The 71,142-nt window shown below is 51.6% G+C and overlaps 1 protein-coding gene across 3 annotated transcripts; it reads right to left on the reverse strand.

Annotated features, from left to right (window-relative positions):
- On the reverse strand, positions 5,296 to 50,008 carry WSCD1 (WSC domain containing 1). 3 transcript variants are annotated; one of them, XM_018064455.1, is made up of 9 exons: positions 48,642 to 48,854; positions 36,514 to 37,216; positions 29,911 to 30,025; positions 29,374 to 29,558; positions 27,530 to 27,651; positions 12,672 to 12,831; positions 11,508 to 11,672; positions 7,987 to 8,187; positions 5,296 to 6,424 (listed from the first exon to the last, which is right to left on the reverse strand). In XM_018064455.1, exons 2-9 carry the CDS (start codon positions 36,938 to 36,940, stop codon positions 6,072 to 6,074), a joined length of 1,728 nt encoding a protein of 575 aa, XP_017919944.1. In that variant the 5' UTR covers positions 36,941 to 37,216; positions 48,642 to 48,854; the 3' UTR covers positions 5,296 to 6,071. The 3 variants fall into 3 exon arrangements, with proteins under 3 accessions (XP_017919944.1, XP_017919946.1, XP_017919945.1); XM_018064457.1 differs by lacking the exon at positions 48,642 to 48,854 and adding an exon at positions 49,865 to 50,008 and having other exon boundaries at positions 5,297 to 6,424; XM_018064456.1 differs by lacking the exon at positions 48,642 to 48,854 and adding an exon at positions 48,151 to 48,384 and having other exon boundaries at positions 5,297 to 6,424.

Below are 71,142 nucleotides of genomic sequence, written 5' to 3' on the forward strand. Positions count from 1 at the left end.
CATTCTGAAGGAGACCTGACAAAGACTGTCTTCTTCAATATCCAGACTCTTGTCACTTGTAGTGGTCAGGATGGCTGGCGTGTGATTTAAAGGGACAGCTGTCTTCAGCAGCCAGAGCCCACACCTGCATGTACATACATAAACACATACAGACTGCTGGGCTCAGATCCACCAAAGATGCTTATCTAATAATACTTTGGAGGAGCAGGGCCTTTCTGTTGCCTGGAATGCTTATGACTAAGGAATGAGAACTCTGAGCTCCTGATTTAGTTGACTGTTCAGTCACTAACTCATATCCAACTCTGCAACCCCATGGACGGCAACATGCCAGGCTTCCCTGTCCTTCACTATTTCCCGTAGTTTGCTTAAATTCACGTCCACTGAGTCAGTGATGCTATCTAACCACTTCATCCTCTGCCACCCCCTTCTCCTCCTGCCTTCAATCTTTCCCAGTGAGTTGGCTCTTCCCATCAGGGGGCCAAAATACTGGAGCTTCAGCTTCAGCATCGCTGCTTCCAATGAATATTCAGGGTTGATTTCCTTTAGGATTAACTAGTTTGATCTCCTTGCAGTCCAAGGGACTCTCAAGAGTCTTCTCCAGCACCACAGTTCAAAAGCATTAATTCCTTGACACTCAGCCTTCTTTATGGTCCAGCTCTCACTCTGTACGTGACTACTGGAAAAACCATGAAGTGAAATGAAGTTAAAGTCACTCAGTCATGTCCGACTCTTTGAGACCCCATGGGCTATACAGTCCATGGGATTCTCCAGGCCAGAATACTGGAGTGAATAGCCTTTCCCTTCTCCAGGGGATCTTCCCAACCCAGGGATTGAAGCCAGGTCTTCTGCACTGCAGGCAGATTTTTTACCAGCTGAGCCACCAGGGAAGCCTCATAGCTTTGACTATACGGACCTTTGTCAGCAAAGTAAAGACTCTACTCTTTAATATGCTGTCTAGGTTTGTCATAGCTTTCCTTCCAAGGGGCAATTATGGTCCCTGTCTCTAACCTCAGTCCTTTGAAAAGCCCTCCTCCCTCTGAGGAAGTTTTCATGTCCTGGGGATGCTTGATAAATGGCCCTTAACATTGAACTCAGGTGCCCACCAAAAATATCTTGGCAAAGAATTAGCAGTGAAATGAGTGGAGTCACTTCCAAACAAGCTGAATGTGCACAATTGCCTCAATTCTAGAAACTTCTGGAAGAGATATAGGCATGCAATACAGGGGCAATCAGGTGGTTTCAGGGAAGGAGCCCTAGCCACCCCCACAACTCATTCTCAAAGCTTCATAGGAAACCCACCTCCTTTCCCAATCTCATTTTTCTTATCTGTAAAATGAAGGATTTGAACTTTGGGCAACTCAGTCTCAGAAACTAAATTTGGTAAGGATTGAAAGGGACAATTTATGGTTTGGGTCGGTCAATCAAGAGGATCGATTTTTCTAAGGAAACCCAGGTGACCTCATTATGTACCAACTTAAAAATGCTACTTGTCCTGGCTAACAGAGCACAGCTTCCTACTGAGCATCTCGCATCCACCCCCATTCCTGTGAAAAGCAACTTCTTAATACGACAGCTCACTGTTGTTCGTGTCTCTGTCTTCATCTAGTTCTGCCACAGAGATAGAGAATATCAGAATCCCAGGGTCTCTCAATCCAAGCCCTTTGTAAAAACCCTCTGGGCTGTAAGTAACAGAAACCAAACTCAACTCAACATAAACAATAAAGGGAATTTATTGGCTCAAGTAACAAAACCATCCATAGGCGGGGCCAGTCACAGGCAAAGATAGATCCTATACTTAACAGCATCACCAAGGATCTGGTTTCCTTCTGCCTCCTGACTCTCCCTTCAGTTGTCAGCTTCATGCTGGGAGGGGTCCCCTCTAGGATTTCCAAGACAGCCACTGTCAAGATCCAAGATTACCTACTTCTTCGTTGACATCTAGCAAGGTGAATAAAAAGAGCCTTTATTCAACATTTCCAGAGAAAGTCTTGAAATTCCCTCTGGCTCCGTTGCCTTAGGAAACATGACCATCACTGTAGCCAGAGAGATGGGATGAGGTGTGGGCTTGGTCCAGATCATGCATCCCACCCCAGAAACGATGACAGAGACAGCCCCAGCAGAGCATAACCCACCCCTGCCAAGAGACATCAGGGGCTGCTGGGAAAGGAAATGGGGAAATGAACATCAGGGATGCAACCAACAGCCTCCAACTCATCTCTCGTTTTACAGATGGGGAACTGAGACCAGAGAGAGAACAGGCTTGTTCTAAGATCACAGCAGAGAAGAGCCAGGACCATGACCCACCCCTTTAATCTGCAGACTCGATCCTATTTCCACTCTATTCTAATTCGACCTTGTTCAGGCCAACTCAGGAAATATTGAGTGGTCATCAATGTGGGTTCAGACCAATCAATTTCTCCCCAAACCTTAATGAACTACTTTGGAAGCATCACGTTTTAAACACCTCCAACAAATTTCCAGCCAAAAGAAAACAAACCTCAGTCCCAGAAATTCTTGCAGCCACAAAGATCAACCCCAGCACTTCCATTTCCCCTCTTGGGGCCCCCTAAGAACCAAGTGGCTCCTGTTACTTTTAAGGGGAAAAATGCATTCTGGCGTGCAAATATTCTCGCATATTCATGCACTCCAAATCTAATTTTAGCTGCTCGAGCCTTCATTATAAGACGCTCACATAATTAAGCAGTTTTCTTCCCAGGGTTTGGAAGCCTGTCTATTCTTCTCTCTCATTAACACATCACTGGGATTATCAAGAATGAGTTTCAGTTTTTTCAAATTATATATTTTGGTTTTTCCAAATTGATCCACAACGGGAGATGAAATCCATGAAAATTACATGTTTTAACACAGGTTTGTGCAACTCCACAGCCTTGCTATTAAAATTGGAATCTGTAAACAGGAGTACTCTGTTCTGGTCTGATTAGCTACATCTGCCATGCTTCTCTCCTAAAGCCAAGCCTGTTTTACTCCTTGGCTGGCTGGGACAGCATCCTCTTTATGGAGAAGCTGAGAGCTAGAGTTGAGGCTTAACTTGAAGAAGGACAAACAGACTTTCCCAAAAGAACAGACACATCCCCTTCCCGTGCTTCTCAGGAGCTGCGGGGGTGGGGGGGGTGGTGACTGCTGAGAACCATTAGCACATGGGGCCTTAACATCTTACTCACCCAACGTCCAGGATCAGGTACCGAGGTTCAGGTATCTTGCCAGGTGGACTGACTCAACACAATGCATCCCGATCCCAACATTCCACTTATCTACATCCCTGGCTAAGGTGCACAGTAAATTTCAAGGCTATCTGAGCAAGTGGCCCTCCACCTGAAGGAGAGAGGGTCTCTGGGTACAGCAGGGAACAGTCTCATCATCTATCAGGAAGAACAGGCTGGGACCACTGTTCTCCTGAGCCCTGGGGTGGTGGGGGAAGCCCAGGGGGCCATGCCCTGGCTGTGGTCCTAGTTGGTCCTCCAGCCCCTCCACTGCTCTTTTCAGACTCCTTGACATTTGAGTCTTCTCCCCAAAGATTGTCTGCGTAGCCAGGAGAGTAAGGGTCACTGCCAGGGAGCCAGTCTCTGGACTGGCTTCCCTCTCCTCCATCACTCAGGGCTGCAATCTCCTTTGAGATTCTAGGTTCACTTTGGGATGCAGGTATTCCCTGGGCCCCCTTCCAAGGCAGGGTGAAAACTCCTGGTGGATTTCAACTGCTCCTACTACTCAGGAGAATCAGCCTCATCAGGGCTCATCGCATACTTGATCCTTGAGCCATGCTGTATCAATAATTACTTATCAAGGCCCTGGAGTTTCCAGCCTTGAGCTGAGCCCCAGCAATGCTTTAGGAGGATCTAAAATGGCCTCAGTATCTGTGTGGGTTTGGGGAAGACTCAAAAATAACTTGGAGGCCACCAGGAATGGATGCTCAAGGCCATTCATTAAAAATTGAAGGCTAGGGAGGCTTCCCTCTGAGGAAGGGCCTCTCCTCCAGGGCCCTCAGCTCTGCCTGCCCCCACTGGGGTGCTGTCAGTTCCAGATCTCCAGCCAGGGAGCGGATGGTCCCACATTCCCATGCCCGGCTTTCCCAAACCCCTCACACTGCTTTCTTCCGCTAATGCAGAGGTCAGACCAGCAGGCCCAGCCCAGGCCTGGAGAAGCTGCAAAGGGACTCAGGGGCTTGCCCAAGTTCAAGCCCATCCACCTTTCTCCCTCACAGGGGTCAGTGTGTGGCCAAGCTCTCAACAGCCCTCCCTGGGTCCCACTTGTCCTGGGCTGTGCTCCCAGCTTCACCTCACCCTCTAGACTTCAGCCCCCTGATCTCTGCAGCCCCATTTCTGAGCCCAAGATGTGTAGTGAAGGGTGACCCAGGAAGGTAATTAGCATCAGCACCCCTCCCCCTCCCAGGCTGAGCACTAGCTGGCAGTGAGGAGAGTCCTTTTCTCTGTCCCCTCCTCTGTCCTCACCCACCCACTCCCACCTTCTTCCTGCACAGACTCAGAGGCATGCACCCACACCCACTCACCTGTTCTCAAAACACACAAGGGTTTTTCCAAGCCTCTGAGCCTTCGAGCGTGCTATTCCCGCTGCTTCAGTTCCCCTTCCCCTTCGCTCCACTGGAATAATTTCTACAGATTCCTCAGGACCAGTTCAAAGCCGTTGCAATGCATTCTCTGACCCCCACACCCAGCACACACACTCCTCTCTTGCTGGGTTTCTCACTCCCCTCCCCCAGCCCCTCTAGGCCCTGAGCTGTGAAGAGGAGGCCATCTCCTCAGGGGGCCTGCAAGCTCATACACAGCAGTGCCGGTAGCACCGGCTTCCCATATCCCCGAGTGGGAAAGATGTCAGTGTCACAAAAGCAGAGACACAGGGTGTGACAAAAAGACCCAGTGACAGGAAGTGGAGGGTGAATAACAGAGAACCGAGAGGGCTGGCGGGTAGGGGTCAGGCAGAAGCTGCAGCCGTGGCCTCTCCCCCCAGGGTCTTGATGGGCCATGCCGCCCCCCACTTCCTCATGACCAGGAGTGGGGGGATCCTGCGGAGAGCTGTCAAGATGGGTGGGGCAACCAGCCCAGTGGCCCCCAAGACTCATCTCTCCTGGGTCTGGCCAGTCCAAGCGCCCCCCTCCATTGGCACTGCTGGCATATAGCCCTCTCCTGGAAGCCCAGCCCCCTCCCACCCAACCCGCCACCCCCACCCCTGGTCTCCTCACCCCTACACCCTGCTTCTGGGATAAGGCGTGAGTCCCCAGCTTTACAGGGAGAGTCGGAGAAAGAAGCCAAACAAGGAGGCGCCAATTCAAGGAGTGCTGATATTGGATGGGGCAGCGGGGGGTGCACTCCTGAGGTGGGGGTGTCTGCGGGCAGCTCTGCTCTGCCCGTATCGCCAGCAGCCCCTCCAAGGAGAGGGGAGAGGCTGGACTACAGAGCCGGTCACAACACCACACACACTGGGGGATACAGACGTGCGCTCAGGGCTGCCTGGCCCAGCGGCCACAGACTGTGAGCCCATCTCCAGGCCAGGGTCCTGGCTCCTCGGGGCACTAAGCCCACCCAGCCCAGCATCCTGCAGTCAAAGCCCCTGAGCAGCAAGCCTGCACTGGGCTGGCGACAGGAAACCCCGGGTCCCTGAGAACTCGGGGTGCACATGTGTGTCAGTGTGTCAGAGACAGACAGGCAGCCCCTGGGAACACATAACCTGGCATCTGCATGCCTGCACTGACGTTTGTGTTTGCAAGTCTGAGAATGTCAGGCACGCCCAGGGTGGTGGCTTAGGCGCATTAACGGGACACTGTGAGCGGAGCGTGGCAGGTCTAAGCGGGTCTGGCAAGGAGTGTGTGTCTCTTTGCATCTGTCCTGTGACATCGGGTCTGCTGACCGGGAGTCAGGCCCCGGTGTCCCTATTTGGCAGGGACACAGCCCCAGGGCGGGCCTCTGTGCAGGTGGCACAGGCCCCTCCCCTGAGCATCCCAGGGAGGCAGCGGCAGGCGAGCGTCCCAGCAAGCACGTGCTCAGCCCCGTGGAGGCGGCTGGCTCCCGGTGGGGCGGGCAGAGCAGGCCGGGAGTCTATCATCTGGGCACGTACTCCCGGGGCAACCCGGCCCAGTTGTGGTCGCGCAGGGCCTGATCCACCGTCCGGATGTAGCCGTTAATCAAGTCCTTCATCTCGGGGGTGAAGGGCTCGGGGTCGTGCGGGCGCCGGCCGCGCCGCCGGAAGCTGCCCTCCTTGTTGTTCTCCACGCACAGCAGGCGCTCCTCACTCACGGACACGTTGAGGAAGGCCACCATCTCCCGCAGCGTGGGCACCAGGCTGCGCCTCAGCTCCTCGTAGTGAACCACCAGTAGTCGCTTGCCATATTTAAGCCAGTCTAGCACGTGTGAGGACCACCACGATGCGTAGCTGTTGACAAAGTCTGGCCACTCTGTATAGAAAAGAAGGGGCACCATGTCAGAGCCTGGCCGGGTGGGCCTGGGGCCTCCCCTCCTGGGGGCCAGGATGCTCCATCCCCCTCTGCCTGGGACCAACCTGCCTGGATCCGCCCACCAAAGAAGGATCTCGTGAGGGGGACAGTTACTATGAGGCTGGGCTCTGAAGAGCCCCAAGCCTGCCTGGGAGATGTGACCTTGGGTCTGCCTTCCCCTAGCAGTTTCCTTGGAAACACACAAGACTCATGGGGTCTGAGTGTTCCAAGAACTGGTTCTCCCTCTGATGGACCTTGACCTCTGTGACCATCCCTGGACAGGAAGAGCCCAGGGTCTCAGGCCTATGGGACACAGCGGAATTAGACAAGCAAGGCTGGGCATCTCTATTGAGATGACCCTCAGTTCACCTTGATGTTGCCTTGGCAACTGTGCACAGCATCCAGTCTGGGTGATGGGGGCTGAGCAGTGTGTGAGGGCAGATGCTGGGCAGGCTGGGTTTCCTGTCCCAGGTGCTCCTATGCAGCTACATGGGGTGCATAATTGATGCTTATTGATACATGGGTGTGATCGCCGGTTTAACCATTGATGTACAACAAGGCAAGGGTTGGAGCTGCAATCTTGGACAGATGATCTGGTCCATGAGATTTTTTTTCCAGCAAATTTAGAAAGTCGGTGCCCCCACCACCCCCTGCCTCAGTAGAGAGAAGGGTGCCAGTATCAAGAATCACCCCCAACAAAATAAGCTTCCATAACTGGGTTGTTGCTCTGTGCTCAGTCACTCAGCCATATTTGACCCTTGTGACTCCATGGACTGTAGCCCACCAGGCTCCCCTGTCCATGGAATTTTCCAGGCAAGAATACTGGAGTGGGTTGCCATTTCCTCCTCCAGGGGATCTTCCCTACCCAGGGACTGAACACTTGTCTCTTGCGTCTCCTGAACTGGCAGGTGGATTCTTTACCACTAGCGCCACTCTGCGATGCTGTGGGAAGCATTTGCTTTCTTTGATCTTCTTAACGACCCTAAGAGGTAGGGGCTATAGGGTTTTAAGGTGAGAAAAGCAAGGCTCAGAAGACAGGGTCTGCAGCTTGCCTGGGGTCACTGGACTAGTAAGAGGCCCAGGAGGGATCAGAGCTCAGCCTGCCTGCTGGCTCAAAGGGAATCAGAGGGAGGCAGAAATAGCTGGAGAGGGGAGTGGCCTAGGGGGAGGGTGTCAGGGAATGGGGAGAACACCCACCAGCCTCAGCTGATCACACAGGGACAGAAGCAGGAGCCTGCCCAGCCTCGTTTCTCACCACACCACCCACTCTGCTGGACACAGCTGTATTTCTGACAGCTTCGTTTTGTATCACTCACCACCCTGACTTGTGTCTCTCTAATCCATTACCCAAAGTTTAGACTGTGTGGCCACCTTGAGGGTGGCAATCGTGACCCCTTTAGCCAACCCCTGGCACCTCGCTCAGTGCCTGGTACACAGTAGGACTTCGGTTACTATGTGTTAGCAGATGACTCCGGGAATAAAGAGGCAGCCCGTCCCCTGCCCTGCTGGCCCCTTCAGCTCACCTTTGCTCTTCCAGTTGCGGTCAGCTGCGTAGCCCAGGTGCCCGGCACATTTCCTGTTGAACTCAGCCACCAGGGACCTGTACGGGTTTCGGATGAGCAGGATAGCCGAGTCGAACATCTCAATCTCCCTCCTGCCACTCTCGTGGGTCTTCACGCAGATGGTACGCCGGCTGCGCCAGTGGTCCTTCTCGCCCTTGAACCCTGCCCATTCAAGGGCGAGAAAGGCATCATGGAGACCCCACTGCCACAGTGGCAGACAGGTGTGAACACTAACCTGTGCCCCCAGGGAGAGCCGACACTGGTGGGCACTGAGGGGCCACTGGGGCGGCCTCTAACCACAGGGCCTGAGCCTGCCCAAAAGACAGTGAGCGAGGGAGGCATCTAAGTGGGAAAAGATAGCATCTGCAAGAAAAAGCAGATCGGGCACCTCCTGTGGGAGCCGGAAGTCAGGAGGCAGAGGCCTGATGATGCACCCATTTGGGCTCCTTCATGGCTATTTCACATGAGCGTTGCAGAGAGCCTGATGAATGAACCATGGCTGCAGGCTCAGAGTGGGTATGTGACTTGCTCAAGATCACACAGCACCACAGCATCAGAGCCAGGGCTCTCTCCATGTGGCTTTGTGTGTCCCTGGGAGGCCTTTGCCATCTACCCACCTTCCCACGGAGTGGGCGGGATCCCCATCAACAGGCTCAAGGGCAGTCAGCAACTGTAGCCCCACCCTCTGACCTTATGTCCTGTAACTGAACTCCAATCTTGCATCCTCGGAGACTCTCCCCAGCCCTACATAGCGTCATGCATTTATCAACAAAGATCATCGTGTGCCCACGCCGTGCTGAACTTTATGTCATGGATAAAGGGGTAAGACTCAGAGCCTGTCTTTAAGCTTATAGTCTATTCGGGGGAGGGCAGGTGGTTCAGTGGTAAAGAATCTCTCTCCAGGAGACTCGGGTTTAACTCCTGGGATGGGAAGCTCCCCCGGAGAAGGAAATCGCAACCCGCTCCAGTATTCTTGCCTGGAGAATCCCATGGGCAGTGGAGCCTGGCAGACTATAGTCCATGGGGTCATAAGGAGTTGGACACAACTTAGAGAAAAAATAACAACAGCAGCTATTTGGGGGACAGCCCAAGTGTATGTAATACAGAGGATAGGGGCTTATGGGGACAAAGAGTAGAGGGACCAGTTTGGGAGTGTGGTGGGAGGTAATAGAAGGCTTCCTGCAAAGATGTCCCCTGAAGCTAATCTCCTGGCCAAATCCCAATGTAGCCCATGCCATCAGCTCTGGGGACACACTCTATAAATGTACATGAGTTGGTCTTCAGCTCTTGGAAACATAAAGGATTCTCACCCCCACCCCCATGAATGGCTTGGAAGCATCCATATCTACAGCCAGCAGCGAGGGAGTCTTTGATGCCTGGAAAATCAAGTCTCTTTTGAATCTGAAAGTCTGGGGTCATCAGATGAAACTCAACATATGTTTTCAAGCTCATCTCTGCCATGGGCCAAACACCAAAAGTCTTTGCTTTGATTCATTCTGTCAAACAGCTGGGAAGTTCCAGGAAAGAATGAGTCAATCCATGGGCCGAGGAAGCATGCGAGCTGGTCTTTGATACCCTGAGACCCAGGGTGTCTTTTGTAGTATCTTAGCCTAATTCAGCAGTGACCACTTTTCCTTATAACTCAGACCAGGCTCACCCATGACAGGTTTGGTGTTTGGGCACTGGAGTTGCCTTGAGAATTTCATGTGTGCATGTGTGTGTTCATTGCTCTGACAGTGCTCGTGACCTGCGGCTATACCTAACCAGTCCCGTAAGGCTAAAAGATGCACCCAGGTATCTCTAGAGCCATTCAGAGACAGTGTCACTGCAACCCTTGATACCTGGCTATTGAGCCACTGGGTCACTTAGCCATGTGTCGACCAAGTCAGCCAGTCTGAATAAGGTAAAGGCCTTCTGGATGAATATGGTGGGCAGCTACAGCCTGTACGCAATAGGTGGTTCCCAGGGGACGAGACCAGAGTGAGCAGGACCACAGTCTTCATCTGGCTACTTTGCCTATCGGTGCTGTAACACTCAAGGCTCCCAAGGATGAGCTTTCCTGGTGGCTCAGTGGTAAAGAATCCGCCTGCCAATGCAGGAGACACAGGTTTGATCCCCAGTTCAGGAAGATTCCAAGTGCCACGGAGCAACTAAGCCCGTGACCACAACCACTGAGCCCAAGTGCCCTAGAGCTCATGCCCTGCAACAAGAGAAGCCACTGCGATGAGAAGTCCTTGCACCACAACTAGAGAGTAGCCCCTGCTCGCCACTAGGGAAAAGTGTGCAGCAACAAAGACCCAGTACACCCAAAAATAAACAAATAAATAAATGCATAAAAAGAAAACCACCCATCAAGCTTTGTGCTACATAATACTAATAAATAAACATGAGTTCAAAAAAAATTTTTTTTTAAAGACTCCCAACTATGATGAGACTGGGTTATATGGACACCCTTGGCTTTTTTACCAACCAGATCAAGACTGCTGTGGGTAATCACAGAACCTTAGGAACTTTCTATTTTCTCTAAGAGGTTACTGATAGGATCCTCTTTCCCTAAACCAAACTCTGAGCTAAGAATCCCAGAGAAACTGTTGTAACACCTGACAACAGAGAAATCTATTTCACCAAATATGTATCCCACTTGGCTTATCTGAGGTTCTTAGTCTTAAACAGTGCACAGATTTGAGCCGTTTTAACGTTCATTTACTTGACATAATGAGGCCTCTTATTTCTACAAGAGAAATATTAGAAATCATTAAACTCTTGAAGATTTTTGGACCTAGTTTTAAGAAACAGTATTTTGATAAGCTACATTTACCTCGGGGGGGAAAAAATGAACAGATGAAGTCAGTTTCCCCTAATTATTGAGGGCTGTAAAAATTAAGGAAAATTTAAAAAATGTTTATTGAGAGGGAATCTAAGTGACTAGGCTTTCCCTTTGAATCCATATCAGATCTTGTGAATTTCCTCTCAAAGTGCGGTCCTAGAGCTGACTGCTTCAGCATCACACAGGAGCTTGTTAGAAATGCCAGTTCCTAGGCCCCATCTCAGATTAATCAAGTCATACTCTCTTGGTGGCAGGGTGGGTACAAACCAGGAATCTATGTTGAATTAATAAGCCCTCAATGTATTGCTTAGGGCTTCCCAGGTGGCTCAGTGGTACAGAATCTGCCTGCCAATGAGGAGATATAGGAGACGCCAGTTCGAGCCCTGGGTTGGGAAGATACCCTGGAGGAGGAAATGGCTACCCACTCCAGTATTCTTGCCTGGAAAATTCCATGGACAGAGGAGCCTGGCAGGCAACAGTCCCTGGGGTCGCACAGAGTCGGATGTGACTTAGCGACTGAGCATGCACAAGGTGATGTTGACACCCATTCAAGAGTGAGAAGCACAGCTCTGGTGCTCCGAGGCGGACCCGGGCTGCAGAGGCTGGGGTCTGGGCCTGAGAGCTGCCTCCTCCCTTCCCGGCAGCCCTCGCTCACCTTTGTTGTAGAGAGTTCCATCGAAGTAGTAGCTCCCTGTATAGAAGCCGGTGGCATGCTCGATGAGGTGCCGCGCCCATGTGTTCCCGGCTCCGGGGAAGCTCGACAGAGCCACGAACACCTTGGATTTGGTGGGCAGGAACCTCCGGTCTGTGCATCGAGTGTCTGAAAGTCCAGAAGTCATCTCAGGGTTCCCCATTTCCACTGTGACTCCCAGACTCACAGCCCGACTCCTCTTGGCAGGAAGTACAGACCCAAGCCCCCCATTTAATGGAATGGGAAAACTGAGGCTCAAAGAGGGGAAGGGATTTGCCACCTGGCCCTTGGCTGCACGGGTCTGTGGCTGGCCAGAGAGAGCCACAGTGATGACGAGCCCTCCCATTGGACGAGTCTAGTGGAAATCGGTGCCCTGAGGGTGCCCACCTTGTCTTTCAAGCGGTCACAGCCGAACCCTCCTGGCCCAGCTCAGATAATTCCAGACTCTGCAGGGGAGGGGGGTTGGGGGTCGTGGCCAGGCAAAACAACGTCACACACCAGGTAGAGCAGCAAGGAATCAGGATTCAGAACTTCCGGTGTTAGTCTCTGTGCCCCCTCTTTCTGGGAGGCCCTCCAGGGCTGTGTCAGGGGCACATAGAACCCTCAGGTGAAAGTCTCCCAAGGCCCCAGGGCTGTGCGGGTTACCATAGGTGTTTGATAAAGGTGACAATGACCTTCCCCACCTCCTCTTCTCATCAGCCCCTAAGATCAGCTGGGGCAGACCTGCTTCTCAGAGAAGGAAGAAGCTGGGGTCTGGGTACAGCCCGGGTGACTCACTGGTCCCCAGGTACAGGCTGGCTCAGGGATGTCCCAGCAGCCACTGTGCTCCCATGTCACCCAGCCCCACCACCTTGCCATGTTATCCCTCTGGACCCTGCCTCTTCTGCTCTTCCTCAAACCACCTTCATCCCCAGAGTCAGATAAAAGTCAGGTGCTCTTCACACCGATCCCTGCATCCTCTGTCCAGCCTCCAGGGATGGCGGAGGCCTCTCCGTTCACATTATCCCAAGAGAGGACCACCCACCAAGATGCCTTCCCCATCCCGGGACCATATACTCAGTCCAGACTCCCAGACCAAGTACAGAAGGAGAGCCCTGCATGCCAGGTCACCTCTGGGGTGGAACTCACCCTGCACAGGGGTCTGGTAGACCTCGCAGTACTCCGCCAGCCTCTGGGCCTCAGACTCCTGGCCACACAGTGAGCTGTCCACGGCATCCCGCAGGTTGAACTGGGGCGTGGAGTAAGCACAGTAGCACTCCCATCCCCGGAGGATGGCCAAGGGGAACTCCTGCCGGGGAGGAGAAAAAGAGATGTGTCTCCAGTGAATGGTGAAAGCAAGGTCCACGCGCCCACTGTTCAGGCACTGGGGTGATCTCTGCGGATGTCCTGCCAGCTGCTTGGGATCAACATGGGTATCTATCCGTCCTTTCAGGGCCGGGCACTGAGGCCAAATCCGGGGAGACAAAGCTCAACAAGATGGGACTCTGCCCTACAGCAGCTCACTGCTGGCCAGTGACAAGCCTATAGTTAACACCAGAGTGCAAATGGTGCTTGTAGGAGGGGGACTGGATCTGAGATCTTGGAGATGTCACGAGTGCTGGGGAGGGAACAGCACTCCAGGTCAGGGAGTCACATGAACGCACATGTGCAGGGGTGAGAATGGGCTGGAGAAGCCCACCCAAGGGCAGCTTAGTGAGGTGCTCAGCATCTTTAACCAACAGACTGTGGAATTCCTGCCAGCCCTCCCTGGAGAGAGACGACCTAACCCCTCTTTCTGCAGTCCTGCTTTGGGGTGGTGGGCAGGGTGGATGACAGTTTCCCACACAGCATCTCTTCAGGACAGGAGGGGTGGACAAGGGCAGGCCTTGATTGCTCTGAGCTGATCCACTCAATGGGGACTTGCTAAAATCTGCCAGAGTTAGGAGAAGGACAAGTGGCTCCTCACAGCCTTTATTTATTTTTTAATATTTATATATGTGGCTGCACTGGTTCTTAGTTGCCATATGTGGGATCTTTAGTTGCAGCATGTGGGATCTAGTTCCCTGACCAGGGATCGAACCTGGGCCTCGTTCATTGGGAGCACGGAGTCTCAGCCACTGGACCACCAGGGAAGTCCCACCTGGAAGTCTTTTACATACATTTTCGTGGTTCCCTCTGAGCAGGAGGCTGCACCCACCACACAGCGGTGAGAGCTGGGGCACTGGTCTCCAGAAAGCCTGAATGTGAATTCAGGTTCACAGGCTGGGTACCTTTGAACCTCTCTGAATGTCACCATTGAACAAAGGTAATAAAACCCACCTTGCACATCCGTTGTGAAAACTAGATGTGCGTGTGCGCTCAGTAGATTCAGTTGTGTCCGTCTCTGCAACTATGGACTATAGCCTGCCAGGCTCCTCTGTCCATGGGATTTCTCCAGGCAAGAATACTGGAGTGGGTTGCCATTCCCTCTTCCAGGGGATTTTCCCAACCCAGGGACTGAACCTGAGTCTCCTGCGTCTCTTGCATTGCAGGCAGATTCTTTACCCACTGAGCCACCTGGGAAGCCCGAAAACTAGATGCTGCTGCTGCTAAGTCGCTTCACTCGTGTCCGACTCTGTGCGACCCCATAGATGGCAGCCCACTAGGCTCCTCTGTCCCTGGGATTCTCCAGGCAAGAACGCTGGAGTAGGTTGCCATTTCCTTCTCCAATGCATGAAAGTGAAAAGTGAAAGTGAGGTCACTCAGTCATGTCCGACTCTTAGCGACCCTATGGACTGCAGCCTACCAGGCTCCTCCGTCCATGGGATTTTCCAGGCAAGAGTGCTGGAGTGGGTTGCATTGCCTTCTCCAGAAAACTAGATGAGAAAGGTCCAAATTGCCCAACACTGGGCCTTGCACGCAGTGGGTATTCTCACAGAGGAATGGGCCATCCTCTGCCTCCTTCCCCCAGTCCTGTGGGCATCAGCCAAGGCTCGCTCAACAGTTCCTCCACCCATCTCTCCCACACCTATTACTTGAACACCTACTGTGTACAGGGCACCAAGTACCAGGACACTCAGCCTCATTTCTACTCTGCTTCTCTGGTGGTTCTTGCAGACAATGAGTGATTCGAGTCCCCGCCCCTCCCCCAGGCAGAGAGATGAGAGGAGTCTATTGAGTATGTGCAAAGGAGGCAGTGGGCGGAGAGAACTTCTCACTGCTTGGGGAAACGCTGAACAAACCTTTTTATTTTTTGCCCACAGCAAAAATTTCATAAATAAATAAATAAAGGAAAATCAATAGCGTTTTCTGAGCGTGGCTTGGCAGAGCCAAGGATCTTGACACTCAGAAAAGACAATGGATGGTGTCCCAGCCAGGGAGGGTGATGCAGAGCCTGGGGGTGGGGCATTCCCTTAGGAGGAAGGGGGAGGGGAGGTTCCCCCCTGTGAGAACACCCCAGGGTGTTCTCCTGGACACAGGGGTGTTGTTCCCTCAGGTGCCTTGCAGCCCCCATGAAGGCCCCTCCCCACCTCCCACCTCCTCTGTCAGCCTCAGGGGAGGCTTTGCCTCTGCGAGAATGTGCCCAGAATTTTACCTGGGGCCAAGCCCACATCTCCTTCTTAGGGTTCCTGCCACGTGGGGACAGGAGACAGGATACTTTCACTATTCTTACACACCCCTACATACACACACACACACACACACACACACACACGCTCACACAGCCTGCTTCCAGAGTTCAGTGCTTCGTCTTGCACTAGAAAAGCTCTTCAACATTCTATGAGATCGTAAGCAAGTCACCTCCATTTTTGAAACCTTAGCTTCTCCATCTGTAAAATGGACACATCCCTTGAGTTGTCCTGCCTGGAGGAGTCACAGGATCTTATTTCTCTCCCTCTGATCCACCACAAGGACCAATGTGACTGGGACACCTATCCCCTCATGCTTTTTCTGGATGAGGCGTGAGTTGAGGATTTTCTCATGGATGGGAGGCTGGAGGCAAGCAGTCACTCTGGGTGTCCACGAGTTCATGTCCAGGGGCACCAGCAAGGAAGCACCGGGTAGGAGAGAAAGCATCATGTTTGCGTTCCAACAGACCTGGACTCGAATCCCAGGGCAACAGTTGAGTATCTGTGTGACCCTGGGCCAGTACCCGGGCCCATTCAAGTCTCAGTTGTCTCATGGGTCATCAGAGGGCAATAATATTAATGCCACAGAGTGTAGGGAGGTGGAGGGAAGACGATGCATAAAAAGGACCCAGCATACAGTAGGTGCTCGCCTACTCCTAGCTCTTAAGACCTTTCATCATAGAGGTAGGCCGCAGACCACCCTGCAGACACTCAGAACATGTGAGAGTCTGGTTCCTAAAATTCCCACTTTGGCTCCCCCTCCAAGGCCTCAAAAGCTCAGGATCAAGCAAAGGTTGGAAGCCCCTCTCCCAAGCAGCACTTGTGGTCCTTAGCCATTTTATGGGGGGCGGGGGGGGGAGTGTGATTGCTTTACAATGTTGCATTAGTTTCTGCTGTACAACAAAGCGAACCTGCTACAAGTATACACACAATCCCCCCCCATGGACCTCCCTCCCCCCACACTCCATCCCACCCATCCAGGTCATCACACAGCACCAAGCTGAGCTTCCGGTGCTTTCTCACAGGCTCCCACTAGCTGTTTTACACACGGTATTGGATACGTCAATCCCCATCTCCCAGTTCATCCCACCCCCGTCTTCCCCCGCTGTGTCCGCAAGTCCGTTCTCTGCATCTGTCTGTGTCTCTATTCCTGCCCTGCAAATGGGCTCATCTGTCCCATTTCTCTTCATCAGTCACATAAAGAAAAGAACTGCTTTGAGGACTCAGTGGCCCCAACAGGGCCCTAACCCCGGAACCAGGATCCCCTTGGCCACAGCTGCCGTTGCTGTCAGAGCTGCCGTGACATCCAGCCCCGGCACCTGGGGCCGCTGGGCTTGCCAAGAGAGGACAATAGCCTGACAAGCCCCATCAGTATCTGTGACTAGACTCCACCCGCCCCGAGGCCCTCGTGTCATTTCTCAACAGAAAGCGAATCTGTGTCCTGACCCTCAATCAGAAGGCCGCTGGCTTTCTGGAAGCCAGCTCTCCTGCTGCTGTGAGTTAGTGAAAAGCCATCACAAGAACTGCGACCTCCGGCCTCTCTCACTGCCATCCATCCTCTCCCGCAAAGCCCTCATCCCCCCTCATCCCAGACTGACACCTTCATCACAGCGAGCGGCGGAAAGCAGCAGCCCGGGTACCACCCGGCAGCAGAGTGCACCCCGCGCTGTGCATCTGTGTTCCTGCTCTTCTGAAGACACTGGCTGGATTGTGTCCTCTAAACTTCCCATATTGACGCCCTCACCCCCAATACTTCAGAATATGACTGGATGTGGAGACAGGGCCCTTCAAGAGGCAATGAGGTTAAAATGGGACCATTAGGATGGGCCCCCATCCAGTCTGACTGGTGTTATAAGAAGGGATTAAGACCCAGACACACAGAGACGGAGTGATGCCACGGAAATGAAGGCCATCAGCGAGCTAGAGAGACAGGCCTCGGAAGAACTCAACTCTGCCAACACCTTGATCTTGGACTTCTAGCCTTCAGAACTCAGAGAAAATAAATTTCCATTGTTTATGCCACTTGGCAGTCTGTGGAACTCAGTTATGGCAGCCGAGCAGGTCACTTCCTGTGCCCTCTGCCTGGACTGTCCTTTCCCAGACACCCTCATGGTTTTCCCCCTCGCTTTCTATAAGACCTCTTCCGTGAGGCCTTCCAGGGCCACCCCACTTCAAGCTGCAAATCCCTCCTGCCATCACCAAGACATGCCATAACCCTTCACTGTGCTGTCTGCTTTTTTTCATGCATGTAACTTGCCTCAGCAGAATGCTCTGGCCTCCTCTCAGTTCATCCTGCCCTCTCCTTCTCCCATCCTGCCCCACAAGCCCTTTCTCTGCATCTGTGTCTCTATTCCTGCCCTGTAAGTAGGTCCATCATGATTTGCCATATATACACTATCATGTGTTAAACAGATGGCTGGTGGGAAACTGCTGTGTAGTACAGGGGTCTCAGCTCTGTGCTCTGTGATGGCCTAGAGTGGTGGAACGGGAGTAGGGTGGGAGGGAGGTTCAGGAGGGAGGGGATATATGTATACATAGAGCTGATTTATGTTATTGTACAGCAGGAATTAACACAGCACTGTAAGGCAATTAGACTCCAACTGAAAAAAAAATCAGACGGTAAATATTAAAAATAACAGTTTGTCAATGAAAAAAAAAAGAATGCTCTGACCTTCTTGTACCACCCAGCCTGTTTGATGAATGGTTATCAGGACCCACAGCACCTCCCTCCCACCAGTTTCCTTGGCCCCTTCCCACTCATCTCTCCCTCCCTCCTCCTAATCTGATTCCCATCACCACAGATGAGTTTTGTCTGTTCTAGAATAGCCTATAAATAGAATCCCTCAGCACATATGTTTGTGAGTCTGGCTCCTTTCAGGAAAAAAAAAATAGTTTTTAAGTCCACGCATGTTGTTTTATCTGGCAGCAGATTGCTCCTTTATATCGCTGAGTATTATTCCATGTGTAGACATAACAGTTTGTGGATTCATTCACTTGATGGACCCCTGGGCTGCTTCCAGTTTTACCTGTTATGAATCTTGCTGCTATAAACATTCCTGGACAAGAATTTCAGTGGATACACATCTTCATTTCCCACGGGAAAATACATACGGATGTAAGGTCTCCGCTTTCTTCTCCTCCACAGCCTTGTCATCATTCAGGATACTATTTCACTTATTTCACCTGGTTTACTATCTGTCTTTGGGGCTTCCCTGGTGGCTCAGATGGGGAAGACTCTGCCTGCAATGTGGGAGACCCAGGTTCAATTCCTGGGTCAGGAAGATCCCCTGGAGAAGGGAATGGCTACCCACTCCAGTATTCTTGCCTGGAGAATTGCATGGACAGAGGAGGCTGGCAGGCTACACTCCATGGGAGCACAAAGAGTCAGACACAACTGAATCACACACACACACACACACACACACACAGAGTCTGCCTTTACCCACGAGAATGTAAGCTGAGATTTTTTTTGAGTGCCTGGCATGCTTTGCTGCATTCTCAGTACCTAGAACAGTATTGACACCATGGTGGATGCTTAATGAATGTTGGATAGAGGAACCAAGGAATAAATGAATGAACATCCTTTCCAGATCTCAATTCCCCCCAAAGTTGTTGGCAATACACCTTGACATGAGCCTTCTGTGGGTCACTTGTGTCCCGGGCGTGAGTAAAGAGAAGAAAGTCTGCTCCATCTAAGCAAACCCTCTCTGACAACAGGAACCCCAGGGGGCTCTGCCATCCTGAGACTCCTGTTCAGACAAGAATCTCAGCCACATGGTAAAGAAACAAAAACAAAAAGTCTGCTCGTTGGCCTGGCTTTGTCTCCCTCCCTGGTGGTAGTCTCTGATGTTGAGGCCTCAGGAGCCTGTATTCCTCGGCTGCCCCCACCAGTGACCCGAACCTTTTTGCTTCCTTGAGTGGATTAAACCGTCAAGTTTCCGGGTGTTTGCAGAGCAACGGGAGAGCTGCAGACAGTAATGTGGTTTTATTTACAACATAACCTCTTCAGCAACATCACTGGATTCTGAAAACACAGAACAATTTTCAGCCCCTTGGGGATTTCCAAGACAGGATTTCCATAAAAATTAAATATTGATGAATCTTATCTCTCTGCCGACCTCCTTGCTTCCTGTACCTCCACCCCAAGCTCCAGTGAGAGACAAAGAGACTGAGAGACAGACAGAACACGTGCACAGAGAGAAAGAAGAGGAGAAAATGAACCAAGAAAGCAAGGCAGAAAAATGGGAGCACAGACGTGGCACTGTTTCAAGCAGATGAGGGGCTCAAAAGGGAGCTGGCTCAGCCTGTGTCCGAGGGCAGGGGGGATATACATTCTCATCCTGGTACTTCCTCTACAACTTGAGGCTGGGTGCCCTCGGATGGGAGCTCGGGTGTGGGCTGGGGCTGTGGTGTGGGTGGGCATTCAGCTTAGAGCCAGGTCATGACATGGCCAGGGCTGGGCTCTCCAAGTGGTGGGGCATGATGCGTGCTCAGTCCTGTCTGACTCTTTGCAACTCTATAGACTGTCGCCCGCCAGGCTCCTCTGTCGGTGGGATTCTCCAGGCAAGAATATTGCAGTGGGTTGCCATTTCCTCCCCCATGGGATCTTCTGCACCCAGGGATCGAGCCTGTGTCTCTTGTGTCTCTTGCATTGGCAGGTGGATTCTTTACCATTGTGCCACCTGGGAATCCCTGGGTGGGGTGGGAATCCATTTGCAAAGGCTTGGCCGTGGCCAAGGGGTCAAGGAGTGGACCTTCCGCCAGGCAAGGAGTGAGGCCCCGAGCAGCACCCCCTCTGGGATCTCCTCTCCTGCATCCTTGCTCCTCTCTAGGCATCTTTCTCAGGATCTCTAGGATTACACAGCATCACCCCAAACTTCAGAGACAAGAGCTTCCGGTTTCAGAAGGGGAAACTGAGGCTTGGAGGCAGCTTGAAGGAAGCCCACAACAACCTCAGACCGTCAGGGTATGTGAGTGGGAGCAGAGGCCAGCCTTCCAGACTCCTAGCCCAGGGCTTTGCCATACACCACACTTGACCTCTGGGAGGCAAACACGTGAAGGCAGTAGATTTGTGATGAAATCCATGAACCAGCGTGGAGGTTGGCTTTGACCAGTCTCTCGCCTCCAGAGGCAGAACTGGGTAACATTCAAAACACAAAAAGGAGCGGAGATGCCCATGGAGGGAGATGGGGGGTGAGGGCGTTGACTTTTGCTTTCAGGCAAAGGTCAGATTGAATGTAAACCTACTGATCCTGGAACTGAGAGCATGTTTCCCTCTGACCTGAATGCAGGTGTGCAGCTGTGTGGTTTGGGGAGGCAGTTATGGGAAGTGGACCCAGTTCAAGGCTTGTCATAAGGAATCCCAGGCTTTGCCATGCCCTCCTCCAGGGCATCTTCTACACCCAGGGATAGAGCCCATGTCTCTTATGTCTCCTGCATTGGCAGGCAGGTTCTTTACCACTAGCGCCACTTGGAAGCCCCAGGAATCCCAGGCTTTGAATCCATTTACATGAATGTCAACAAACTATTGGGCAGTGTGAGCCTTGATTTTATCATCTGTAAAAGGGGGGGCATAGTTTAATGATTAAGGGTTCTGGTATGAATTTAAATTCAGACAGATGGAGTCTTGACTTCTCTAGCTATAAGGGGATTTGTGGATGGAGTGAAATACAGTCATCTCTTGGTATCTGCAGGGAATGGGTTCCAGAACCCACTGCTGATAACAAAATCCTCGGCTCCTCAAGACTGTGGTTCTACGTCCACGGATTCAACCAGTGGCTGATGATGTAAACTGTGGTATCTTTTCACTGAAAAAAAATCTATGTATCAGTGGACAAGTACAGTTCCAACCATGTTCTTCAAGGAGCAACCATACTATTAAGGTGTCTTTCAGAGAGTAGATTCTCGGCAGACTGGTTGGTCTGAGTCTGGGGGAGGCTAACATATGGGGTGGCGGTGGGGGCACTGGGCCATCTCCCTGTATCCACTCTTCTCCACTGGAAGCACTGCCTCACTAGTCCCCTTCCATGTCTCCAGCCTCAAAGGCGCCACCTCAAGATAGCTTGGGGCAAACATTAAAGTGTCCCCTTGGGCGATGGCTCTCCACAGACTGGAGCCCCAGACAGCAGACAGAGGTACTAATTCACAAAACCCAGACCCGTACAGACCCAATCCCTGGCAGAGATGTGAAATTTCATGCCCAGTGGAGGGAATGGGGCCACACAGGATGGACTGCATCTATCAAGATCCAAGGGGATTTGGTCAGGCCACCGCCCAGCAGAGAACAAGTAGGCTCAGAGTTAATCTGTGCCTTTCCATCACACAGGCGGCTGGGTTAGTGCCTCCATTAAATGGACAAGGGAAAAAACCTCAGAAGATACATCGATGGGAAAACATCCAGGTGGTTACTATTCTGTATGCAGAACTCACACACCCCAAAAGAGGCTAAAAGGGGACAGGCGGAAAGGATAACACCTCTCCCTGCAATGCCTTTCTCGGTAGAACTACTAGCAGTCACTGGGAGAACAAGCCTCAGATCACAAGGCTTAATAGCTGAAGCTTCACACGTTAGTAACCTATTTACAGATGGTGCTGGATTTCACACATCAGCCCTGCCGTGGAACACACTCTCCCATAAAGGGCCTGTCTACTTGTGCACCAATACGGGGCTTCAAAATTAATGACCCCTCACCCGAATGGGCAGCACTGCAAACAGCTCAGCTCATTCTCACCTCCTGTCCAAATGAAGGAGGTGACAGGATCCAGAGGACTGAGAATGAGCAGGTTTTCTTCCAGCTCTGACACGATCGCAGAAAATTAGACAAGATCATTTTACTGTGTTTAAAAACACATTTACATGGGTCAAGTTGCTCTTGTTGGCAGACAGTCAGATCATTAAGATGCTGATGTGGCCCAAAATGTTCTTTCCTTGTCAAACTACATTCTGGGAGCTCCCCAAATCCACTGTAACTAACTAGCAAAGAAAAAAAAAAAATAACCACAGAGATTTTTATCGGGAGCCACAAATAAACCTCAGATGGTGCTCAAAACTGGGGCATGGCACAAGGAAGGCACCCCCTCTTTTCCTGCTTTTGTGCCCCACCTCTGGCATCTGCTGCTCCTGGCGCCCCTGCCCAGTCAGCCCTAATTAAGCCTGTAGCCCCCACTCCCCGATTTAGCTGTGCCCCATTTAACATTCTGCTGTGAGCATTTCCATCATAAAAGACTTTGAAAACACTTTCAATGGCTGTATTACAGTCCACTGTATGGCCGTGGCATCACGTAACCATTCCCACATTGCAGTACATCTATCTGAGCTTGTCTAGAAGCCAAATTAGGATGAGATGAAGCTGCAACTGGGACGTCTCTGCAGCCTTGGTTGCTGCTGGCCTTTCTGGAGAGGAAGTGCTTGGCACTCCAGGCAGGAAAGCACAGCCAGAAATCCCCAAATTCACCTCTCTCTCTCACCCTCCACAACAAGGAGAGGACAAAGAAAACCCTTCCGGCAAATAGAACCATGACCCCTGCAGGCCTCAACTTCTGACTGATCCTGCATCTACCAGACCTCAGGGCTGGAGGTGGAATTTGCTCCTTCATCCTCCCTAAATAGTTGTAGAAGATAATCGATCACTAGGATTCAGACACATGGCAAATGTGAGCTGGGTCTCGGCATGGCTGAGCCAACAGGTTCCAGGTGGCCCGCTGGACAGTGGTTCTCAATGGGGGTACCACAGGGACCCCGGGCTATGTCTGGAGACAGTCTGGGTTGTCATATCTAAGTGTGGCGGTGCTACTGGTCTGTAGCAGGATAGAGGGATACTAAATATCCTACAATGTACAGACAGATCCCCGTACAAATTAGATGACCCAACTGATAACAGTTGCAAGGATGAGCAGCCCTGCCATAGAGTGAGATCGGGGTCCTAGTCCAGCTCCCACTGAAAGCTGCTGGGGACCATCCAGAAGGCCTGAGTCCAAGTCACGCTCACAACCACAGGGCAGGACAAGGGAGAAGGGAGGAACAGACATTCTGGGGACCAAAGGCTCACTCTCTCAGATAGATGGCGGCTTTACCTGCAAGCACATCTGTAGCATCATCCTTGCCCTACCTGGAATCCCTAATTCCAGAGGCAGGTCACAGGCAAACTTGGGTGCCAGTATTGCCAAGGCATCTCTGGGGGTGGCCCTGAGGACCACTGCCTCCCAGAGGGATCCCAGCATCCCACCCACAGCTATGAAGCCCACACCAGTTACACCACCCTCTCCCCCTCAACACCGTCCATAGCTCCCTCTTACCAACTGAAAAACATCTGGACTGAGAGGCAGGCCTCTGAGGCCCATCGCAATCTGTCCCTGCCCTACCTTTCACATGGTGCCATGGAGCCCTGCACACTGGGTGGGCAGGCTGGCTGCTTTCCCAGCCCCTACACCCCTGCCAGTTACGTGCATTCCTCACACCCCTCGTTTGCCCTTTGACACTGCCCAGCATCTGCTAGCTCTAAGGCTTCCCCAGCGGCTCAGACAGTAAAGAATCTGCCTGCAGTGTAGGAGACCTGGGTTCAGTCCCCGGGTTGGAAACGTCCCCTGGAGATACCCACTCCAGTATCCTTGCCTGAGAAATCCCATGGACAGAGGAGCCTGACAAACTACAGTCCATAGGGTCACAAAGAGTCGTACAAGACTGAGCAACTAACAACCCTTCCAAAAAGTTGCAGTCCTCTTCCCGGAGCCTTCCTCCCAGTCTCCTTCATCTCCATCAGGCACTGAACTTACTCTGATATATGCCAGAGTCCCTGCTTCCTGTCTTAGCCTCTCTTCATCTGGGACTGGCACCCCCCACCCGGCGTCAGCGTATGCACCTGTCCCACTAAGTGTGTCCTGCCAAGACCTGCTGGCAACATGAAAGCTGGAAATAGTGACTACTCCTCACAGCTGCAACATCCTGTGGGTCTAAACAATGGGACCCAAGAAAACAGCCCCCACCCCCCATTCGATGATACAGGGGAGGGGAGGACAGGAGCCAAGCCGTTAGCACAGATCCTGATGCCTGGAGGGCAAAGGCCATTTATGAGAACCCTGGGTGCCCCTTCATCCTTGTTCTATCTGAACAATTCGCAGCATCACTGCCCAGAGCTGAGCAGGTAACCCCTCCACGAAATGCATCTCAAGGGGAGAAGTATGAAGCGTTAAGGTGCAAAGTGGCATAAGGTACCAAGAGCCTGCAGGTCTCATTTGGCACATGCTCCAGTGAGAGACTGCAGCGACCTGGATTTGCGTCAGTACATCTGAAGAAAGGCTGGAAATAGGCATTGAAGAGTTTAAAAGCTTCGAATTCTGTGTCTGGGCCCCTCACGGGCTGCCCCAGGGAAGGTGCCTCCATACACTGGAGCATCCACCTGGCATGTGGCTTTGAAACCATCCTCCCCAACAGCAGAGTCTCAGGGGTGCCTTGCTTCTCTCTCCCGCAGGGCTGGGGTGGGGAGGGATGCATAAAATGAACACAGCTTTTGACCAGGGCAGTATAGCAAAGTTTACTCACAGAACAAGGACCTAGCTGCTCCTAGGAATTGTATCCGGCAGATCCACCACCAACACAGAACTACCCCCCTATAAGGATAGTCATCGCAACCTTGTTTGTAAAAGCAAAAGATTGGAAACCACCTAAATGCTTCACAGCGGGGTGTTTGTTAAATAAATTATAGGACATCCATGTAATGGCATAGAAGAGTGAGGAAGCGCTTCCTGTGCCAATGTGGAGCAGTCTGTAAGACACAGGGAAGGAGAGTGGGGAAGGGTAGTGCGTATGGCTCGCCACCATCTGTGGGGTTTGTAACGCCATCCTGACTCTGTAAAGGAACAACTGCCTGAATATTCATGGAATTTCTCTGAGAGTGGAAGGGAGAGGTTAGGCCCATCACCTGCATCCAAGGAAGGACAGAGGGGATGACACAGAGGGGTGAGAGGAAGACTTTCTCCTGGACACCCTTGGGTGTCCTTTCACCGTGATCCACGTGAGCATCTAGGAAAAATAATTTAAAGCACCAAAGACGCACAGCTGCGAGGCTGCCGGCTCCCTTCCTCTTGTTTCTTTTCCTGTCTCCTCCTCGACAGCCCACCCACCTGTCCCCTTCCTCCACCGATGTCACACTGAGAGGCAGCAGCATGAAAAGCATGGGGCATGGGGGCAAGAGTGGGATGTAGGGGGACTTCCCTGTGGTCCAGCGGTTAAGAATTCGCCTGCCAGTGCAAGAGACATGGGTCCAGGAAGATCCCACATGCCGTGGAGCAACTGAGCCCGTGTGCCACAACCACTGAGCCTGCACGCCTAGAGCCTGTGCTCTGCAAGAAGGGAAGCCACTGCAACGAGAAGGCCTCGAACCACCGTGAAGAGTAGCCCCGGCTCGTTGCAACTAGGGAAAGCCCGTACACAGCAGTGAAGACCCAATGCAGCCCAAGAGAAATGAATTAAATTATACATATATATACAAGAAGGAAATGGCAAACCACTCTCGTATCCTTGCCTGGAAAATCCCATGGACCGAGGAGCCTATGGGGAACAGGGTGGTGCTGCAGTCCATGGGGTTGCAAAGTTGGGCATGACTGAGCGACTAACAGACAGACAGATAAGAGTGGGATGTAAACCCGGTCCCTCCATGCTTGTGTATGAGAACTCTCACTCCTGCAAACCTGCGCTGGCTCTGCAGCAAGCAGGGGTCAGAGGATCCCCCTTCACAGAGTGCTGGGAGGATCAGAGCTGACCAGCAGGGGGAAGGCTGCAACCCAGCACCCAGCACACAGGAAGATGCCTGTGCATCTGTTGACCCGGGAGGCCAGCGGATCTGGACCAGTCGAGTTCCTCTGATTACAGTGGGGGTCTCTCCAGGGAGCCGCTCTGAACTGCAGGTGCGAAGGGAGCCCAGAGTGGGAGGTTTGCTTCCCTGCTGTGTGAGCAGGTGTTCTTGCCACCTCTGCTGGCTCTGGCCCTACCAATGGGAGAGGGGGAGAAGGGGGCCCCAGTCCAGGCGTCTGTGAATCAACAAAATGGTCTTCTCGGATCCCAGTATTGTGTCTCATGAGCCCTGACACCAAGACACCCTTGGCAGTGGCTTTGGAAATGCTGGAGATGGAAGAGAGCCACCTCAAAGGCTGCACTTATGCAAGAGGAAAGCATGTAGGAAGAAGGCTTTGTCTCCCCCCATCTCCAAGGGAAGCATCTCAAGGGGGTTGGGAGCACAGAGCAGAGGGAAGGCGGCTCCTGGTGAGTAGGGGCCCTTGGAGGGCATGTCTTTGTGTCCAGCTCCACGTGCTTTCACTGAAGTCCACTCCCTGCACCCTTCAAAGCACCAGAAGGCTACAGAACTAGGCAGAGTTCAATTCCTGGCTCTCCCCCTTTCCTGGCTGTGTGACTTCAGGCAGAATGCTTAAGCTTTCTGTTTCCTCACTTGCAAGATGCAATTACTCAGAACACCTATCCCATTCAGTTGTCAAGAGGATTAAATGGGTTAACCCATGTGAAGTTGGAACAGAAACTGGCATGGAAAAAATGATGAATACTGGTTAGGACGGTTGATAACCATCGTCATCCCCATCACAGCCAGGACCCGCCTATCTCCTAGCCCCACTCGATTACACTGCCACGTGTTACAGTCCCATCAAAGCCAGTGGACCCCAGGATTTGGAGCAGCCCCAAGTCCTAGCCTACTGCCCTTCAGGGCCATTTCCAGGGCCATAGCATCTGGCCCAGCCTGGAGATCTCGGGTCTCCAGCCTCAGATCTCAAAGCTCTCTGGGCAGCCTGCAGGTCTCACCAGCCCTGCTTCACACCCCACCCCAATCATGCCATGTGCAAACCCTATCTGGCCTTGATCGATGTCTCCCGCCCCAGAGCCGACAGGCGGTGCAGGCACATGGCCTTTGGTACCCAGTCCAGAACTTGCACAGAGTCACACTCCACGCTTCAGCCCTGGCTAAGGGACCAAAGGGACCTGAGCGACTACAGCCCCTGAAGTCAGATTCTTGGCCCAACACTGTCAGTGCCAATAACAGAAAATCCATCAGCACTCCCCAAGTCCCGAGCCAGCATCTTCCGGCTTCCACACCAAGTCAATTTAACATCTGACACTTGTGCCAAGAGCTCACATCGGGAAAGGCACGATCCTTTCAGTTTTACAAACTTCACTGACGATCCCCCACCCAGGCTCGGGTCTCAGCATCAGCAGGCTCCCTGCTGGCGTCCTCAGCAACTCTGCTGCAAAGCCCGCCTCCCTCCCTCCTCAGCTCCCACCTTGGCTCCAAGGAGGACAGAGAGCTGCAGTCCCCCACGGGCACCTGCCCCTCCCTGAGACCACCACTCTGGCTGGATGGTTAAAGGACAAAGCTGTGAAGTCATAATTTCTCTTACTTTCTGGGAGCAGAATCCGGAGCACGTCTCCACGGTCACATTGGCCTGTACCAGGGAGTCGGGGAAGGCATGTGTGATGTTCTCTGGCAATCGGAAACAGCCCCGGTACGTGACGGTCCTCCCTGCGGGGAAAGAAATGGGGATCTGGTAAGAAGCAGAGCCTGCCCTTCTTGGGGCCTGACCCGGGGGAAATGGCAACTTCAGATCCTGAAATAGGTGGAATTACACTCAGGAGGAGCAGATTCCAAATCGGAGAGGGTAAACTGCCCAGACAGGCTGTGGTCAAGCCAGGCTCTGAGAGAAACCAGATCCCAGAACCTTGCTCACCAGGGTCACTGACAAGGGACCACTTGGCTGAAGCTGCTGAACTCATGACTTGCAACTCCTGCCAGCCCTCGGGGGACAGTGTCCATCCTTCCTCCCTCCCTCCTTTCTTCCCCCTTTCTCTTTCTCCCTTCCTTTCACAAATCTGATTTTTTTTTTTCTTTTCACCATGCTGTGTAGCATGTGGGATCCTAGTTCCCTGATTAGGGATTGAACCCATGCTCTACTGTGAGTACCTCCCTGCAGCCTGTGGGGAAGCGGCACCTGGGTCACCCTTTTGCACCCCACACCCAGTCCTGACCCTGACATACAGCAGGTGCCCTATACATGCTGAGAGGTAAGGATGCGGCATGAGCTGTGAGAAGTTAGTGATCTAAGATGCTGCTGGCAGAGCCTCAGCTGCCTCTAGACTTCAGGTGTGGCACAGGCTGTCACTCCCATTCCACACCCTTCTGCCCCGCTCTGCAGGTGAGAGTCCCAGGCCACTTAGAGCAGGAGGGCACCTCCAAGATGGAGCCACAGATGACCTACTCTGCACCTTCCTCTGATCCCAACCTGAAGCTCAGTTCAAACAGACGCGTTTTTCTGTCTCTGGCAGGAGTTTGTTTGTTTGTTTTAATCTAAAATTTCACTGATGTACATACTTCAGTGAAATTGAATCCAACTTCACAAAGAAGTTTCAATCCAGGTCCCTACGCTGGTGGACTCAAAACCTCCTTTTCTGTCCTCTGTGGACACTAAAACCTAAGCCGTGCGGCCGCCAAGACCAGCAGCTTCCCCCATGAAGACCCAGTGCTGCACAGCGTCGTCAACTGTCTTCATCCCACCCGCATGATTCCTAATTCCCACTGGAGCCAGGGATTTCCTTACTTTCTTGATAGTTCAGCTTTGCATTTGCAGCAACACTTGTTCAGTTTTACCCAGCACTTCATGGACTTCCCTGATAGCTCAGTTGGTAAAGAATCCACCTGCAATGTGGGAGACCTGGGTTCGATCCCTGGATTGGAAAGATCCCCTGAAGAAGGGAAAGGCTACCCATTCCAGTATTCTAGTCTGGAGAATTCCAGGGACTGTATAGTCCATGGGGTCGCAGAGAGCCGGGCATGACAGAGCGACTTTCACTTTCACCAGCACTTCAGGGTGTTGTGTAGCTAGGAAATACTCCTACTGTCTGGTCTGTCCCGGTAATCAAAGTCTGTCTCTGCACTTGACAAAATAGACTGGAACCCAAAGATGGGAGGCCACACAGCACATCTAAGAAACACCTAGGCCAAGGCTCTGGGCCTCCTGGTCAGTTTTTCTCTCCTGCAGAGGACAAGGAAAGATGTGATTTGGTCACGAACTCAAGCGATCTTTGGCAAACCCTAACACCTCGCCCCCTGCCACAAGCCTGTCCAGGGAAGGTGGTAGGGAAGGCAGAGCACAGTTTCCGTCCTCCAGAATTTAGATGAAGGGCTGTGGACGCAGAGGTGGCAGAGAGCAGGGGCAGACAGAGCTCAGGGACAGGCTGGCGCACTCACGCTTCCTGGAGCCGGGCTGCAGCTCCTCCACGCGGTACACGGAGAGCCGGCCCACACCTCCACACACGGAGCTCTTCTCCCCTTTGCACTCGTGGTTACACTCCTCCGGCCCAACGCTCATCGCTGGGAGTCGGTTCCCACAGTAGCACTCGGCCCCGGCCTCCAAGCCAGCGTAGATGTAGGACCTGCAGGCAGAACGGGGCCTGGGGTGAGTCCCAAGCCTGGCCAGGGGCACTGAGGTCTGGATCTAGCAATGGCCACTGGGTCTGGGGCCAGGAGAAGGGTGAGCCCTGGAATCTCAGGACAGGAACCTCAGGTCTCCTGACACTGAGCCCAGAGCTCTTCCCACAATCCCCTGCCATCTCGTGAGTAAACCTTCTTAGTTTTTCAAAACTGCATCTGATCGGTCGAGCTCTAATCGCACTCCGACAGCCAACTGGCAGCAGAAGCACCACCTCAGGGACACCACTCCCACTCTCTGGGATTGCCTCTTAGCCTTATTTCCAGTGGAGCTGACCATTAGGGACCCCCACTTACCGCTCAGCACATGCGTCCTGGCAGTGGGAGACGGTCATCTTTCTCAAGTCAAAAAACACAGCCCCCTTCAGAGTCCGCTCCTGGCCGTCATCACTGAAGCATCCCACATAGGTGCCTGCAGGGGATGAGGGAGAGCCACAGCAGAGACTCAGACACCCTGGAGAGCGGGAGGGCACTAACTCCTGAACCCACCCTGGCATTGCCCTTCCTGGCTATGACACTTCTCAGAGAAGCCCAGGGGACAAGGCTGTGGTCCAACCTTCCCCACAGCGCTTCTGGACACTTCCAACTTGTTCCCTTCCTGCCCTCTTTCTTAGTTAATGGCCAACAGTCCTGTAGACACCCTTCCAGGAGCCTGGCATCAGCCAGAACACAACTTCCTTCCGCCAGCCCTCACCTGGTTTAATTAATTCTGGCTGGTTTAATTGCTTCACCTGGACCCCTCTCCTTTTCATCCCTACCCTTTCTAGGCCGGAAGAGGCCTGTCTGCCTCCATGAATGAACTGATAGGCAGACTCTGTTGCCTCCTTGTGATCCAGAAGGAAGAAATGAGACACGCAAAGTCTGATCTTAGCTAATATAGAGATTTTGCAAACAGGGAGAGCTAGTCCAATAGAAAAAAAAAAAAATCTGCTGGGACATCCCTTGTGGTCCAGGGGTTAAGACTTCGCCTTCCAATGCAGGGGAGCTAAGATCCCACACATTACGTGGCCAATAAATAAATAACTAAACCGAAGCAATATTGTTAATGAATTCAATCAAGGCTGTAAAAATGGTTCACATCAAAAAAAGAAAGAGAAAGAAAAGAAAATATCAGCCATCGCAGGAGGGCAGAAGCCCCCATCACTGGAGGTGTATAAGCGGCATCTATTAACATGTAAGAGGGCTGTTCTGTGTGGGAATCCTTAGGACCACAGGACCCTGAGCCCTCAGCAGGTCAGGCATCTCCAGCACACCCCTGGGAGGGGACGATGTTGAGGGGCAAGACTCCGCAAAGCAGTGACCCAACAGTGCACGTATCAGTGGGAAATAGTCCTGCCCTGCCACACCCGGCCAGGGAGCTGCCTCCCAGAAATGCACAGCGAAGCCTGGGGAACCTGAACGCGACCAAGTGCATTTGGTGCGTAAATGTCACACGCAGCGCAGCGCATTGAAGGAACTATGCACTAGGGATTTGCAAACACGCCATCACACCATCCGAGCTGCGAATGCACACCCACAGAGTTGCACCCAGATCCGGATGGGGCACCCATGATGAAGATGCTGCCCGTCTCCGGGGAAACACTGGCACTCAGCTCCGAGATGTCTCAAGTGGCATCTGAGCAGCACACTGTAGCCTCTGGAAGTTGGGCGTTTCTGGGAAGCATTGTGCCCAAGGCCTCCCCACAGCCAGCCAGCTCCCAAACAGCTTTGCGGGGAGGAGTGACCGTCTCGTCCACCAGTCCTGGAGCTCCCGGGTCAGGCGAGACTGGTGCTGATTACTCCTGCCAAGAAGCTGGCCCAAAACAGAAGCTCAGGGCCACCAGCTGAGTGGTTTGAAGGAGTGAGTCTGCCAGCCCACATTCCTGGGGACGTGAATCAGGGAGTGACTTTCCTGGGTATGAACAGCATGCTTAAATCCGTCTCTGGCGTTGACTAAATCATTTCAACATTCTGTGCCTCAGTTTCCTCAACTGTCAAATGGATAAACGCCCCCCTCCCCCTTCCCTTGCTCATTTCTCCCGCCCACGTCCGGTCATGGCCCTGCTCCTTTCTGCACATCCACTCTTTGCTTTCTACTCATCCTTGATGGCATGGCTCACAGCCCTGGCGACTCTAGTCTTCTGCAGCCTCTCCTTTCCCTGCACTGTCATACTGAGTGTCTGAAAAGCTTGCTGTCACCCAAATCCTGATCATTAACTGTTGTTAAAAATTGTGTACACCTGTGTGTCTCGTCTTTGTACCATGAGCTAAGGCTCGTTGAGGGCAGGGACCACAACTTTCCCTTAGCTGGTGACTTGCTGCCAAGGTCATACACGATGCCAATAGTGGGTCAGAGCTCCTAAAACCCACACTGACATCCTGTGAGGGTGCAAGAGGGAAAGCGGGGAGCCCAAATGCAGTGGCTGGTCCTACTGGCTATCCCAATGTGCAATTCCCAGGGCCCCTGGTTAAAAAAGGAAGGGGAAGATGGGCAAGATGGTAGGAAACAGGACTCTCTCACACCAGAAATGGCTGAAGATCCAGGAACCTCAGATGAGAGAACACTGGGCTGCAGCGAAAGCAAAGACCTTCAGTGTCTGCACAGGGTCTTGCTCCCTTCCAGGCTATGACCCTCTCGAGGCTGCCTTCACCGGGATGCCCGCCAGCACACACATGGCCACACCCAACGTCCATCCATGGATACAAGCTCCACTCCTCTACTCGGGGCTCCAGACACCCAGGCCCTGCAAGCTTCTCTCTCTTGGTATAAAGCTCAGGACTACCGAGACCAGAAAGCTTTCATCCAGGCCAGCGAAAACCAATCGTTCTCCTTAGCCTGCCTACTTAGTAAGAGAAAACTAATATTTGAGAGATTTCTGACATGTGTTGCTCAGCAAAGAAGAAATTCTATTACAGCTTTCAAGTAAACATCCAAAATACAGGCTCGGGGGTTGTTAAACATTTATCACCACTGATGGGAAATTAACCAGAAGGTTCTGGTCACCAAGAGGTGACTGGGCTCAAGACCCCTGGAGGCTGAGATTGGCACATACACATTTGCGGGGCGGGGTGTGGGGGTGGGGTGGGAAGAAATCTCTCTTGGGAATGGGCTGCCTTAGATTCAAATCCAGGCTCTGCTCTATCTGGCTGTGCGACCTAGCATGTGCAGCCTCTACTTCCTCGTCTGTAAAATGCACACATGGTCCCACGGAATTCATGGGGTGGTTGTGAGAATTCCACGAGATAACATGGAAAGTTGTCTAACGCAGGCGTGGCATGTAGTGTGAGCTCAGGGGTGATTGTTACTGTTGTAATGTGTCATTATTAATAATAAACACTTTTAGATTACTCTACTTCCCCGAAATGCAAACCCTTCATCATTAAAATGGTGATAGCACTGCTGACATCATAAGGCTGTTTGAAGATTAAATTAAATGAGATAACAGATGTCCATCTAGGCAGAACAATGGTTGGCACACAACAGATGCTCGGATAAGCGACAGCTATTATTATTCTCATCCTACACTGTAACCTGGGGCCGGGTGTGCCGATGACTCCGTAAATATTAGCAGAGCACATTAATAAAAGAGAAAGAAAGAGTTTTGAGCAGTCAGGGTTGGGTTCTTCAAAAACAAGGAGAGGCTAGCCAGCTCCCAGCTGGCTGGTGGGTGGAACTGACCAGTCTGAAGGAACACCCACGCTCGGCTGGCCCCGTCTCTGTTTGTAGCAAGACCCAGATACCTCCCCCCATTCGTGAGGAGGAGGTGAGCCTTTTTTCCTGGAAAAATAATGAATGGCTTTTCTAACTCCCTGACAGAGGCGAGAATGTGTAGAAAGAAAGGACTTCCCAGGGATGCACTGGGACACATTCTGAGGCGGATTTATTACTTTCGGCTGAAACGGAGGCGATGCATTATTGTCTGTGACTCTGCATCTGTTCATTTGCACATCAAAATGGACATGCCGTGAGGCTATTAACGATGGCTTCGGAGATATTGGAATGTCTTTGGAAATTACTATCAATAAAAAACAAACTGGCTATGGAGAAGTTACTATTTTTCCCCTAGTAAACTTACTGACATTTTATTCCATTATGGATGTTGTCCAAGGTATAATGAAATGCTCAGTGATTGATGGGGCCTCCTGCGGCTTCCAAGGCTTGCCGGATCCCCTTACAGGAGGATGGCGGGCTGCCCGGGGCCACGAAGAGACGCCCTCTTTGTCTGCAGCTCCAGCAGCTGTCCCGAGGGCGGGCCTCCACCAGGGAGGCCAGCCTGGCTATGCAGGGCCCCACAGAGCCCCAAGAGAGGAAGGGGGCTCCCAGAGGGTTCTAGGGCCAGTGCCCACCTCTCCCCACTTTCTCTGAAGATCTTTAACTGCGTGACACCACCGCCTCTCCCAGGGTGAATTCTTTCTCCAATCCTGGGGGATACTCAAAATATTGAATAACTGATGAGAGGCATGGACTGGCCTGAATTGTCACCATTCAACACCAGAGCCTGACTGTTCCTGCTGAACTAGGCATTAACCCTTCCGTTGCCAGGTTTGGGGGTCACCAGGGAGGATCAATCAGAGTGCAGAAGGTACTCAGAGACTCAGGGCAGAAACCCTGGTGTATAATAGGTGACGGTCTGTCCTGTTTGGACCTCACCACCACCTCTTCAGCTTTTACTACAGCCTCTTCCATCGCCTCTTTAAAAGATGGCTTGAAGAGTGCTTGCTGGTTCTCCTGGATGCAGATATTCTACACACTGGGCTGTAACCAGGTCACCCCGAGTCCTCCTGTCTTCTGGCCAGTCACCCTGAAGCCAGGTTACTAAGAATTTGTCACTTCTGTGTACTGAGCCTCAAGCCTTTTGCACATGCCTCTCTTATGCCTCAGTCATACTAGGGGGTAATCATTTAGCTGCACATCTGATTCCACCACCGCAGACGGAGCTCCTCAAGTGTAAAGTGAATAGCACACGTGGAGACTCACGTGTGCTGAGTGTGGACTGAGAAAAATAAAAAGAGGAATCATGGCTAATTTGCCAAGGTCATAGAGTCAGTAACTGGCAATACCAAGAGACAAATCCAGGTCTGTTTTCAAAATCTATGCTCTTTCCATGCCTTCTTTTTAAGAAATGCATGGTGACTTTCTACACTGGCATCACCCTGATAGAGACTCGGCTTCTTGATGTGTTGGGAGGAGTTTATAGAAATTATAACTACACGAAATGAGCTATAGAAGTGGTTCCTTAATTCTCCCTCATTCTTACATGGAAGCCTTGCTGAGGAATCCCACCCAAGGGCTATGACCTAGAGGATTTCAGATGAAACTTCCTTCTATGGAATTTCTTCTATAGAAAGCTTAGTTCTGCAGTCTTCATCGTATCGGGCCACCATCCTCTTCTATATCCTGCCACTGAGGATTCTAAGCTCCAACCATACTTCTTAAACTCAGAGAGCAGTTTTCCTGCAATTCATGGTACAGGATCAAATAAGGCGGTGGCAGAGATGCTGAGACACTGACTGAGATCAGTCACCACCCATCAGTGGCTCTGACACTCCCTGGGTGCGCACTTCACACAGCTCAGTTTTGAGGCCCTGCACAGTCTGGATAACTCAGTGTTAAGAGCTCCGAGCTGGAGCCAGGCTGACCCCATGATGGAGTCCCAGTGGCGTGATTCCAGCAGTTCTGGGCAGTGCCCTGCCTGTCCCCTAGGCCTTGCTGTCTCCAGGCTGCACCCTAAGATGTAGGTTCTACCCTCATTCCAAGTCCCTATCTGCTCCATAACATACCCTGTACTGGCCACCTCCTCCCCCGTCTCACTTCCCACTCCCTACCAGTGTTCCTGGGGTCATACCCAAAGCAGACCACATCCATGTGAATCCTAGCTTCCGGGTTTGCTTCCAAGGAACCAAAACTAAGAGAATGATCTTGGAGAATTTACTTAACAATGTCCGTGCCTCTTCACCGGCAAAACTGAGCTATAGCAATAGTGTGTGCATGCTAAGTCACTTCAGTCGTGTCCGACTCTTTGTGACCCTATGGCCCATACCCTGCCAGGCTCCTCTGTCCATGGGATTCTTCAAGCAAGAATACTGGAGTGGATTGCCATGGCCTCCTCCAGAGGATCTTCCCAACCCAGGGATTAAACCTGTGTCTCTTACATCTCCTGCATTGGCAGGTAGCTTCTCTACTACTACTAGCAACCGCCTGGGAAGCTCCATAACAATAATAATAGCCCCTGTAAATACAACACTTACAGGTGTGTGGTCACTGATACATGAGTGAGCTGTTATTAAATAATAATAATTCCTGACTGCCGGTGCATACAATAGGCCCCCTAGTCCAGTGGTCCTCAGCCTCAGGGCACATGCAAACCACGTGGAGACCACACTGCTCCAGACTGCAGCCCTCGCCCCCGAGTTCGAGATTTGGGGAGTCTGAGAGAACCTGAGAACCTGCATTTGCCACAAACTCCTGGGTGGTGTGGGGCTGCCAGCATGGGACCCCACTTACTGAGCTGCTGCTCTACATCACATTTAATGCTCACCACAACCCTGGGGCAGGTATCGTGACCTCCATCTTCAAGGGACGTGAAGAAATTAAGAGACGTGGTCACCCAATAAGTTTGGAGAATGAGCCAGGATTTAAGCTCAGGTCTGTCTCAGCTCTAAGATGCTTACACATCTCAACCCCCAGCCACAGGCAGTCCAGCTAGGGAGTGAGCAAAACTCCCAAGGGCTTCCCCTCCCAGGCCCTTCCTGTCTATGGTGGGGCTGGAGGAAGCAGGATATGGGAAGGCCATGGGCCCTCGGTTCCCAATTCTCAGGCTGCAGCCAGGGCCAGGGAGAGGGGACACCAGTCTGTGCCCCCAAATGGGGCTCCCGGGAAGAGCTCCCATATGTGTAAGGGGACCCAGGCTAAGCACCTACCTCGGCTGCTGGTGGCTGGCTGGGGGACCTCGGGGCTCAGCGCGGGAGGCCCTGGGGGGTCCCCCACGACGTGGCGGAACCAGCGACGCCGCAGCTGGCGCAGCTCTGAGCTGCGGCTGCGGAGCCAGCGGGGGCCAGGCCGCGGCCGGGCCAGGGGCCCCTGCAGCGCGTCCACGCCGAGCAGCAGCTCCGGGCTGAGCCGGCCATCGTGCGTGGCTCGGCTGTCCAGCAGGCCCACGCCCAGTGCCACGGCGGCCACAGGCAGGGCCTGCAGCGGGCCGGGGGCCCGGGGGCCAGGCGGGAGGCCCACGCGGGCCCGCTGCAGCAGCAGCAGGCTGCCGGTCATCAGGTAGGCGGCCGTGAGGAAGAAGAGTAGGAACTGCGTCCGGCGGAGAAACTTCTGGAGTCGGAAGAAAGGTTTGGCCATGCCCCTGGGCGGCAGGGCTCCCAGCTGGAGCCCGGGGACGGCTCCTAGCACCCAGGCCGGAAGGAGGCCGGAGCCTCCGGAGGTGTCATCCCCGCATGCTGGCACCGGCCTGTTCTTTCCTGGGGTTATTGTTCCTCCTGCCCCGTTTGCAACAGGTGCTCAGATAGCACCATCACTGAGCCCCAGCCCTGGGCCCTGCAGCTGTAGCTTCTGCCCAAGTGTCAGGAACTTGGCCATCCCTGGGTTCTAGTGACCTTCATGTCCTGGCTTCGAAACCTGGAAAAGAGAAAGGGCACTTAGAGGGAATAGGAGGGTCCACCTCTCCCACTGCCCCAGGGTCAGGAGCCCCACACCTCTGTGCTCTGTCTGCCAAAGCGGCTGGCTATGCCGCAGAAGTGAGGGACAGAGAGCCTGGTTCCAACCCCAGCTCTGCCACTGGATGACTATGTGACAGCAGGTGGGCTATTTCACCTCATGGGGCCTCAGTCTCCTCATCTGTAAAATGGAACTAACGCTCTACCCGGGAGCAGTAGGACAATCCACTAATGATAACAGGAAGGAGGAAAAACAGCAGCAGTGACCTTGTATGAATCCTTAAACTATGTGCCAGGCTCCGAGCTAGACGCTTTATGTATCATCTCATTTAATCCTCACCCCAACCTAGAGAGAGAGATACATACAGCATTTCCCCCATTTTACAGATGAGGAAACTGTGGCAAAGGCAGACAAAGTAAATTTCCCAGTCACACAACTGGGGAGAACATGAGCCAAGGGTTGGAACAGCCTGAAATCAGAGCCTGGACTGTAAACCCCCATGTGGTCCAGCCTGTAATGAACCCCACTACCTATATGTGCACTCAGGCCAGCGCATGAGTATACAGCAGGTGCTCAATGCATGTGTGTACTGGGGTTGCAAATTGTCTTTTGGAAATGCTTCTGCAGAGGTGGGTTGGTTTTAACCCAGGAGAGGGCACAGAGGAGGGAGTGGGCTTGCATAGTCTTCCCTACTTCCTGAAGGGAGGACACCAGAGCAGGAGAGCCCCCGGGGCCGTGCACCTGTCAGCAGAGGCTGGGCTCCTGGTGTAGGGAAGCAGGGAAGGCGCTCAGAGAAGCTTTCCCGGGGTGCCCCTCTGCTCCCCAGGACTCAGCTCTCACACTGGGCTTTGGTTTCCTTTGACGGCGCCTCTGAAGTGCACTGTCGGGGGTTGGCAAAGGGGCCCGCAGCTGCTGCGAGCTGGGCTGCTGGATAAGGACAGCCCGGCACACAAGGACAGGCTTGTCCCGGGGTGAAAGGCTCCGAGGAGCGTGACTAAGCCACTGCCTGTAACTAACAAGGCCCGGGACCCTGGCCAGGACCCCACGGCCCCTCAATGGCTGCTCTGTGCCCTGGGGACAGTGGCCGGGTGTGAGAGGAAAGACAACGTTTGGGCTCTTGTGGCCTGGCATTCCAGGGTCTGGGAGGGGGTGGTATCAGATCAGCATGACCCTTTCTGATTCAATGCCGAGAGCCACCAGGTTCTGATGCTTCTGGGGAGGGCAGGATCTGAGAATTAAGGGGGTCCAATGGGTCCTTTAGGCTGGGGCAGGGGTAGCAGGGTAGGGAGTCAGCAAATGAAGGTGGAATTAAATGCTGAGTCTGGGAGCCATTTCAAATGGGTCTCCAGAGCTTTTATTTTCTCTCTAAGCTAGTGTGTGCCAGGCCCACCCCGGCCAGCCTCGTCAGATTTGTATAACCACAGAGAAAATCCCAAGAAATCCGGACTGATCCCCCTGCCTCCAGCTTTGGCCCCTGCAATCCATCCTCTGCAAGGCTGCCAAGGTGATCCTCCTAACACGCAAATCTGATCACGGTGCTCCCCTGCTTAAAACCCCTTTCAATAGCTCCCTGTGGCTTTGGGATAAACTCCAAGCTCCTTAGCGTGATATACAAGGCCCCCTTCCTGATCCAGCCCAACCAGCTCGTCTCTTGCTGGGCCCTTCCCTTCTGCTTCCTCATGGTGTGCACATGTGTGTGTAAACACACACATACACACACCCCATGGTCCAGCAAAACAACCACAGCATGTCTGCCCTGGTGCCTTTGCACATACTTCACTTGATGTCTTTTCCTCCCTCTTTGCCTGGTGAATCCCTCTGTATCTCCAAGACTCAGCCCAGGTGTCACTTCCTCCAAGAAGCTCTCCCTGACCACCACCCACTCACTGGTATAGATTTCTCTGTCTCCCCATGCTGACCCTCATCCCAGCATTTGCCATCCTAGGATGATTTTAATTGTCCTTGTACTTGTCAACCATCTTTGCAGGACTGCGACTGACTCCAGGCTAGAGGTCATATGCTCTGTACACATTTTGGTAACTCCAGCTCACAATATGAGTCCCAGCAAAATAGATGCTCAGCCCTCTCTGTGTCTGAATACATTTTTTAAATGGATGAGAAGATACACTGATAGGTGGATCCTGATATCAGAAACCTGCTTCTGTGGGAGTCTTGTTGTTCAGGCACTAAGTTGTGTCTGACTCTTTGCAACCCCATGGACTACAGCACTCCAGGCTTCCCTGTCCTTCACCATCTCCCAGTGTTTGCTCAAACTCACGTCCATTGAGTCGGTGATGCCATCCAACCATCTCATCCTGTTGCCCCCTTCTTCTCCTGCCCTCAATCTTTCCCAGCATCAGGGTCTTTTCCAATGTTGGCTCTTCTCATCAGGTGGCCAAAGTATTGGAGCTTTAGCTCCAGCATCAGTCCTTCCAATGAATATGCAGGGTTGATTTCCTTAGGACTGATTGGTTTAATCTCCTTGCTGTTCAAGGGATTCTCAAGAGTCTTCTCCAGCACCACAGTGGGGGATCTTCAGTTCAGTTCAGTCACTCAGTTGTGTCCGACTCTTTGCAACCCCATGAATCGCAGCACCCCAGGACTCCCTGTCCATCACCAACTCCCGGAGTTCACTCAGACTCGCGTCCATCAAGTCAGTGATGCCATCCAGCCATCTCATCCTCGGTCGTCCCCTTCTCCTCCTGCCCCCAATCCCTCCCAGCATCAGAGTCTTCTCCAATGAGTCAACTCTTCACATGAGGTGGCCAAAGTACTGGAGTTTCAGCTTTAGCATCATTCCTTCCAAAGAAATCCCAGGGCTGATCTCCTTCAGAATGGACTGGTTGGATCTCCTTGCAGTCCAAGGGACTCTCAAGAGTCTTCTCCAACACCACAGTTCAAAAGCATCAATTCTTCAGTGCTCAGTCTTCTTCACAGTCCAACTCTCACATCCATACATGACCACAGGAAAAACCATAGCCTTGACTAGACGGACCTTAGTCGGCAAAGAAATGTCTCTGCTTTTGAATATGCTATCTAGTTTGGTCATAACTTTTCTTCCAAGGAGTAAGCGTCTTTTAATTTCATAGCTGCAATCACAATCTGCAGTGATTTTGGAGCCCCCCAAAATAAAGTCTGACACTGTTTCCACTGTTTCCCCATCTATTTCCCATGAAGTGATGGGACCTGATGCCATGATCTTTGTTTTCTGAATGTTGAGCTTTAAGCCAACTTTTTCACTCTCCACTTTCATTTTCATCAAGAGGCTTTTTAGTTCCTCTTCACTTTCTGCCATAAGGGTGGTGTCATCTGCATATCTGAAGTTATTGATATTTCTCCCAGCAAAGTTGATTCCAGCTTGTGCTTCTTCCAGTCCAGTGTTTCTCATGATGTACTCTGCATAGAAGTTAAATAAGCAGGATGACAATATACAGCCTTGACGTACTCCTTTTTCTATTTTAAACCACCATCTTAGGGCAATGAAATCTCAAATTCCGCTTATCCAGAGCTGTGGGAGCCTCCCTAGATAGGTGGGAGACAAAGCGATACATGAGCACGAAGGACACAGCTTCGCCAGTTCAGGCCTTAGAGATACGTGGAAGTTAACACAGGTGCTGAGCTTTATATGTGATCTTTCCTGTGTTGTCATTTTAGGAAAAGGGGCTTCCAAATCTGTTTGCAAAAGGCTTCTGGTTACAAGATTGAGATTCTATCAGTGAAAAATCCTATAAAACTAAAATAAAAGGGGAGTGTGGACCCCTGCTGTGGGAAGAAAGGTTCTGATGAGATGGAGCCAAAGGGTGGGCAATGGATCAACAGTTCAGAATTTTGAAGGCAAGATGCAGCCTGAATTCCATATACGTTTGTATAGAGGATCTGCGAACATGCTACAAAGGGTGCAGCGGGGTGAGGTGTGGTCAGCGCTGATCATTCTGGAATTGAGTGATCACACCTGGGTTCGCCAAGGCACCCCCCCCACCCCCGCTCTCCACCAGGTTCTTTCTGGAGCCACCCCTTCCCACTGGGGCCCTCCCCTAGTCTGGGGAGGTGGACACTGGGCAAGGGGGCAGGGGACAGCTGCTTTCAGGCCAGAGCTTCACGACCCCTGCTTCTGATAAGACAGGCTGCCACTCTGAACTTTTCACATTGCAAAGCTGATTCCTAGCCCAGAATACCTGCCGCTGCCTGGATGGGGGTGGGGAGTGGGACCATGTAAACCCACAGTATTAGCAACCTGTCCCCTGGCCCAGGCTTCTGCTCGGCAATCGTCCCCCACTCTCTGCCACTCTCACCTCTCCCCCAGGACACAGACAACATCTGATTTATCATCACATCCCCAGATCCTAGCACGCAGCCTGCAGTGCCTATAAATGTCTGTTGAGTGACTGTATGGAAAAAAGCCTGGAGGGTGGGGGGAGGGGGTGCTGAGTCAAGCCCAGCATCTGCACAAGGACTCAGAGCCAAGCCACAAGGCAGCTGAAGAACAGAAGCAGCCAACCCCTGGGGAGGCGGGTATATCTAGCCACTACCTGTCAGCTGTGCCCACTGCACCCCAAAGCCAGGAGGCCCTCCATGAGAGCAAACCCACCTTGAGCAAGTCACCGAATGGGTGGCACCTCAGGCTACCCATCTGTGAAATGGGGGTTAATCAGCATTGTCGTGGAACCAAATGAGAGAGGAAACCTCTTACCTACAGCCAGTGGCAAAGGAAGCAAACTTGGAAACTCCTTGGAGGAGAGGCCTGCAGCAGTGAGCTGTGGGGGACATCAGCCACCTTCACCTCCAGTTAGCCTCCAACTCCCTGGGGTGGGACCCATTCTTACCTGCAGCTCCCTCCATGCTAAGATAGGTGTTAGCAAACTGCTTGCTATTTCTTTCTTTTTGAATACTTATTTATTGCCGCACCAAGAGGCACGTGGGGTCTTAGCTCACCGCTAAGAGATTGAACCTGTGCTCCTCGTACTGGAAGTGTGGAGTCTTAACCACTGGACTGCCAGAGAAGCCCATGTTTGTTTTTTCAATGCTGAAGAATCTGCCTGCAATGCAGGAGACCTGGGTTTGGTCTCTGAGTTGGGAAGTCCCCCTGGAAAAGGAAATGGCAACCCACTCCTGTATTCTTGCCTGGAGAATCCCATGAACAGTGGAGCCTGGCATCACAGTCCATGGGATCGCAAAGAATCAGACACAACTGAGCGATTAACACTTCCATCCCTCTTCTTTTGCAGCGTTTAGTAATTAGGCTACACGGGGTTGTGTGTTTCATCTGTACCATCTCATTTACTCCATATCTCCCATCGAGGGGGATAACCTGATCACTCCCATTTAAGAGCCTGGGTCTCTAAAGCTCAGCTGGTCAAGGCCAGACAAACCAGGGCCAGGATTCAGACCCCAGCTCCCTGCTTCCAGAGCCCACCCTGTGTCCACTCAGCTGCCTGCCTCTCTCCCCACCCCAGCTTCAAAGGAGGCAAGATGAAATCCTGAAAGGGGGTTGGTATGCCTCCATCAGATCTCTTTGAAAACATGCCAGGATGAAGCTCCCAGGCATGGTGCCACACACAGAGCACCCCCCCAGCCAGACCTTCCCAACGCTGCCATGTGGTGACAGCCCCAGCCTCCTGACCCCTCCCCTCCTCTGCAGGTCTGGGCCGTTTTCCCCCCGAGGCATGCTTCCCATGTGACACCTCCCATCTGGGAACCATGCAAAGTGCTTCAGAAGAATGATGGGGGGGCAGGGGACCCCCACTCCTGCCTGAGACCCCAGGCTTCTCAGGAGGGAAGGGGCACCAAGGAGGCACACAGCCTCAGGCTGGACAAGGTGGACACCAGATGCTTGCCTGGGGGTCTGCCAGAGGCCCAAAAGCCACCCCAGAGGAGACCAGGGCCCAGGGGAGGGAGACCCTCAGCTTCTTCCAAGGAATGAGAAGAGAACATTGGGACAGGGAGGCTTCTTGGGGGGCGGGGTCTCTGGGAGGGAGCAGGAGCCTAGTACAGGTGAGGACACAGACAACTTGAGCTGTTCCTTTGTTGCCATCTGGACCCCAGGTGGCAGCCATGGCTCCATTTGAAGCGGGGCGGGGGTGCAGGGGGCGTTGGGCAGATGGCACCAGGCTGAGATTTCCACAGGATTGAACAAAGGAGCAGTGGTGACAGCCAGGAGAGGACAGAAGGCAGCCACTGTGGCCTGAGGGCTGGAGAAAGAGCTCAGAGAGGGCCCAGGCCTGACCAGTAGCCACTGGGGTTTAGGCACATGACTCTACCACACCACCCCGCCCCCACCAGAGAGGACAGACAGGGAAGGAGAGAACACCAGTAGCCTTGGGAACACCAGGGCCACTGCTGTGCGGGCTGTGACTATCTGGGGATCCAGAGCCGCACGCTCTTAGCTGGGTGAGCCCCAAACACAAGAAACAGGGGACCCACATGTTGCTCCTGCAGACAAGGAGATGGGCATTCGTGGTCCAGCAGCTCAGAGCCCCAGCCTCCATGATTGGTAGGAGGGTGCCTCAGCCTCTAAACTTCAGCAAAGCCCCACTGAGAGCCTCCAGCTGGGCCCAGTGCTATGAATTAGCACCCCTCCCCGTTTCTTCCCGCCCTCAACCCCTGCCACTGCCCTGCCCAGGCTCAATGCCTGTCATCTGGACACTGTCCCCCTCTCCCAGAGGCTGCCCTCTCCCAGCAGCCTCACAAAGAGATCTTTCTAACGCCAAGAAAGAGCACAGCTCCAGGCTGCAATGGCTCTCCAGGACTCAGATGACCAAGTTCAAGCCCCTTAGCCTGGTACTCACTGGCCCTTCCTGGGTCGGTCTCCCAGCAAACTCCTTTCAGTATTCCTTCCAGAACTTTACACCCCACTGGCCAGCATGTGATGCTTCAAGCCCCCTTACACATACTCTTCCGTCGGCCAGGAATGGGTGCCCTGTCTTGTGGCTCAGAAATGCTTTGCGGCCACCAACCTCAGCTCCAATGCCACCTTCTCCATGAAGCCTTCCTGATCCCCAGAGCAGAGCTGCTCTCAGAGCTCAACGGGGAGGCTGGATGCTCAGGTGACGTGTCCTGCCTTGAGTCCCAGGTACACTGTCCGCTTCTCCTCCCAGACTATGGGCCCCTCATAGACACAGGCGGTGCCTGTGGGGTACAGGGCAGACCCCAGAAATCTGTGCCCATGGGTCACCCTCCCTCCAGTGCTCAGGGCCACACTGCCCTCACCTCCAGGTCCCAAGGCTCTGGGTCTTGGACGCTCAGAAAGAGAACAAAGGACCCACTAACCAGAGATCTGCTGGGCCCTGGGATGGGACAAGGTTTGGGAAATGGGAATGCAGTGGGGTCCCTGCCTTTGAAGAGGCAAATCTTTTGATCTTCTGAACTTCAGAACTTAAGGGAAAAGTTCCAGATTAAGAAGTGGTGCTTAAAAGGTATAAAGCATAATACTAAGGTCAAAACTCCAGTCAAAGCAAAGCAGGTAGTGGGAGGGGGGATTCTTCCAGTAAACTCAGTGCTCTGGATAGGGAAGACCCTCTGGAGAAGGGAAGGGTTCAGACAAAAAAGACTAAATCTGTATGTACCACATTAGAGACTGCAAGACTGCTTTCACACACTCTCAAGCGTGCTGAAAGAATCAACGGATCATCAAATGAATGAGTGATCTTCCCATAAACTTGTGAGGTCAAAATCATTACCATCTCCATCATGGACAGGCAGAATCTGAGACAGAGAGAGAGGCCCAATTAACTTGACCAAAGACAAACAGTTATTGCTAGGCTGAACTCAAGTTTTCAGATTCCAGGTTTGCGATATCATCTACCATATCACGTGGCCTTCCTTCATCCATCCAACTCCACCCACTCCTCCAGACACTCAGCTAGGGGCCAGGGCTGCAAAGAAAGGACACCTCCATGGTGGGTAGCATCTCCCCTTTTTAGTTGGTTGGTCTGGAGCCCAACCCACTCTTGCAAGAGCCAATTACAGGCTCTTTTAGGCTATCTCTGGGCCACCTCTTTGGTAGAACCCTATTTTGTTCCTGTGTTTGGATGTTTCTTCCACTGAGTGGCAAACTCTTGAGGGTTGTCCAGACCTCACTCAGTGATTTGGATAAATCTGGGCAAGTGGGTGGAGCATCCAGCCACAGTTAGCCTCACCCTCCTCTGGCTCTGTGCCTGAAGTCACTGGGATGGGGGACTTATGCTGGGGGGAACACCTTGGACCCTCCTGTCCTCAGCAGGACAGAAGGACCCTCCTGGCCCCCTCATGAGTTTTCAACAGTAAGAGACAGAGAATCGAAGTGGAGGAGGAAAGCTTTAATGGCTACCAAGAGGCTCACAGTATTTGAAGCCGCATATGGTTAACCCAGCCCATTCTTCCAACCACTCTCACATCCACCCTAGGAAATACAGTTCCTCCCTATGTTCCCCAAAAGAGCCACCCTTCGAACAACTTTCCAGGTGACATGTCAACATGTGTGTTGTGCTCAGTCGTGTCCGACTCTTTGTGACCCCAAAGACTGCAGCCCGCCAGGTTTTTCTGTCAATGAAATTTTGCAGGCAAGAATACTGGAGTGGTTTGCCATTTCCAACTCCAAGGGCTCTTCCTGACCCAGGAATCCAATCCAGTGTCTCTAGTGTCTCCTGCACGGGCAGGCAGGTTCTTTACCACGCCACCACCTGATACGTCCACATGCTGATTACTAAAGCCGAGAGGAGAGATTTAAAACAGCAGAGTGAAAAGAAGCCCAGGGAGAAGATTGTCCAAGGCCAAGTTCCAGCTCTCACTCCCCAGATGAGCAGGGCCTGCCTCCATCCCAGTTCTGTTCCTGCTGGTGGGTCTGATCATCACTCACATCCTATGGATAAAGGTCTAAACACTGAGCTGTATTTCTGCTTTGCAAATAAGATCATCTATAGACACAGAAGGCAATGGCACCCCACTCCAGTACTCTTGTCTGGAAAATCCCATGGTTGGAGGAGCCTGGTAGACTACAATCCATGGAGTCACAAAGAGTCGGACACAACTGAGTGACTTCACTTTCACTTTTCACTTTCATGCATTGGAGAAGGAAATGGCAACCCACTCCAGCGCTCTTGCCTGGAGAATCCCAGGGATGGTGGAGTCTGGTGGGCTGCTGTCTATGGGGTTGCACAGTCGGACATGACTGAAGCAACTTAGCAGCAGCAGCAGCATAGACACAGAGAACACACTACGGACACCAAGTGGGGAAGCGAGGTGAGAAGAATTGGGAGATCGGGATGGACATATAGACATGATTGACACTACGTATACAACAGATAACTAATGGGAACCTACCATAGAGCTCAAGGAACTCTACTCAGTGCTCTGTGGTGACCAAAATGGAAAGGAACTCCAAAAAAGAGGGGGGATACATTTATAGCTGATTCACTTTGCTGTACAGCAGAACTAACACAATATTGTAAAGCAACCATACTCCAATAGAAACTGATTGAAAAATTAAAAAATAAACACGGAACTGCCCCAGAGTCCTTTGCCCTGGCCTCAGTGAAGCTCCAGATGGAGAATCCGGGGGACTGGCCTCGCCAGGGCTGACTGGGGTCTGAGCCGGATGGAAGCACAAGCCAGGTGCGTCTATAGAGAAACATACCTTCCCAAGAAGCACTGCTCAGACACAGTTCAGTCCTAGCCTGGAGGCTCTGGGGTGCCTGTTGAGGCAGACTCTACAGTGCTCCGAGGGCTCAGACTTAAGCAGCCAACTGGTGGCCCACAATATCCACTTCTGCCTGACTAGGCAGACAGGAGGGAAGGGGCAGGGGGCAGGCCATCTGCTTCATCCAGGCGTCTCTTCACTTCCAGCCAGACACACAGGACACAGGACAGCACCCCACAGGGCTCCAAGTGGAATAAAGGAACCCCTCACCCCAAAATAAAGCATGCTTCCAGAGGAGCTGTGGAAATAGTCCTGCTGAAGACCAGAGGATGCAGCGGCAGGGGAGGGCCAGGGGGGCTTCTCCGCGAGGAAGATGAAGGCTGCCAGGCTAACCCCACCAGCCCAGCTGTCGGCCAAGCTTCCTTTAGCGAGTGTGCACAGGATATGAACACAACTGCTCTTCCCCCATGGAACCACTGGGCTCTGGGGGCAATCAATGGGCCCACCGGGTCATCATCTCCAAGGGACTTGTGAGGCCAGAGCTAAGTGTATGGGGAGGGTGGGGGCGGTGAGGGGAATACTGGAGAGAACCTCCCCCGACCTTGCCCTCTCTCCAGCACTTGCAACCGCCAGGTCGAGGTTGCTGCAGACATAGCGCAGCAAACCAGCCCTCTGCTGCCTGTATTCCCCTCTCCACCAGCCCTCACTTCCTGTGCCTGAAAACCTAGGGGATCCAGAGGAGAAAAAGAAATAGTCACTCCCTCTCTCCATCTCTTGATCCCAACCATGGCGTTCCGACACGGGATAAGCCAAGCGCTCCATAAACTGAAGCCCGCCCTTCCAGCGAAAAGAGAGATGACAGAGTCTAATGTTGTTAGAAAAGTGCAGTGGAGTTCCGAGTCTGTCCATCTTGGGTGCTGCTGGGGACCAGGCGAGTGTGGGCAGCAGCGGGATCCCGGGGCAGGGCTGTGAGGCTGGAACCCTCACGTCCAGCCTTCCCAGTGCTCAGAGAAGGGTCAGAGGTCTCCCTCCCCGCCCCTGCCTCCCCACTGGGCGAGCCGGCACCGAGCAGGCATCATTCGTGGGCACAGATGCTCTGGGAAAACAGACACCCGGGACGTTATCCGGAGCAGAGGACCACCCCCCCACCCACTCCCCGCCCCGGAGGCTTCCCCGGAGAAACGAAACACCGCAATTAGCAGCCTCCAGTCATGAATTTCCGTCTACACTTAGGAAGATGCAAAAGCTCTACTTAGGGTAATTTTCCGGACAAAATACGTACGTTTCGCCTTTGCCCATGCCTCCGTTCAAGTTCACCAAGAGACGGAGAAAAACCTCCGCTGACCGGAAACCTGGCGTGCTGGCAGAACGAAGGGAGCTGCCGCTAGGTAAACGTCTCCTCTTAGAAAAGGCAGTGCGCACCCCAAATCCTGTCCTCACCCCTTCCCCGGGCCCGGATCCAAGGCTCCATCCCGGAAAACGGACAGTCTCTGAGGATTCCAAGGCGGGTACGCGGCTCGGGAAACTGCCTTGAGCACCCCCGCCCCATCCCGCTCGTCCGAAACCTCCCTCCACCCAAGCGCACACACTCCCGGGCGAAGCCGCCCCGGCCCCGCGAGAGGCACCCTCCGCCAGCGCGCCCCGAGCCGGAGCAGGTGCAGCCCCGCCGCGCTCCCGGCCGTGTCTACACAAACTTGTTAGCCCGCGGCTGGGGAAACCCTGCCCGCAGCCCGCGCAGGGGTCCCGGCTGGAGCACCCGGAGACTGCACTCACCCACGCGATCGCGGCCGGCTGGGGCGCCCGCTCCCCGCCTCCCCGGGGCGCTGAGCCCGCAGCCCCGCAGTGCCCGGAGCCTAGGCGCCCCCGGCGCCCGCACGCCCCCGGGTGGCCCGCGGCGAGGAGCGGCCCAATGCGCCCCGGGCACAGGGCGCCGCCGCCTGGCTCCCCGGGCTGCGGACGTCCGGGCTGAGCCGCGGCGGCAGAGCTAGCGGGCGCCGAGCGGGCAGCGGGGCGAGCGGGCGAGCGGGCGCCCGGCTCTGCACATGCTCACTCGCGCGGCCCGGGGACAGCGGCCGGCCGCCGCCGGGTCCTAGAGGCGACCGTCCTCCCGCCGCCCGTGGGAGGGGTCGCCCAGGTCCTGGGGACCAGCCCACCCGGCGCAGCCACACTCGCAGCTGGGAAGCAGAGTCGCAGGCACCCACTCCCATACACACACTCCCATACACACACAAAGAGCCTCCCTTGCTGTAATACACACCAGGTTAATGCATTAGCGCTCACACCAACACATGTCTACACAGACACACTGGGCACTGCCACATAGAGGAACACACTCCCACACTCGCCCAAACACACGGGGACGCACAGTGATGCAGACACACTGAGCCACTGCTTCACAGACACTCTGACACCCACACTCACACACGCAACACACACAAACACAGGGCTCTGTCCTGGGACACTGACAGCCACCCAGTTTGTAGCACTCTGATACCAACCCGCAGAGGCAGACAGACAGACATTGGATCACTGTCCCATGCAGAGCTAGACACTAGCGTTCACATCCTTATGCACACACACACACATGCACTCTGAGACAGTCTCCCACAGATCGCTACCCCACGAGTACACTGACACCATCTCCCATACCCACACACTCAGGGCTCTACCACCAACCACTGCACTGCCCCACACAGACCTACAGTGACAGACCCACACCGAGGTGTAGTGATCTACACACCGGAGTCCACTGACACACACCCTGCTGTGTAGAGAGTCATACTGGCCATTGGCCCACAGACCCCCTGAGGTGGATAGGCACTGATACAGACACACAGGTATACAGCCACACTGCTACACACCCATCCCCTTTATAAAATAAGGACTGGATCCAACCTTTAGGATTCTCCCTCCATGCCCCACTCCTGCTCCTCAGAAGTCCCCAGGCCACCGTGCTGCCCCTGCGCTGCCAGGCACATCCTTGGCCCTTGTCTCACCTGGGGCTGGCTGCTGAGATGCTCCGAAGGAAGACTGGGGACCAGCAGAGGCTGCAGAAACAGGTGGCGCTGGCATGGCTCTAAGCAGGTCTTCCTGAAAGGGAGTTGCATGCCTCCGACTCCCGCTAGGGGCAGCACTGCTTGGCAAGGCTGGGAGGAGCTGTTTTCAACAGGTGGAGGGCAGGCGGGGAGAGGATTAGCTCGGGAACCAGTCGGAGCCCCGCTTTATGTAGGTCAGTCAAGTGGCATCCAGAGGGGAAAGGGAGGCGCTTAGGTTAGCCCGGCTAGTCAGGCCAAGTGCAGGAATTAGGAGAGTCAGCCCCCTCCCTGGGATGAAGGTGGGGAGTGCTGGGGCCTGGGAGGATCTGGAGGAGGGAACAGGAAGTGAGGGGTGATGCTTTCAGGAAAGCCCCCATACACGTCTCTTTGAAGTGTGAATGTGTGTGTTGCTATTATTGTTGCTGTTGTTAAGTCACTCAGTCTTGTCGGACTATTTGCGACCAAGCTTCCCTATCCTTCGCCATTTCCCAGAGCTGGCTCAAGTTCATGTCCATTGTTGCTATTATTACCAACAACAATAATCCACTGTACATTTTTTGCATTGCGTTTTGATTTTCAAAGCACTCTCCAGGACAGCTACATCATTTGTGGGACCCAGTGCAAAATGAAAATGTGGGCCTTTGTTCAGGAATGGGTAAGAACTTCAGGAAAGGAGACCAAATGCATGAAACCCAGTGCAGAGCCCTTCTGAGCTCAGGCCCCATGCCCTGCATGGGTCTCATGCCAGTGGAGCTGGCCCTAACTCTTTCATGCCCTTGGTGCCCCCTTAGAACTCAAAATAAGTGGTGCATGTCTTCACCATCTTCACCTGCAAATTAGAGAAAATGCACCCATTCTTGGGCTTTTGTGAGGATCAAAGGAAATGCTTGGTGAGCTTGTAGCACTGTCTGCCACAGGATACACACGTAATGCCTTTTAGTAAACATGATATGAAGAGCTTTCTCCCAAGGCTTTGCTACGATCCAGAAATGCCACCTGTGCAACGGTCTCTTGATCCACGGGCTTACAGTACCTTCTCATCCTCCAAATGTCACCTCCCCAGAGGCCTGCCCAGACATCCCAGGCTGCATAAAGCATACTCCGTCCTCATCTTGTGGATTTACTTGCTTATTGTCTGTCTTCTCCCAGACCTTCCCAGCCCCCACAGCTAGAATTTCAGCCCCCGCAAAGCCAGGAAAATTCTCATCTCATTCAGAACTATATTCTTAGTGTCTAGCTTAATTCTTGGCACATAGGCACGCCCACCACATATTTACTAGATAAATAATTAACTGGTTTTTAAAAAGGCAATATGCATGATGTATTTTTAAGGAACCCAAACAGTTTCCCAATAGTCTCCATGTGTCTTCCCAAGAACTCAGAGACTGCTTATTCCTCTTCAGGTCACAGACAGATCCACGTTTGTGACCAACCACTTTATAATGGTTCGTTGGGTTCTACTGGCCAGCAGGGAGACCAGGATGGAGTGCGTGGATGGCACATGGTCTCTCATCCCCCTGCCAGGGGCCTATGGTGGGTTATGGAAGCAGGTGCCCTTCCAGTACCTGCCAGCATCTGCATCTGAACACCCTCCTCCTTTGACTACATAGCTCTTGGCTGCTGCTCCATCAGGACCCTGGCAGGTGACATGGGCTTGACCATCTCAGGGTAGCCTGTGAAGGTTGCCTTTTGCTCCTGGTGGAGCCCTGCATCATTGGAAAATGCATCATTCAGAGACCCAGAGAACCTTTGGCAACATCTGAAAAGATGAGGATGCAGTTTCTTCTTTCCTCCTTTGCTTTTATTCCCCTGTGGTGCTGTGACTGGTGCCCCCTCTGTGCACTCAGACCTGAAACTGGCTTCGCCACTTTGCTATGCTGCCTATTTACCTGCTCTCTCCCATGAGCACGCCACAGAGGCTTAAATATGCCTCTGCGAAGACGCCAGCGACACAGATGGTAATTGTACCCCCTGCTGAGCTGTGTCTGCAGATATCAGAGTGTGAGGTGGGAAGGGTGGGGATCTGCACCCGCTGCCTGGCAAGGGAGGACAGGTCTGGTCTGGGAGCAGCTGGACTTCTTAGGTAGGCGCCACAGGTGCCCTGAAAGTTTCAGGAATCCAGAGGCAGCTGGCATCAAAATGAGGAGGAAGCCTGAGTCCCATTTTTTTCTTTTAAAAAAAAATATTCGTTATTTATTTCTTTTTTTATAAATAAAGAAATATGCTGGGTCTTAGTTGTGGCATGCAGTATCTTTTAGCTGCAGCATGTGGGATATAGTTCCCTAACTAGGGATCGAACCCGGGCCCCCTGCACGAGTCTTAGCCACTGGACTACCAGGGTAGTCCCCCAAATTCCTTGTCTGACTAGACTAGAATAAGCTGTGTGACCTCATGCTGAACTTACCTTCTTTTGTCCTGGTTTGCCTTTCTGTAAAATGGGCGGTCATCTAATTCATAGGTGAAGGGCCTTGCTTTGAGCGAGGCATGGGAACGAAATGAGAGTGCTTTGAAGTCAAGTTCTGCTTCTCTGGTTGGGCAAAAGAAATCATTTTGCCCAGATGTAATTTTTTAATCTGCAAAATGGGGAACGAGTCCGCTTTCTGCTGCAGAGTTCCTGGCACAGGGTAATATATTCAGTAAGTGACGACATGAATGATTCTTCCAACTGGTGGTATGATGACAATTCTACCTGGCCGTGGTGTGGTGTGGGGTCTGATGTTGCAGGCCCTGGCCAAGAGTGTGTAGGATTCAGTTTAGAACTGCCTGACCCTGTGACCCTTTCTGTCTGCAATGGGCTGGGGCTGGGGAACAGAAAGCACTGAAGGATCACCAGCCAAGGACAGAGGTCTGACAGGTTAGACGCAGAGCTCACGGGCTCAGTTATCAGCCAGAGGGTTGTGAGGGTGCTGGGGCAGGAAGTCGGCTCTGGTGGAGAGGGTGGCAGAGTGGATTCCGTCTCTGCTCCTCCTGCCTGGTGTGCACATGCGTGCTGAGCAGAGGAAGCACCCTGTCTTTGCTCCATTTTTATGAGCTTCTCTGTAAGTCATTCATCAAAGGCCTTGAACTTGGAAACTGTCATTTAAGAAAAGCTGCTGGAGCACCTCAAGCAGATGGCAGTGATTCAAGAGGAGATGGGTTCATGTTAATGAACTTCTTATTTGGGAATAATTTTAGATTTCCAGAAAAGTTGCAAAGATAGCAACGCATTCTTGTCTGCCCCTCGCTTAGTTTTCCCTATTGTTAATGTTTTATAGGGCTTTCCCTGTGGCTCAGCTGGTAAAGAATCCACCTTCAGTGCAGGAGACATCGGAGACATGGGTTCAACCCCTGGGTTGAGAAGATCCCCTGGAACAGGAAATGGCACCCCATTCCAATATTCTTGCCTGGAAAACCCCACAGACAGAGGAGCCTGGCAGGCTATAGTTCATGCGATTGCAGAGTCGGACACGACTAAAGTGACTTAACACAATATCTTATGTGACAAGGTACCTTGCTCAAAGCTGAGAATTTCAGCTTGGCACGCTGCTCGCTATTGACTGGACTCCGGACTTGACTTGTGTTTCACCAGTTTCTTCTTTCCTCATGCATGTCCTCTTTCTGTTTCAGATTCTATTCAGGGTCCAGGGTACCGCATTGTGTTTAGTTATCCCTCTCCCCAGTCTCTTCTGTTCTGCGACAGTTTCTCATTCTTTCCTTGACTTTCATGACCTTGACAGTCCTGAGAAATACTGGCCAGGTACCCTGTGAAATGTCCAGAGGGCTCCATTCAAATGGGACATCTCAGACTAGAAGGGTTTTTGAACCTGGTGGCATTAGGTGGCTATTTTTTTTTTTAATCTACATTGAACTTGCTACAGTATTGCCTCTGTTTTATGTTTTGGTTTTTTTGGCTATGACGCATGTGAGGTATTAATTCCCCAACCAGGGACTGAACCCACATGCCCTGCATTGGAAGGTGAAGTCTTAACCGCTGGACCACCGGGAAGTCCCTCATGCGACTATTGATACCATCTCTATGTGTGAGCCTGTTATGGTCCATTACAAGAGACCTGGTCAGCATCCTAGGGAAAGAAGACGAGGAGAGGCCACCATGGAGGAAATTTCGACAGGATAGGGGCTGGCAGATGGCTAGTGGCTGGAGGAAATACAACATCAAGTTCCAAATGTAATGACTGGCTGATTCCCGTTCCTGATATGCAGGGTCTGCTCATTATCTGCATTTCTCTTCAATCTGAGTGTCCTGGCCGCACAGAACATGTCACTGGGGAAGGAGAGCTACTGCCCTGAAACTCCCACTCCAGCCCTGCCCCTTCCATCCCCCCACTCGCATGGGGCCCATGTTCATCCGCTTACACAGCTGGCCATCTCCCTTCACCTCAACCTGATTGAAAACAGCACATCGGTGGTAATAGCCACAGTAAAGTCTCCATAAACATCTTCATCAAGGGAAATTAATCCTTTGTATGGAAATATTTTTAAGAACAAGAAACACACAGACTTAACAGAATAAGTTATGCCGGGGGAAGAATGGGAGAGACAGTTAAGAAGTTTAGGATGGACATGTACACACTGCTATATTTAAATGGATAGCCAACAAGGACCTACTGTATAGCACATGGAAATCTTCTCAATGTTATGTGGCCACCTGGATGGGGGTGAGTTTGGAGGAGAATGGATACATGTGTACCTATAGCCTAGTCCCTTCACTGTTCACCTGAAATTATCACAACATTGTTAATTGGCTATATCCCAATACAAAATAAAAAGTTTAATAAAAGAAAGAGAAACATGTTTGGTTCATTCCAATCCCTTTCTCTCCCTCCCCTTTGTAGGGATTTCTATTAGAGAACCTTAAACACAGCTGTGCTGCTATGCCAGAAAGTGGAGTGGCCACTTTAAGACCATGAGACGACAAGCCAATCCTCTATGTGGGGCAGAGCACAAAGACAGGAGAGACCCAGGTGTGAACCAATGGATGACCCCCTTCCCTGTGGACACATGTGAGAAAAATAAGATCTATTTGTATAGAAACACACCCTGATTTCTTACGTGCTTTTATCCTTCAAATTGTGAGCCGCCAATGTTCAGCATAGGAACAGCAAAGTCCTAATAACCAAGTTTGTGAACCAAGTGGGTAGAAATCTAAAGATCTTGCATATTTTGAGTTTCTCCCTTCTGGAAGTTTTGGTGTACAAGCAGGTGGATGAGTGGAAAGTGGGTGGAAGGGCTAGGGCTGTGCAGATGGACATAAGGAGAAGCAGGCAGACAGGAGGTGGAGGGTAAGCAGAAAGATTGGATTGTATAGATGCTGAGCTGAGCTCCATGACCGCAGGGAGCTCATTTGTCTTCAAGTTCATGGCTGTCACCCCAGCACCCTCTTGTCCCCTGCCCTGAATAGCCTCACTTACTCAAAGCCCCTTCACGTGGCAGCCCCGCCCCCATCTTGCCCAGGTCACCATCCACCCCTCTCCACCCTCCTCTGGCCCCCCACCTCGAGGTTTTCCCAAGCTCTTTGTCATCTCCCCCCATCAGCCTTTGTCATCCCATCTCTGCAGTCTACTCACCCTATCTCCTTTGCCTGGAATGCCCCTCTCCTCACAATCTGTTGCTCTTTCAGGGCCTGGAATAAACTCTGCCTCCTCCTTGAAGTCTTCCCAGATTGCACATCCAAATTTAATCTCTCACCCCTGCCCCCCCAATCAGTGTTCCCATAGCTTTGTGCTTGGGATAAAAACCAGGATGGAGAAATACAGAAGCCAAGTAGGAGGAGAAGGTGTGTGCACATGTGTGTGTGTGTGTGTGTGGCAGGGTTGGGGGGCAGGTGTGTAGAGCCATTCAGAGAGTTACTGCTGGAGGAAATATCTATATCACCACCTGTCTGCCACATGTGAGCATGACAAGGGAAGATGCTGTCACTTAGGAAGAATCATGGCTTGCTGGGTCCTATGCTAGGCATTTTGTATATGTTGATCATGTAATCCTCTTTACAACTCTATTAAACATGTACTGTTTTAGCCCCATTTTACAGATGAGAAGACTGAGGCTCAGAGGAATTAAGTGACTAAGCCAAAATCACATACCCAGAAAGCAAAAAGCTGGGTTGGAGTTCAGAGCTGGTTGGCCTCAAAGGGCCCCACCCCCATGGGCTCTAACTTGGTCACTCATGTCCACCCACCTGTCCATCCTCCCAACCCACCCAGGGGACACACAGGGACAGCCTCCTGCCCCTGCTCAGTCATCCCAAGGCCAACACACATGTGCTTGCCCTCCATCTCAGATTATGAAGGAATTCTCTGGGAAAGGTACTGCTGAGTTGTTACTAAAAGAGGACATAGTCAACGTCATGGCTAGAGCTCAGGGGATCATGGGAAGGGGGGAGGGGTGGAAGGAGGGAGGAAGAGCTGCTACTCTCCTAGAGATCGTTGAGTGGGATCAAGGAATCCTCTAGGAAGACAGAGAGAAAAGAGCTCCTTAGGAATGGAATTCCCAGCCCTATCCTGCATGCACCCTGGTGCCAGACACTCCAGATGTGTGGGCTCACCCACAGGAGGAAACTGTTCTATAATAGGACACACACGGGAGCGGAGCAAATTCGGCTGGATAAATAAAGTGTTCCCCCACGTTTCATCTAGTTCCTTCTGCTTCCTTTTATGTGTGTTTCCCAAGGGGAGCTGAGGGATAGGGGAACCAAGGGATAGAAGTGCTGAGAAGGAACAGAAATTCACTGGAGCAAGAAATTCACCAGTCTCTGGAAGAGCAGACAGATTCTGCCATTCACTAATCATGTGGTGTGTGTCCCTGAGCAATGTTCTTCACCTCTCAGAGCCTCAGTTTTCCCATCTGTAAAATGGAGATAATAAGAATGAGAGGAGAAAACATGTATGTTTGGGGGAGGAGGGAGTTGGTCCTGTGCTTCCCACCTTGCATGCACCAAGTTACTTTTTTTTTTTTCCTTTGGATGTGTTCTCACAATTTTTAGTCATATTTTTTTGGGGGGTATAAAGAATCCACCTGTAATGTAGGAGACCTGGGTTCAATCCCTGGGTTGGGAAGATCCCCTGGAGAAAGGCATGGCTACGCACTCCAGTATTCTTGCCTAGAGAATCCCAGGGACAGAGGCTACGGTCCATGGGGTCACAAAGAGGTGGACACAGCTGAGCAAAAAACACTTCCACTTCCACTTCTGAGACTAGACTTTGAAACTCGAAGGCAGAGGTCGTTCTAAAGTTCATGAAGGCTGCTTTCCCTGGATCTAGGACAGCACCTGCCATGGGGCAGGGAAAGATGAGAGGAGTGAATGATGCTTGGAGTGCCCTCTTACTTCTTGCTTCATCCAGGCCTTCTTAAATTGTACCTTAAGGCTGGGGTGTGCACCGGTGCCTGGGAGGGCAGAGAGCTGGAGGATGGTGGCTAAGGTTCGGATGCTGGTGGGGACCTGAGGACACTGAAAGTGTCTAATTCAGATTGTCCCTGCCGACCCTGCTTTCGCCAGTTGGAGCAGCTCAAGAGAGCAAGTATATTTTCGAAGAACAGGTGTTGAGACTGAGAAGACTTCAAAGAAGAAATGGTGATGGATGTAGGGGAAGTGGGTGGAGGGGAAAGGATACTTTAGGATGGGGAGGGGCCAGTGCAAGTTAGCTGAGACTAGGACAGCACACCTGGAGTGCTGAAGGGAAGGGGAGAAATTCTCTGTGGTTGGCAAACAGATGGGGGCAGGGAGTGTGTTAGGAGAACCTGAGAGAATTGGCCTTTATCCTGGAGCTAGGTGCTGAAGAGCCAGGGAAATTTTTCACCAGTGGGTAGAATCAGCGATATGGGGAAGGGGTAGGGAAGAGTGGGGTCCTGACCATCCTGACTGTCATCCCCAGGCCTGACTGTTACCATGGCAACCAATGGCGGGGAAAGCATGGAGAGAGATCTTTCTGTTTCTATACGTATGAGTTCGACCCGGATCATCTCAAGCTGAGTCTCAGACAAACAGCGGGTCCACCCGCTTCCCTTAGAGTCCCCAGGTGAAGAGGCCAACTCAACACTGCCAGCAAGCAAAGGCCTGGCTCGTGACCCCAGGGCCTCTCCTGGTCCCCCTCCCTGTTCACCTGAGGGATGGCAGGGCTCAGGTGTGCATCTGACCAGCTTCCACCCCTTCCCGACCACGCTCTGAGGAGCAGGGGAATGGGAAGTGACAGCCAATGCCAGGAGTCACTAAGTCTCTGTCACCTCGATTTCCAAGACAGACGGAGCTGGTGCTGAGCGAACGTGGCACTTCAGAGACACCCCTGTCCCTGCAGGCGCCACCAGAGAGAAGCTGACGCCTAGCCCCGCCCCCTGCCGCCCTGCTCCTCCCCCAGCTCCGCCTCGCCCCTCCCCCGACTCCACTCAACCGCCTACGCGGGACCCTGGCTTCCATCCGCAGCCGCAGTCCCGCCCGGTAGACACAGATCTGGCTCCTCCACACTCAGCCGCAAGTTTAGTTCAGTCGCTCAGTCGTGTCCGACTCTGCGACCCCACGGACTCCAGCACGACAGGCATTCCAGTCCATCACCAACTCCAGGAATTGACTCAAACTCATGCCTGGAAAATCCCATGGATGGAGGAGCCTGGTAGGCTACAGTCCATGGGGTCTCGAAGAGTCGGACACAACTGAGCGACTTCACTTTCACTTTTCACCTTCATGCATTGGAGAAGGAAATGATGGCAACCCACTCCAGTGTTCTTGCCTGGAGAATCCCGGGGACGGAGGAGCCTGGTGGGCTGCTGTCTATGGGGTCACACAGAGTCAGACACGACTGAAGCGACTAAGCAGCAGCGGCAGCATGTCCACTGCGTCTGTGCTGCCATCCAACCATCTCATCCTCTGTCCTCCCCTTCTCCTCCCGCCTTCAATCTTTCCCAGCATCTGGGTCTTTCCCAGTGAGTCAGTTCTTCCCATCAGCTGCAAGCTGTGGGCGTAACTTTACCCACCACCAGGACCGCCTCCTCAAAAGAAAGGACTCTCCTCTGTGCCTTTGAAAGGCAACCTCTGTGGGAATTCCCTGGGAGCCTAGTGGTTAGAAGTCTGGGCTTTTCCTGCCGTGGCCTGGGGTTCTCCGTTCCCTGGTCAGGAAACTGAGATCTTGCAAATCCGTCTGGCATGGGCAAAAATAAAATAAAGATAAGCTTTGAAAAGTTTGCTTATGATACCATCCCACAGTTCTGGGGATGGTAATAATATATTACCTGTTATTATAATTAGGTAAAATAATAATTTTTACCTAATTTTGCCTAAAAATAATTATTATTCCCAGGAATGATTAATTACTCCATCTGTGTTCAATGCCTTGGTCTTTATTTTTGCCAACAGATTGAGGGGTTTCTCCAGGTCTTTCCCCAGACAACTCTGCTTTTTGAAACAATCTCTACAGTGCCCTGTTTGTTACACGACAGACTTTGGAAGGAATCTTTTTCTGAGGGAAATACTGGAGAAAAATAATTACATCTTACATGCAGGCATTTACAGTCTCTAAAATGCAAATCTGGTCAAGCCACTCTCGTCCTTAGGATCCTTCTATGCTCTACAAGATTCAGGCAGGAACCCCTTCACCAACCCCAGTACTGACCCAGCCCAAAGCGCCATCCACATTTTGCCAGCTTTTGCTCCAAACGTGACACTCGGTCCCTGAATCAAGTTTTCTGACTCCCCCAGGTGTGATTGTTGTTCAGTCACTAAGTCGAGCCTGACTCTTTGCGACCCCATGAACTATGGTACACCAGGCTTCCCGACCCTTTACTGTCTCCCGGAGCTTGCTCAAACTCATGTCCGTTGAGTCAGTGATGCCATCCCCCATCTCATCCCCCAATGTCCCCTTCTCCTGTCCTCAGTCTTTCGCAGCATCAGGGCCTGTTCCACTGAGTCAGCTCTTCGCATCAGGTGGCCAAAGTATTGGAGCTTCAGCTTCAACATCAGTCCTTCCAGTGAATGTTCAGGGTTGATCATACATGCAGGCATATGCAAACATAGACATATGCGCATGCAAGCAGCGCACACCTGCACACATGGGCACGGAAGCGCACCGCAACTCGTGCATGTGAGAGTACTTGCACACGCACAGCTGGACGTGCACACACACACACAGAGGCTTTTGTGTGTGTATTTGTTTTTACCTTAATACTGATGAAGTGAAGTGAAAGTGTTAGTCACTCAGTCGTTTCTGACTTTTTGTGACCCCAACTGGCTTCTCTGACCATGGGATTCTCCAGGCAAGAATACTGGAGACTATTTCCTCCTCCAGGGGATCTTCCCCACCCAGGAATCAAACCTGGGTTTCCACAAAACCTGGGTTTTGTTTGCAGGCAGATTCTTTACCTCTGAGCCACCAAGGAAGCCACTTGGTTCTTTCCACGGTGTCTTTGGGCCTTCTGTACTGGACCCTCCCTCCTCACTGTCAGCTCCTGGCCCTGGGGCAGTAGAGAGTGCAGCACCCGGTGAGACGCGGTTGAACACACTAGGTGGTCCAGAGGTACAGCCCTGGGACCTTCTGCGGGACGTGAATGGGTCCCCACTCCTTCCTGAGGCTTTGTCCCCTGCAAGGATGTTAGGAGGGGCCCATGTGGACCAGGTAGGCTCGAAGGGGGCAGGGAGCTAGGAGACCCGTCCAGAATTCCCACTGCAGCCAGCATGGTCGGCGCAGCCACCTGACCCAGCTTATTTACGATGCTTTTAGCTCCAAGCAGGCCCATTTCCGAAGTCCTCTCCGAGGTATAAATTATCTTAAAGGCCTGATTTGTATCACTGTGGTTGGACAATGCTTAACCAGAAAGCACTCCGGCCTTTCAGCAGTTTCAATCCAGGGAGAGCTATGGATTTTTTTTCACCCTAATTGAGCACTTCAGAAAGGGAGGGTGTTGAAAAACCTTCAATAGGTTGCATTTTTAGGGAAAGCAATTTTGACTTATTAGATGCTGTTGGCTTCAGAAATATGCTCACTAATGACTTCTATTTAAATATTTCCCTCCAGCTGAGACTTAAAAAAAGCACCGTGTTAATGGATTTGACATCCCCTAAATGAGTATTTTCCCACCTCGGCCTCTGAACTTCCTTGGCCAGATCTTCTCAAACAGTCAAGAGATCCCAAGCAGGCTGTATTCAGAAAACCACTGTCAGAATTAGCTATAGAAAGGATAATTTTCCTTTTTCAACTGTAGGGCCAACAGTGATCTGCTAGGTGTAAGCCCAAACTTAGATGGAATCACTGGTTTCTCAGTCTTTCACTGGTGACCCAACCCTTATAGAATTAGAATTAAACCCAAAGCCTCTGATCTTGCACAAAAGGCCCACCCTACCCTCATCTGACACCACAATACCCACCCGGCTCCCTTTTGAACCCCAGGCTGAAAATTCTAGGTTGAGTGCGTGGCCTGGGCCGGCATGCAGAACTTGACATCCAGAAGGGCTGTGTCTGCTTTAAGGCTCTGCTGTGGCCGTCTTGAAATTCCTTTGTTTTAAAGAAAGATTTATATATGTATATAACTTTCTTTATTTTTGGCTGTGCCAGGTCTTCGTTGCTGCCCACATGGCTCAGCAAGTGGGGGGCTACTCTCTAGTTGCGGTGTGTGGGCTTCTCACTGTGGTGTTTTCTCTTGTTTCAGAGCCCGGGCTCTAGAGCACAGGCCCGGTAGTTGTGGGGCACGAGCTTAGTTGCCATGAGAAATTGGGATCCTCCCAGACCAGGAACCGAATCCGTGCCCTCTGCATTGGCAAGCAGACTCTCACCCACTGGACCAGCAGGGAAGTCCTGTCTTGAAATTCTTCATAATTTTTGATCAAGGAGTGCCCTATTCTCATTTTGTACTGGGCTCTGCAAATTGTGTATAGAATCATGCCCAGATTCATCATCCTCTCCCACTCATCTCTACATTTCCTTGTATAAGCAGTTTCCTCTACCTGAGGCATCAGCCTTCAGCCCAGCCCTGCCTGCTCCTTGTCCATGAAATTAACCCTGAGTAAGTGCCTTGGATAGCGGAGACAGCACAGCCTAGTAGCTGAATGAAGCCAGAGACTAGAATGCCAATCTCAGCTCCACCACTTCTGGGTTACATGATCTTGGGCAAGCAACTTAGCTTCTCTGAGTCTGAGTTTTCCCTTCTGAAAGAATGGAATTACCATTGTCCCAACTTCCTAGGATGCTGTGAGAACTAATCTTGAGATAATCATGGAGCATTTAGAAGAGTGTCTAGCATAGTATTCACCACTGTTACCAGTCCCTTCATAAGTGTGATTGAATTCTGATCCTCTCATGAAGCCCTCCTTGGCTGGCCTGACTCCTTCACCTAGAGTGAGACATCCCCTGTCCCAGCTCCTGTAGCCTCCTCTCTTCTGTAGGACCAGCAGGCCACGAGATCGCCATTTGTCAGTATGGTTACAAACACTTTTGTTTGCAAGCATTAAGAACTCACTCAAACCAGCTTAGGCAAAAAGACGGGCCTAGTTGTAAGTATATGAGGGACAAGAATATAGCTGAGCCTCAGGAAGACCTGGAATATAAACTTGAAAATGCAAGTACCCACTTTTCCCATTTAACTCTTGCTTTTATCTCAGGATTGGCCTCTTTCTCTCTCTCTGTCCCTCTCTGTCTCTCCATCTCTCTACAAACCAGCATCTTCCTCAACTTAGCCACAAGGTAGAAAAGTATTACCTGACAGCATCTAAATTGTCCGTATGGTTCTAGCCACCTGAACGCTGGACCATTACTGGTTCAGTTTCACAGTTCTGCAGACAGAGCGCCAACTGGCCCCCTCCAGGGTCAAGCTCATCAATGGAGCCCAAACTACAAGATGATTTTACACTCCAGGGTGGCTTAATCTCTCCACACCTGTCTACCGCACATGTCTATCTGTCCCTAAAGGGCCACAAAGGATCCCTAAGGGCCATGTGCTTCTCAGCTTTGCCTCCTCCAGTCTGGTGCCTGGAGCCTAAATTGTTGTTGAATAAAGGAAGGTGTGAAGAGATCAGAGGATGATGTGGTTGGATGGCATTACCAATTCAATGGACATAAATCTGGGCAAACTCCGGGGGATGGTGAGGGGCAGGGAAGCTTGGAGTGCTGTAGTCCATGGGGTGGAGAAGAGTCGATCAGGACTTGGGGACTGAATAACAACAAGAAAGGAGAGTGTAAATGGTAGTGGAGAGGCTTGCATTTTCAACCCCAAATACTGACACCAAGCAGGGACCTATGGGGCTCCACAAAGCTTTCCTGTGTCCCCCATTTCTTTGATTACAGGAAACAGCCTTCATTCAGCTTCCGACCTTTCCTGAGGTCCAGTGGGCAGATTCAAGCAGTTGTTAATTAGGGAAGGGAGGGGATGCGAAACCAGGGAGAAACAGTCAAGAGCAGCCTTGGGGCAGGGTCGCGTTTCCCCATCAATGGATACACACAACAAAAATTTTGAGCTATTTTGCAGAGATTGAAACCCCCTCCAGGTGGGAGAAGTTAAAGATTAATGATGTTAGGCTGCCCACAAGCAGATAGACCTCAGACCAGTTGGACCTGAAGGTTGTTAATGCTAACTCCTACTGACCTCACCACTAACCCATCAGAAGAATGTCCATGAGCTGATCATGCCCTCTTTGAACAATTACTGTAAAACTTCCCACGGCACATGGTTTTGAGGGCATCAGCCCACTGTGGTCCCCTCTGTCTGGCAAAGTAATAAAATGATCCTCTTCTGCTTCACCCAAAACTCTGTCTCCAAGATTCAATTCAGCACCAGTGTGCAGAGAAGCTGAGCTTTCAGCATCAACACCACCAAGCACTCTCACAATTGTTCTATCCCTTGCAGGGACTTAGCAAGTGAGCCTGTCCTGGACCCAAAAGCATCCCTGGCAGGCTATTCATCCGAGGGATGATGGAGAGCCTGCCCTCTCCCAGCCCCAGACATCCAGGCAGGCTTGCCTGGTTCCCCAGCCTGCATCCAGAGCAACTTCTCTCCTTTGCACCTGAAACAAAGCAGGGCTCGGTCCTCTTGAATATGCAGTGTGCAGCTTCAGGATTTAAGTTGATTTCTGCAGGAGGGAACCTGCTCACTCAACAGATTCCATACACTCAGAAATTATTAAAGGAGCAGAATTAAATTCACAGGGGTCAGAGGTCAGGAACACGGGAAACAAGGCAATCCCAGCAGAACCTATACTAATTGTCACAGCCGGATATGCTGGAAGAGCAGAAATGCTGCTGAATTATTTACTTGGGTCCTACTATCAAAGCAAATAACAGAGAATCTGCTTCACACCAGTGAGTCCATGAGCTCAAGGCATGGTGGTCAGCAAATCACCATACCTAAGATGTCTCTGGACCAGGCACTTCCTGACTCTTACTGACCCCTCCCTGCCTGGTGAGGATGCAGAGGAAAGAAAAGACGGGTGCCTGAGCAGGATACCCCAGACTGATCAAATGCAACACGCTGACGGGTGAATTCACGGCTTTCAGAGAATAAAACGTACGTTCTGTCTATGAATCCAGCTTCATGCTCCCCTTCCTGGATCCCCGCCGCAAAGAACAGCATCAGAAGGGAATGCCTTCTCCCCTGGCCTGGTTTCCTCGTGGAAGGCTTTTCCAGAACTCCCACCTGGTCTGTCTCTGTCTCTTCGTCCTCTTGGGAGTGAGCTCGCCCCTGGGGGTAGGACTGCACTTCTCTCCCCGCTGCAGGGGGATGGCTTGCCTCAGTCTAGCCAGCAGACCGGAAGTCACACCCTTCAGCCTGGCTGATAGAGAGACAGACTTGTGGGCCTCCATCTTTAGTCGTTGCTGGCTCACCTTTTTCTAAACCCAGGTGGGGAATGGTGGTACCAATTCTTCCAGGGGCTGGAATCTCCAGTGTTTGTTGCACGCATCAGTTCACCCTCGGAAGTCAATAAACCCCTTGGCCTGGGGCACAACCTTTCTGCCCACTCCAGAACTGTGAAGAGATGCCACACAACTCTAAAAGCGAACAAATAAACAGACAAACCCATTTGGCCTGATCTAAGCTTCTAGAAATCACCAAGGTCAAAATGCCCTGCCCATTCGCAGAAGTCCGAGGTCATAACAGGCCCTGACTGCCCCAGATCGATTCTATGTGTGTATTCGGCTTTCTGAATTCCAGTCTTTTTTAATATTCTTTTTTTTTTTTTTTTTGGCTGCTTTGGGTCTTAGTTGCAGCATGTGAGATCTTTAGTTGCAACATGAGAACTCTTAGTTGCTCCATGTGTGATCTCAGTGCTCTGACCAGGGATTAAACCCAGGTCCCCTGCATTGGGAACGCCGAGTCTTAGCCACTGGACCACAAGGAAAGTGCCTAAACTCTAGTCTTTTAAAAAATAATTCCCCACTGCACCAAAGATTGAGGATCTTTGAAGAGACCTCTGATAAATGGTACCCTCCCACATTTTGAACAAGTTGAGGGGAAAAAAAAGGAGAGACGGAGCCAGGGACTTCTCTGGCAGTTCAGTGGTTAAGACTTTTCCTTTCATTGCAGAGGGTGTGGGTTCAATCCCTGGTTGGGGGGCTAAAATCCCACATGACTCAAGGTCAAAAACCAGAACATAAAACAACAGGCAACATTGTAACAAATTCAATAAAGACTTTAAAAATGATCCACATCAAAAAAAAAAAAAAAAACCTCAAAAATATCATGTTAAAAAAAAGACAGAGAGCCAAAATATCAGGTTTACTATTGCTAAAGATAAAATGGAAAATGTGGCTTTAGGCATATTATGCAAGAGGCTTGCTGGTACTAAACTCCCAAATCTGGCAGCTGTGTTCACTCAGACTCGGGCATGTCAGACTAGAGCCGGCTTCCCACACACAGAGTGTCCCACTCGAGCGAGACTCAGGGCTTCGAGGAGCAGAGGAGAGCTTTTTTTAAAAAAAAAGAAAAAAAATAGACTTTAGGGCTTCCCTGGTGACTCAGTGGTAAAGAGTCCGCCTGCCAGTGTAGGAGACACGAGTTCAACCCCTGATATAGGATGAGCCCACGTGCCATGGAGCAGCTAAGCCCAGGAGCCACAACCGCTGAATCTGTGCTCTAGAGTCCAGAAGCCGCACCTGCTGAAACCCACGCGTCGTAGAGCCAGTGCTCCACAAAAGAACCTATGAGAAGCCTGCTTGCCGCAACTAGAGTAGCCTCTGCGTGCCACAACTAGAGAGAGCCCGCACAAAGCAACAAAGACACAGCACACTCAAAAATAACTACATGAATAAAACCATTTTTTAAATAGACTTGCCTGTCTAGAGGAGTCTTAGGTTCACAGCGTAATTGCACAGAGGGCACAGGGAGTTTCCGTACACCCGCTGCCCTCTCCATGCACAAGGCCTCCCGCACCATCGCCATGCCCTGTCGGAGTGGAACGTTCCTGACAGTCCAGGAACCTGCACCAGCACACCACCCTCTCCCAGAGTCCACAGTTCACACTAGGGTTCACTCTTGGCGCTGGACATTCTGTGGGTTTGGGCAAATGTGTAATGACATGTTCCCACCATTATGGTATCACAAGAGTAGTTTCACTGCCCTAAAAAACCCTGTGTTTCACTTACTCTCTCCTTTCCCCTATCCCCTGGCAACTGCTGATCTTTTCTTACTGCCTCCATAGTAAACAAGCCCCTTTCAGAATGCCAGATAGTTGAAATCGTACAGAACGCAGCCTTTTCAGATCGGCTTCCTTCACTTAGTCATATTCATTTAAGTTTCCTCTATGTCTTTTCATGGCTTGATAGCTCATTTCTTTTTTTTTTTTTTCTGTCTGTGTAAACTGCTTTTTAAACGTATCTAATCAGCATATGACATTATATTAGGGACTTCCCTGGTGGTCCAAGGCTAAAGACTGCCTTCCAATGCAGGCGGTGTGGTGTCGATTCCTGGTGGGGGAGCTAAGATCCCATATGCTTCCCAGCCAAAAACCAACTCATAAAACAGAAACAATATTGTAACAAATTCAATAAAGACTTTAAAAAAAATGGTCCACATCAAAAAAATCTTTAAAAAAATTACATTAGTTTCAGGTATGCAACATACTGATTTGGTAATTGTATATTTGTATATTGTTTAATTGTATGTATTATAAAATGACTACCACAATAAGTCTAGTTGGCATTCTTCACTACACACACATAGAATACATAGTTACAACTATTTTTTCTCATTATGAGAGCTTTTAAGATCTATTCCCTTAGCTACTTTTTAATATGCAATACACTATTATTCCCTGGTCGCTCAGTGGTAAAGAATCTGCCTGCAATGCAGGAGACCGCCTGGAGAAAGGCAGATCCCCTGGAGAAGGAAATGGCAACCTACTCTAATATTCTTGCCTGGGAAATCCCATGGACAGAGGATCCTGGCAGGTTATAGTTCATGGGGTCACAAAGACTCAGACACAATTGAGCACACACTCACACACATAAAGAACCATAGTGACTGTGCTGTATGTTACATTTAATTTTTGGCCCTCAATAATTTTTCACTGTACGGATGTACTATAGTTGATTTATCCATTCATCTGCTGAAGGACATCTTGGTTGCTTCTAAGTTTGGGCAATTAGAATAAAGTTGCTATAAACATCCATGCACAGGTTTTTGTGTGGATATAAGTTTTCAGCTCCTTTGGGTGAATGCCAAGGAGCACAATGTTAATTCATATGTGAAGAGTATGCCTAGTTTTTGTAAGAAACCACCAAACTATCTTTCAAGGTGGGCTGCACCGTTTTGCATTCCTTCTAGCAATGAATGACAGTTTCTATTGTTCCACATCCTCGCTAGTGATTGGTATCATATGTGTTCTGAATTTGGGCCGTTATAATCAGAGGAAAGCTTTTGCCCTTTGGAGTCCCACTTGACCCCAAGAGTAAGTTTAAAGCCAAGCAGATCTTCTGGTTACTCTTCAGTTCACCCACCAGATGAGTTAGCGTGTGAAAAGATAAAGGCTGCATGTGCTCAGGGAAATGTGCTTTTCTTGATAGCATTTATCCCAATAATTCTTCCTTTTATCTGACTTCCTGTCTGCCTTGCACATATTAGATCCTCAATAAATTAATGAATAATCATTATGTGAGCGAATGAATGAAAGGTAGGGACCACATTCGTCTTCTTTTCTGTTGCATCTGAAACTTTGGGCAGGGAGATTGACACAAAGATTTGTTGAATCAATGAATTAACAAAGCAATACATAAGTGAATCAGTGAAGGGTGACATAGTATATATTGTTAGGCTCATCACTGCGTCCTTTGTTCCTAGCCAAGTGCCTGATACCTGGCAGGGACTCAGTAAAGTATCTAAGTGAACAGATATGTGAATTAAGGAAGCCATACATGAGTGAATGAATGAATGAATAGATATCTATGGTGCACAGTGAGGGAGGTTAGGGTCCCACCTGTCCAGCCGTGGTCAGTGCTAACTCAAGAGTTAGGGCCACACACTAACAGTGAGTCCAGAGGACGGGAGCATTAGATTTCTGAAAATGTTCAAGGAATTGGAGATGTGACAGTCTGTCTTCAAATGTCGTTAAACATCTGCCAGGCTGTCATGGGAGGAGGAGGCAGACATATTCGGGGATCCCCAAGGAACCGGTGGAGGAAGTTTTAATAAGGCAGATTTTGGAACAATTTAAAAATGAAAAGAACCTACATGCTTTGTGCACCAATCACGTACAAGGCATCTGCAAGTTGTTTAGCCTGCGTTCAGTTGCATTTCACATCTTCCCAAACCAGGCGTGGTTTCCCCACACTCAGACACAAGGGACGATGTGGCAAAGAAGATATGGTTCGCTCAAAGTCACACAGTTATAACAGAATAAACCAGTATGCCAACTCAGGACCAGCTGATTCCATAGCCTACACTGCTTAGAGTAGACCCCCACCCCCACAAAAAAGTGTAAGTAGTCTTGTCAGGTAGTGAGCTCCCCGTCACTGGAGGTAGTCGAGTAGAGACATGGTCACTCACTTGGTTAAGCCAAGAGAGACTCTGCAAAAGAGCTGGAAGGACAGGCTGAACTAGAGTCTCTAGTTTTCTGGCTGTGGGTTTGCCCATTCTTATATTGAGCCCAATATCGTCATGGGTTTGAGACAGTGGTTTTGGTCTAGCAAGCTTACTTCGAAGGTGATCTACCTGTCCTCTAAGCTACATATAAGAGGCTTATAGCACACACCTGATATTAAGTGCAAGACTGGCAAGTACATTTTATGTTTCAGTTTGATTCAATTGGTAGTGGCTGCCTGGAGCGCTGTTCTATTATAGAGCTTTGGTTAGTTTCTGTGGGAACGGTGTTTTGATTGATGAGTGATGTCTGTCCTGGGTACGGGACAGTAGCTGGCAGACATCTGCCACATCTATGCCATCTTTGCTCCAGGATGTGCATTTTGACTTTGGAGAGCCCAAGTGGATAATAGTGGAAAAGCCATATTCATCAAAGAAAATACCAAAGTACATCATCTTAGAGCCAGAAAAGGGATTAATTTTCAACATGAAGATTTGAAGCAGTCCAGATTCCAGTTCCTAAACATCACTCATTCTTGTTTTCTTGTGGGCCTGTCCTTTAATTAGGAGGTTCTGCAAACACTTCAAAGCCGAGCAGTTCCCTGGCCAGCCCAGCCCAGTGGCTGTCCCTGCCAGCTCCCCAGTTCCCTGCCAGCCACGGTTTCCCCTGAGCACCAGACTGGGTTTTGATCATGCAAATAGAAATGGATGTTTCCCACTGTGTAGTAAATAGCCTGTCTCCATGCTCAGCCTACATCTTTATTCCCGTAGCCAATTAGAAGCATGGCTACCTCCCCATGCAGAACTGAGGAAGCACCTCTGCTCATTCCCATCTTGGATGTTGGAGGGGATGCTCTGCTCCCCCATCCCGGTCTTATCCAGGCCTCCAGAAAATCTGAGCGCCTTCCTTGGACAAGGGGCTTGAGGAGTCTGTGACATCCCTGCCTGTCCACTGGGCACACACCGTTCTATAGGTGCTGCAGCGTTTGAAAAGTGGGGGTGGAGGGGCTTCCCTGGTGTCCAGCGGTTGGGGATCCACCTGCCAGAGCAGCAGACATGGTTCAATCCTTGGGCAGGGAAGATCCCACATGCCTTGTGGCAACCAAACCAGTACTCCCCAACGACTGAGCCAGAGCTCTAAAGCCCACAGGTCACAACTGCTGATCCCACACTCCCCAACTAAGAAGTTTGTGAGCCTACAGCCTGTGGTCTACAAGAGAAGCCACTGCAATGAGAAGCCTACACATCACGATGAAGAGTAGCCCTGCTTACTGCAACTAGAGAAAGCCACACAAAGCAATGAAGACGCAACACAGCCAAAACAAAACACGTACATTTTTTTAAAAGGTGAGAGTGGAGCCTGATAGTTTGGGGTTTGGCTCCAAATCTTGATTCTATCATGTGCTTGCTGTGTTCCTTTGCACAAGTCACTCAACCTCTCTGGGCTTCACTTTCCTCATCTGTAAAATGGGAATAGTGCTTTCATCAGGAGGTTTTCCCTCCCTTACTCATTCCTCTGTCAATTATGAATACCCATCCCAGGCATCTGTGCCTTGCTACTGCCATAGTTTGCATTTAGATCTCGGTAGCTCTGCCCTGTCTAGGGGTTGTGCTTGTTTAGGCAGAAATTATTATTATTTTTAAAAGCCAGAGAAGCTGCTGTTTGAATTTGTCAATTTCTCTGTGCACAGTGGGACATTAAGTCATCTTGGAGCAGATTTTCTCTTTCCTGCGAAGAATCCCTGAAGGAGGCCCCCTTAGTCATGGAATAAGGGCCAGTATGGTGCAAATGATCCTAGAACAGAACAAAGGGGTCTTTTCTGATGTTTGACCAAGGCTGCACCTCCCAGTATTCCAGAACTGGTGACTGGGAGGAAGATGGGTACATCAGGGGCTTCTTGGGGAAAATATTTCAAGATCCCGACTTCTTCCTCACATCTGAAGTTCAGTGATACAGTCTGAGAGGGTTCTGATTCAGTCTACAAGCAGAAAAGGACATCAAAGCTTCAGAGGTCACTTCAAGGGGAAGCTGTGAGCTGGGCTTGACCTCAGAGCCGTGGGTCTGTCTGACCTGGATGGTGGCCATGACTTGAAGCCCCTCTTCCCAGAGGATGTGCTCTGGGGGAAATCTTGGAGCCGGAGAGTGAAAACTAGGAAGGTAATCCTCAGAAACCGAGGAAGAATCGCCGCAGCCTGCAGGGAATGTAGACCTGCTCTGTTCAATACAGTGGCCACCAGCTCCATGTGGTGATTGAAGATTA

Source organism: Capra hircus, chromosome 19, assembly GCF_001704415.2.
Source record: "Capra hircus breed San Clemente chromosome 19, ASM170441v1, whole genome shotgun sequence".
NCBI lineage: Eukaryota > Metazoa > Chordata > Mammalia > Artiodactyla > Bovidae > Capra > Capra hircus.

Bases quoted from the DNA above. Each gene is read 5' to 3' on its own strand.
- WSCD1 (XM_018064455.1), bottom strand. From the start codon at position 36,940: ATGGCCAAACCTTTCTTCCGACTCCAGAAGTTTCTCCGCCGGACGCAG. The intron at 30,026-36,513 runs GTAGGTGCTTAG...CATCCCCTGCAG, and splicing joins GCCAGCCACCAGCAGCCGAG to GCACCTATGTGGGATGCTTC. The intron at 12,832-27,529 runs GTAAGAGAAATT...CCTCCCCGGCAG, and splicing joins CCGGATTCTGCTCCCAGAAA to GAGTTCCCCTTGGCCATCCT.